General features: G+C 42.9%; 1 protein-coding gene across 1 annotated transcript; it reads right to left on the bottom strand.

The window, feature by feature from the left end:
* Positions 1–26,322: 26,322 nt before the first annotated feature.
* Positions 26,323–30,676, bottom strand: LOC109432259 (small ribosomal subunit protein uS9-like). The gene is given in 2 exon segments (XM_029858040.2): positions 26,323–30,613; positions 30,615–30,676. Coding segments are annotated over 2 exon segments (390 nt in total). The 3' UTR covers positions 26,323–30,285.
* Between the last annotated feature and the right edge of the window lie 37,672 nt (positions 30,677–68,348).

The raw sequence follows: 68,348 nt of genomic DNA, 5'->3' as shown, positions 1-68,348 counted from the left end.
AGAAAGGGAAATTGAGAATATGCATTGACCCATCGCAGGTTAACCAAAATCTGCTGAGAAGACACCATCCACTCACGACTGTCGAGGAAATAACCGTGCGCCTGAAAGATTCTAAGAGATTCACGATCTTGGATTGCAAAATGGGATTTTGGCAGATAAAGGTTTCTGACCGCACATCGAAATTCCTCACCTTCGGCACACCATGGGGGCGGTATTGCTGTAAACGTTTGCCATTCAGACTAGCGTCAGCTCCAGAAGTTTTTCAAAACGTTATGCAAGAGCTCGTGGGAAATATCGATGGTGTCGAATGCTCTATGGACGATGTGTTGATTCACGCTGGGAATTCCGCCGAACTCCAAGTAATCACCGATATTGTAATCAGCAAGAATAGTCAGGCCGGGTTGAAACTAAATCGGGACAAGTGTGTATTCGACCATTGGTGGATTGGTGGAGATATCATCATACTTTGAATTCGAACGAATTAAAAGTATGATGATATCTCCACCAATCCTAGCATTCTATGACGTCAATGCACCAGTGACGTTATCGGTTGATGCCAGCTCGAAAGCAATGGGAGCAGTATTGTTACAGCATGGAAAACCGGTGGCATACGCTTCTTAATCACTAAGTCTAGCGGAGCTCAACTATCCTCAAATAGAGAAGGAAGCTGCAGCGATTCGTTTTGCGTGCAACAAGTTCCATCAGTACTGCTATGGAAAGGATTTGACAATCGAGAGCGACCACAAACCACTGGAGTCAATATTCCGAAAGCCTTTGGACCGAGCACCAGCGAGACTGAAAAGAATTAGACTAGACGTGGAGCAGTACAACCCCAGAGTTGTCTACGTGCGAGGAAAGAATATACCGATTCCAGACATCCTAAGTAGGGACGTGAAGAACACACAAGGTGAAATGCCGGAAGAAGATTTGGAGGTGCACATCGTTCTGCAGATGTCGAAAAGAGCAGCCAACGAGTTGAGGGACCATGTAACGAAGGATCACGAAGCGCAGGAACTAAAACGAGTGATAATGGAAGGCTGGCCTGATCACCGTGACGAGTTAGAACCCATTCTGCGAAAGTTCTGGTGCTTCCGAGACGAACTTGTTGTATATGAAGGAATCATTTTCAAGGCTCATCAAGTTTGGATCCCGAAGACATTGCGTAAGAAAATGCTTGCCGAAATCCACAGTGGTCATCCCGGTCTTCACAGTAGCGTTAAGAGAGCGAAGCAAACTCTGTTTTGGATTAACATGACTTCAGACATCCAGGAAATGGTCGACGGGTGCCTTAGCTGTCAGAAACATCAACGCGACAATATCAAGCAAACCATTATATCAAAGGAGATTCCAACTCTTCCATTCGAACGAGTCACAACGGATTTATTCCATTTCAAAGGAAGGGAATATATTCTGCTGGTGGACAGTTACTCTAGTTTCTTCGATTTCAAGCAACTCTTAAACACGTCATCTCGTAGCGTAATTATGGCATCGAAGGAATGGTTCGCGATTCATGGGGTATCAAGAGTGTTGGAATCTGATAATGGGCCGCAGTACTCTTCAGAAGAATTCAAGGCGTTTGCAGCAAAGTGGAGTTTCGATCACGAAACATCTAGCCCACATTTCCCTCGGGCTAACGGATTAGCGGAGAGATACGTTCAAACAACTAAATTGATTCTCAAAAAATGTGCAGAGGACGAATCCGATATACAACTGGCATTGTTGCACGCTCGAAACACTCCTAGATCAACAGGATTGCCAGCTCCAAGCGAAAGATTGATGGGACGGCTGATACGTTCAAATTTGTCCGATGCAAAGCTGCAACCGAGACTCGTAACAGGGGTTACGCAAATGCTTACAGAAGAACGAAGCCAGCAGAAACGCTATGCCGACCGAGGAGCTGTGGAAGGCACGGTGTTCAACCCAGGGGATGCTGTACTGCTACAGAGTTCTACTTCGAAAACATGGAAACCGGCAACAGTGCTGAATAGTGTCGACGGGAGAAGATCGTATACCGTGACAGACGGCGAAAGTGTGCTGCGTAGAAACTCATTTCATTTGCGACCAACGAAAGTGGGCAACGAAACCAACCTTCGCGGAGACCAACAAGTGCTAAAGGAGCCTCATGGACCATTATCGGAAGAACATCCAAGGAGTGACTCTTATGTAGAAGAACACACTGACGAGGGTGGGCGCACAGTTCTACCTTCGGAGGAGCCAGGAGCATTAATCAGTAATCGGCAGCAGACAACTCGTAGCGGTCGTCTTGTGAAACAGTTTAAACTTAATGATTTTGAATACTATTAACATTCTTAAAACGGGAGATGTAATGTAACAAGAAATGTCTAGTATTGTTTTAACGTATACGCTTTGCAATACCTTTGTAACATATCCTTGAATAAAGTCAACTGATCAGTCTCAACACACACTTACACTTGTGACCGCGAATCGAGAGCCGTAACAAGGCCATCGAAAGAGGGTGGAAGACTCCTTAACAACAAACCCCAAGTAACACAACTTGTTATATAAGAGTTTAAAATACAAGTTTCGAACTTATTCTATTGTTTAAAGGGCGAACACGATGAAATTGCCACACAGAAAATATTGTATAACTTTTGATTGCGTCCGCCAAAATAGCTATTTCTTACCATGAATAGTATATTATGTGTAGCAAATACCATAAAATTTGCATTAAAATCGGTTGAGTATTGGCGGAGATATCGTTGAAACAAGGAAATTGCCACTTGAGAATTTTGTACAAACAAACATTTTGGAAAATATCACTTTTTTGCCGTTTCAACGCTGGCGCCAAAAATGCTGAACCGATTTCAATGAAAATTTTTATGTACGAAAAGTATGTATGTAGAAGTAGTTTGTCAAAATTTCATTTAATTTGATCATACCGTTAAAAAGTTATAGCCATATATGTCGCACTATGTCACAATAAGCAGATGTGATTTTTAGTATAGTGAAATTCAAACTGCTCTTACTTTGAAAGTACTCAACAAAAATGGCTGAAATTTTCACTGTAAACAGTTTAACACAACAATTTTGCACTGTCAAAGTTCTATAAAAATCGGGACAGTGTTACCAGTTCTACAGTCAAAATAGTGCACGCGGAACTAAAAATGGTCAAAAAGTATCTAAAATTTACCTTGAAGCGATTTGAGCATTGGATATTTACTAGAAAAAGTACTGAGCCGATTTCGATCAAATTTTTACCACCTAATTGATACTATGTTAAAAATATCGAGGGAAATTTTCAAACGTTTTGATGAGGTAACAAAAAAGTTATAACCTCAGTAATTTTTTGAAATGGGTGCACAAATTTTCTAAAATCTCATTTTATGATATCGACAATATATGCGCCAACACTCAATCGATTTTAATGAAAATTTTATGGTATTAGCTACACATAATATACTATTCATGGTCAAAAAATTAGCTATTTTGACGAACGCAATCAAAAGATATACAATATTTTCTGTGTGGCAATTTCATTGTGTCCGCCCTTTAATTCTTGCATTATTTACGTCGTATGGGATACTTATATATTCAAAACAGCGCAAAAAATGGCGGCTTATAGAACATCTTGTCATATAAGATGTATAGGAATACTCTAATAGTACTAATAATTGATTTCCATTGTCCGTGTAGCTGCCGGCTTAGAATAGCACTACGGACCACCTGTTCCGGGGGTAAAAGTCCACCAAACAGGTAACCCCAATCCAAGGTGTCAGGCGACCCGTGCTGAGGGATGAATGGTTGAGGGGGTTTAAAACATGCTCGATCTTTAACGGAGCCCGTAGCGTGGGTAGATCGCCTTTTTGGGTTGCGTTGCGGTGTTAGATCTACCAAACCGAAATCTAGTGTCGTCCTATTTTTCAATTTTGGAATATGTGTTCTGATAATTATAGGCATTATAGTATTTAGTCCTTGCTACTGGTGTTGTGATGACTTCCAGTCTTTGAATAAAACTAAGTTTACCAACTTTACTTTGCATATAGTTAAACACCTCACCATCTGAGGCTAAACTCAATGCAAAGGAAATCAAATTGGGTTAGGGATCCATGTATGTACTAACTCTTTGAAGACTGGAAAGTGCTAGTACGCAAGGAACATACTAGAATCCTTATTACTGAACACATGTCCCTTTATTGGAATGATATTGCTGCTAATGTTAAAACCCGGGTCCTAAACCTGGGGAGAATTTAGCAGTAAAACTAGGGTGATGCTAGGTTTCCGATGCATGGCCAATATCAGTACTCAAAATCGATACTTTATTGCCCCTCAATGGCAATTGAGTAATGCGACATGCACTACACTAAGGATACGGGTAATGTCACAATAGATCTAAAAACTGGTCGCAGTGACAAACCCGAACAGGAATAAAAAAAAATTGATTTCCATTGATGAAGTTATTTGTAAGCAAAAAATACTTGAAAAACACCTAAATAATACAACTATGATCATTGGTTGAAACTTAGCTGCATCTAAGTAATATGACTTGTAAAATCAGTGCCGGATTTAGACTTCGGGGGGCCCGGGCAAACCCTATCAAATGGGCCCCCCAAAACCAAATTTTCCTATTTTTGAAATTTTTACTGTTTTTTTTTTCTTTTTTGCGGATTCGAAAAACCTCATATCATACAACTGTTTGTTCATTTAAAAAAATAGTTCTTATTCTTTTGTTATTATTTTTTATACAGTACATTTGTTTTTTTGAAATATTCAGGCCGAACATGTCTTCTGAATATGGCTTCTGTTCACTTGCGTGCACAGCCTTTTCTTTTTTCTCGCTCGTTCATTTTGTTGAACGTAAGAAAGAGCAAGATAAAAGAGGGGGCAAAATGCCCCCTCTATTATCTGTTTCTTTCGCGTGTTTGTTTACGAGAGTGAGTGAGAAAAAAGAAAAAGCTGCGCACGCTAGAGCTTCTGATGTCTATAAAAAGTGTACGTTTTGCAGTGCCATCCAAAAATTTCCGACAGATGGCAAACGATTCGAACATTCGAGGCCAAGGGCTGAAAGTCTCTTAAATAAAGACAAATCAATCAAATCGAACATTCATTTTGATTTATGGCTCAACTACAAAGATGTTGCTGGAACCTTCAGTTTTATTGCGTAAATGGCATTTTGTTCAGTTAGTACATGTATTATGAAATTTCATCGAAATTCATAACATTTATGCAAGTTTTAAATCTTTGCTTTCAATTCTAAATCTGAAATAATGGAACATGGAATAACTTCACTTGGGTTTCTATAATTCTATGATTATTTCAATATTTAAATTGAACAAAGATAGGACTCTTGAAGGCAACGATAACAATATATCCCAAAAATGTTGATAAAACTCAAAATATAGATATGTTAAACCGCTGTTTCGAGATGTTTTTGGAGGCTAGGTTTTTGTTTCTGATTTCCAAATATCTCCAAAAGTCTTAATCATCTCTTTCCCATGATTACAGTCAACTGAATGAAGATGGGGTTTGAGCAGTTGTTTTCAGAATTTAAATTTCACGCACTCTGTTTAGAAACACTTTTGTCCAGGCTTCAAATTGCCACGAAGCGCTGTTTCTATTCGATAAGAACTTTCAAAATCTTTTTAAAGAAAATCGAGTACACCAAAGTTAAGAGACAACATCGTGTTATGTAAACATTGAATACTGTACACAAAAGTTATCTTTTTTTATTTGGATTTATTATCAAGTGCAAAGATATATAAATGACTAGAAATATGGAGTCTAGAAATCCTTAAGGAATCCAATTATGACTGATATAGGACATGTATAACATATAAACGCCTACTTTAATGCATTTATATGGTTCCGTTGAAAAATATTATAATGCTTCGGGATTCCTGGGGGCCCCCACTAATCGGTAGGCCCGGGGCACTTGCCCCCTTTGCCCCCCCCCTTAAATCCGGGCCTGTGTAAAATACTATTATATAACATAAAACATGCATAGATTCAAATCAGGAAATTAGATTGTGATACAACATGTGAGAGCCTTGTTTACAACAAGTTTACTATATATGTAATCTTATAATGACGATATATGCTACGCAGCGACTGACAAAAAAAAAATAAAAGTAACTCCAACAAGTTAGAAAACTTTTCTCAGGTGTTAGGCAAAGACCATAAATGATATTTTCTAAAACAAATTATTGAAAATTTATGAATTGATTTATTTTCAGGAAGGGTAGTGTTATTTTGATTGCGATTCCGGATTTATGGTATAATATTTGATTCTACTCATTCAAATTCATGCACCACTAAATTGTATTGAATATGCAGAATGAATCAATCATATGATGTCGTATTTATTTTTCTAAATGTTCATTTTTTTCCAAATTGCAGTGAGAACAATATGGCAGCTTCTCCATTTGGCTTACAGTGCCGTTCAAAAATGTTGCAATCTATATTTACTTTTTTAAATAACTGATTCGAGTGTTTTTAAACTTGAAAAGCTGATTCCTTAATAATTTCGAACGACTGAGATAAGCGTGAATTTTGTACCATTTTTTTTAAATTTGTGTATTAACATATTTGTTCGGCAGTGTAATCGTCATGACGTCTCTTGAATAAGAACAGCTAAGCTCTACAAGTCAAGTGCTTCGGTTTGAAACAGAAACAGAAAAAAGCATTTATAATACGTCAAAATAACATCGTTTCAACATACTCTCACTCTAGCTCTAATATTGTTCCCTAAACATTATAACTACTCCAAAATACCTTACTTATTACTACACTTTTAGTATAGTCAAAATGGCAAAATAATTTCAAATAGTAAACAATTGCGCTGCTGATCGTGCGTCGGAGGTGTGTGTTTTCCGTGGAATTATTTATAAATATATGGCCGATGATTTATCCGACCATTCAGTGTTCCGAATAATCCGCGATAGCAGGGAGATTGATGACGTAGTGCATTTGGTGGTTTCGGTGAAATTCATGCCTGCTAGATGTCGAGTTTAAGTGCCGGAATTTATGTTGGACTAGCACCGACTGCTGGATTCTGATTCTTTTACATAGGCCGGAATACAAGTAGCGTGATCCTAATGGTATTCGACAAACCGGGTTTTAAATCAGTAGCCTGGACCTTCGGCCCTTTCGGATGTTGACCAGATTACTGTACGCTGTCCCTATTTGGCACCACAAATAGGGAATTTGTATCCGGCAAACAATATGTGGGACTGGAAAATCGATGGCAGCCCAACCGCCCGAGCAGTGCGGATTGTTTTTTTTTTATTTTCGTAAATTCTACAAATATATCAGATCAATTCCCTTGAACCACTAACTGTCCCCATCAACCAGAGCATCTTGTTTAATTTTTAATCTTTAGTTGCCTTCTGTTGTTATGACGCGTTTGCTTTCATCACTGTTTGGCTAACTGATGTTTCTGTTCTATAACAGTTCTATAATAAATATGTCATGCGTAATCCAAGCAATCACACTTTTTGTTGTTGTTGTTTGTTTTATGTGAGCATAATTACAGCTAGATATTAACACAAGATGTTCTCTGAATCGCTTATAATGCACTTAAAATACATCGTTGGAAATATTGATCTCCAAAGATGTTTTCTGTGTTGCTTGGGACAAATCTTCGTGTCGGCGTCGAGCGTCGTGCATCCGGCGTCGAGATGATCAAATAAATCGTCTACTTCGAACAGATGTTGTTCCAATGGACTACCCGCTTTGCGCGCAGCCACAGTTGATCAGCAGGAGTAAATCAATTTAATCTTGTATGGCGAAATGCATCTAAACTTGAATTACTTGAAATAGAAAGCTTTTACTGAAAAAATATTTGGTAGGCTTAATAGTGGTCACCATTGTGCACAACCACTACCAAATATTTTTTTGAATAATGTGCTCCACTTTGAAGAATTTGCCTTTAGATGGTATTCGCCATACAATATTTTTGCGATTTACTTTTAGCGATTTTTCGCGCATAGAAGCTAGCGCCACATTGGTCGATGCGGAGAGTAGGAAAACAGCCGATGTAGTTAATTCATTCGCCACGCTCCGAAAGATCAATCGTACATAACTTTTTGAGTAACGACACACGAACCGAATGGGTACTCTTCTCATGGTATGCCTTCAACGCGTCGAATACATCATGAGCGAACGCACACTTTTCACTATGGCGAGCTGGCTGTCTTCTAACAGCAACACCAGCGTCGCCTTCGCCTTGCGATTCGCGATTTCCCAGTCATCGTCACGATCAAACTCGTCGGGAACGTCTTCGACCACAACATTCCACAAATCGTCCCGGGCTAATAAATTTTTCACCCGGAGCTTCCAGGTCGCCCAATGGACTACCTGCTTGACACACACCCACAGTTGATCAGCAGGAGTAAATCCATTTTATTTTGTTTGGTGAAAAGCATCTTAACTTGAATTACTTGAAATAGAAAGCTTTTACTGAAAAAATATTTGGTAGGCTTGATAGTAGTCACCATTGTGCACAACCACTACCAAATATTTTTTCGAATAATGTATTCCACTTCGATAAATTTGCCTTTAGATGCTATTCGCCATACAATATTTTTGCGATTTACTTTTAGCGATTTTTCGCGCATAGAAGCTAGCGCCACATTGGTCGATACGGAGAGTAGGAAAACAGCCGATGTAGTTAATTCATTCGTCCCGTTTAGTTTCGGGATCGAGAATTTCGAATGGGCTATCTTTTCACCCGCGCATTTTTTCACTCGGCCGGGCCGACTCACTAACACACCCAAACGATGGGGCCTACGCGGTGTTTCTTTTCCACTTCTCGCTTTCAATGCGGAACACTAGCAATGGCGGCTCTGCTCGGCCGGCCAAAACTTTCACTTTCTCCGATCCCGCGGGGCCTCTGCGCTGGGCCCATAACCTGTTGGCAGAAACAGGAACACAGCGGACGGGGTATGCACCGGGGATTCGGGAGAAGCCAGTGGAATAATCAGAAAAACACGTGCAATAACTTCAACGATAGGTTTATTGAATGGCAAATTACAAAGTTTGTATGTACGCGACGAGCGATAGAATGGACTACCCGCTTGACGCGCAGCCACAGTTGATCAGCAGGAGTAAATCCATTTAATTTTGTATGGCGAAAAGCATCTTAACTTGAATTATTTGAAATAGAATGCTCTTCCTACAAAAATATTTGGTAGGCATAATAGTGGTTGCCATTGTGCACAACCACTACCAAATATTTTTTCGATTAATGTATTCCCCTTCGAGAAATGTGCCTTTAGATGCTATTCGCCATACAATATTTTTGCGATTTACTTTTAGCGGTTTTTCGCGCATAGAAGCTAGCGCCACATTGGTCGATGCGGAGAGTAGGAAACAGCCGATGCAGATAATTAATTGAACTGATATAACGGGTTTCTCTCCTCTAAGCACGAAAGGGTGCAAGGTTGCCAGAATAGCGGGAACAAATTGGCACCAACATTTCAAAAGGGCGTTACTGCTTTTGCCACCAATGCCTTCTCACAGAGCTGTGGGTCGTATTTCATTCATCTCACGCAATTCACATCCATCAATCGAAAGAGGAGGATTTTATCTTTCTATTTGTGCTAGTGGATTGCTCGAGAGGGATGGGATACGCTCCACAGCTTTGTGAGAAGGCATTGGTTGTATATGCAGTTACGCCCTTTTGAAATGTTGGTGCCGAAATATTCGTGCACTTGTGAAGGGGTACGCCGATGCACTCTCCACAATTTCTTCGAAAAACTTCTCCTCTTAGAAGAAAAAGTGACAGACTGAACTGGACGGGAACTTGAAAATTTGTGACAGCCATCTCGGTCTGTCCCAGGCTTGGTATTATTCATGAAGTTCACAAGCATGCTACGGTTTTGCCCATGTTATACGTCGCCAATGAAAGCGATGGTAGCAACCATGCATCACCTACCTAAAGCACATCGACATGACCCAGATACCACGACCCAGATACACGAAATCTGATGATTGCTGCTGTTGATGATGATTGTCGCGTCATGACGATGATGCTGTAGAGCAATGCTTTTAAAGCGCGTTTGACAGGTCTCCTGCTCGATTGGAATGTCATTGACAGCGAATTTGGAATTGGAACATTTCGTGTCTTTGCATATAGTGTCTTTACTCGTACGCTCACATTTTGCAAAATATCAATATTTTTCGGTATTTGAAGGTGGTTTATAAACCCAGTGAGATTGCCATATCGAAATTATTGCAAATTACATGCTCATGTGAGAGTACGAGCAATTTTAAAAAGTGTGTGTTTCCATCACAGTCCTTGTGCGGCATGGATGTTTACTAAAAATGTGTAGGCCGAAAACATTTTTGAGCGTAGCCGTTCTTGCGTGTAGCTCTGTTTTCTTGCGTGTAGCTGCGGTGCTGTTCAGATGGGGGGGACTGCGTGCGGCAATTTCGAGCATGCTCTTAAATATTTAATGCATTTTCAAATACACTACATGTATGACGGGCAGCGTTATGATTCTTCTTATTACCGGTATAACATCCCCACTGGGACAGAGCCTGTTTCTGAGCTCAGCTGTTAAACATAGTGCAAAAATTTCCCAGTTTATGGATCCAATCATTCGGGTTTTCAAGGTTAATAATGCTCTTTAGACATCTTGGTAATAATTTAGGCATTTTAGAAGAATTTTGGGATTTTTAGGAGATATTGAGGATGTAAAAGGAAAGATAGGAATCATGGGGGTCTTCATGGAAAATAATGCCTTTGGGAAATCTAAGCAACAAGTTGGACATTTTAGGAGAAGTTGGGGATTAATAGGGAACCTTAGGGTATTGTAGGGAACACAAGATTTTTAGGGATCGCTGGGGATTTCAAGGAGATATTGAGGATGTTAAGAAAGTTAGGAATCATGGGGGTCTTCATGGGAAATTATTCTCAATTTAGTTGAAAATCGGAGTTTTCGACTAGCGAAGTTGGATTTTTCTCCAAATCCATGCGTCGAACCAAACTTCGGAAGTGGTGCGCTGTATAGTAAACCTAGTCCGCTATACAGGGCATAACTTCCGAAGCTAGGTCCGACGAATGGATTTGGAGAAAAGTCCAACTTCGCTAGTCGAAAATTCCGGGTTTCAACTGCACGGAGAATATGGCTTTAAGAAATCGAAGCAACAAATTGGACATTTTAGGAGAAGTTGGAGATTTATAAGAGAACGTTGGGGATTTCGAGGAGATATTGAGGATATTTTTTTTTTTACTTGTTCATTTATTTTAAAGGCTCGAGGCGCAATTAAGCATAACAGAGCCAAAATCATTGAATTATATATAATTACAGAACTATTTGTTGCTCTTCCGAGCGGATTTCTTCGGACGAAGCTCCGTCGAGCCTGACGCTGCAAATTGTGCTCGCCGTTCACTCGCTCGATCCTTTCCATTGCTGTTGGGTAGTGCTTCAATCATGCTCGACAGTTTCGCAATATTTTCCGTGAAATTCGGCAGACCTAGCTGCTCTGCTGCACGGTCGATTTCTTCCACGCGTTCCTTATCGAATTGGTCAATGTAACTCGTTGTTCTCGGTGGTGATTCGACTCTCTCCTCTTCTTCCGTATGGTCCTGGGGTTCTATTTCTTCTTCCACTATTTCAATAATGTCTCCATCGTCGATAGAGTCCATTCTGGTCGATACCGCTGTCGCTCCTGCTTCAACCACTCCAGCATAGGTCGATTTTAGATTTTTCGATTGTTCCCGCTTTTTCGTTGCTTTTCCCAACGGACAAGAATTCTTCTGATGCCCCTCCAACTGACACGAGAAGCACTTTCCTTTGAGCCCGTCGTAAAAAATGTTCGCCTTCCATTCGGCGACATATACAGCTGGAGGTATGTCGCTACTGATCTCCATGTATACCCCTCGCACGCCACTATACAGGTGATCCAGGCCAAGTCCGGTTGGAAACTTCTCCCGCAACATCCGATGAATTTTACCGTAATTTTCCAGAGCCGCAATCAGTTCCTTATCTTCTACCTCCGGAGGGACATCAAATACTCGCACATATTGCAAATGAATTCCTGCCATGAACATTCGGACTTCCACCGATTTACCACTGGAGTAAACGAAATTGATGCCATCTCTATGCTTTTGCAATACTGCCTGCATTGCATCCTCCGACTTGTACTTGATGCACAAGCTCCTTTTTTTTTTCCTTCTAAACCATAAATCTGCTCATCAGACACCCTAACAGGAAGGTTAGGGTAGTGTGGGGATGAGGCCGTCTTCTACAATGCCGGTAGAAGCCAGGACTACTCTCTCCTCGACCCACTAAAACACATTCCTATGGTCGCCAAACCCTACGTTTCTCCGGAACCACCAAGAAGGTATTGCTTCAGAGAGGGGCTAGTGCATATCGCACCCTCAAGGTTAGCTGCCGTAGCCTAGCAGCAACGAACATCGATGACTCGCACTGGAGAGTCCATCACGATAGCATGCTGACGCTTAGCCAGTTTCCCGAGTGGTCCTCGCCACTCCCTTTGTCCTCGGAAGGCGGGCAGGGTCAACCCCGCCCGCGCCCTACTGCTGAGCGGACATCAAGAACTGATGCCCACGTGCAACCCGATCTGACCTGCCCGCAAAGGAAGGGTATCACTACCCTTCAGGCCCTATCAGATGCACCCGTAGGTTGCAGACAGCAGGGTCTCACCTACCCCGACCCTTGCCGGGGACCCCTTTCCAACCGCGGGCTCAGATCCAACCCAGTAGACCGACGCCACGACAGCACCGCTACCGGGACTTCCTCTCCGCGGCCACTTAATCGCTGTAAGGGTCGATCTCGACCGCAGGGCACCGGTATGACCTACGAAGCCGACTTCGAACCCCTGGACCACCTCTTGTACTGCATCTGGACTAGCCATTCTCCGAGTCCACGCGCCACCTCCTCTGTAGCTCCCAGACGATATGGGTGATTGCCGTTGAAACGGCATTCCAGCTAATCTCATCCCTACACATTCTCTGGACCAAGTTGTCCGGAGTTGTGTCCTCCCCGCATGTGGCAAGCATGCGGTCACGCATTGTGCGAAAACGCGGGCACACGAACAACACGTGTTCCGCCGTTTCCTCTAAACCATTGCACACTGGGCATTCGGGAGAATCCGCATGCCCGAAACGGTGTAGATACTGTCGGAAGCAACCATGCCCTGTAAGGACCTGTGTCAGGTGGAATGAAACTTCCCCATGGCGCCTATTAATCCAACTATCTACCCTCGGTATCAACCTATGGGTCCACCTTCCTTTGGTGGAACTGTCCCACGCGCGCTGCCATTTGACCATAGAGGCCATCCTGACAGTTTTGCGTATGCCTCTTGTGCCGCGCATTTCGAAGCACTCCATGTCCTCACTGATAAGAATGCTGATAGGCACCATACCAGTAATGACACAGAGAGCGTCGTGTGACACGGTACGGTACGCGCTTGCAACCCTCAGACACATAAGCCTGTAAGTACTTTCCAGCTTCCGTCGGTAGCATTCAGTACTTAGCGCGGTACCCCACGCCGGGCCGCCATACCTAAGTATGGACGTAGCAACACTAGCCAGAAGCTTGCGCTTACTGGCGTACACCGCTGAGCTATTGGACATCATCCGGGACAGTGCCGCAATAGCTGTGGAGGCTCTTTTACAGGCATAATCGACGTGGCTACCGAAGGTAAGCTTATCGTCGATCATCACGCCCAAGTGCTTGACAGAGCGCTTCGACAGGATAGTGCATTCTCCTACACTGATCTCCGTCTGCTGCGCCGACTGCATGTTGTTAACAACCGTCACCTCTGTCTTGTGGTGAGCCAGCTCCAGTTTTCTGGACCGCATCCACGCCTCCACAACCTTGATCGAGTGGTCGGTAGTCAACTTCACCTCCTCGATCGTTTCACCGTAGACTTCGAGCGTAATATCGTCGGCAAATCCGACAATCACCACTCCCACTGGGTACTCTAACCTCAACACCTCGTCGTACATGACATTCCATAACACCGGACCCAGGATGGAACCTTGCGGGACTCCTGAGGTTATGTGAAAGCACTTCCGACCCACCTCCGTGTCGTATACTAGTACGCGATTCTGGAAGTAGCTTCCGAGAATCTTGTACAAGTACTCCGGTATCCCCAGACGCAAGAGCGCATCGGCAATAGCAGCCCAACTGGCGCTATTAAATGCATTCCTTACATCCAGAGTCACTACCCCGCAGAAGCGAATTCCCCTCCTCTTAGGCTCGAGTGCTTTCTCGGCGGTTTTTGTAACCGACAAGATAGCGTCTACGGTGGACCTCCCCTTCCGGAAGCCATACTGGTTGCTCGAGAGACCATTTACGCCCTCAGTGAACTTCAACATTCTATTGAGGATGATCTTTTCGAGCACCTTCCCCGCCGTGTCAATCAAGCATATTGGTCTATATGCCGACGGGTCTCCGGGTGGTTTCCCCGCCTTTGGCAATAGTACCAGGCTCTGCCTCTTCCAAGCTTCTGGGAAAACTCCCTCGTCCAGGCATTTCTGCATAGCAGACCTGAACATCTCGGGAGCTTCTGCAATAGCTACTTTTAAGGCCAGGTTCGGAACTCCGTCCGGACCTGGGGCCTTACCTACGCTAAGGGACTTAGCTATCCCCGCAAGTTCCACATCGGTGACCCTTTCCTCATCGCCAGCCCCAGTCCCCGGCTGTCCTACGAAAGGAGGCCAAGGACTAGGATCATGACGCGGAAAAAGTCCTCCAATGATCCCCTCCAACATCTCTGGAGATTGCTCTGTAGGAGCCATCACACCCACGGGGTCGTATTGGCACTCTGACAGAGACCCTCAAAGCAGGCCTTCTTGCTTGCCCTTATCTCGGTCTTGAGCGCGGCTTTTGCAGCGGCGAACACCACCCGCCGTTCGTTTCGCTCTTCCTCTGATCGTGCTCGCTGCATCCGCCGCCTAGCCCGTAGGCAGGCGCGGCGCAGGTCCGCAATCGCGTCGGTCCACCAGTAAGCCGGTGGCCTCCCATTTCTAGGGTGGACTCTCCTAGGCATGGTCGCATCACACGCACGTGAGAGCACCGCTACCAGCTCGTCGCCGTCTAAACCGAGTAAGTTTCGCTCACGGCGGAGCGCTTCCCTAAATACCTCTTCGTCGAAGTATGATGTCTTCCACCTACGAGGGCTTGGCCTTGGCCTAGCCGCCTCTTCTTCTATCCGCTGTCTGCTGTTGTTGTAGTCGATACTGTAGCGAACCGCCAGGTGGTCGCTGTGAGTGTAGCCATCATCTACTCTCCAGTTCGAACTACTTGTTAGGCCAGGACTACAAAAGGTCACGTCAATAATTGACTCCGCTCCATTTCGACTATAGGTACTCTTGGTACCGACGTTAGCCAAGTCGACATCTAAGATGGCCAGTGTTTCTAGCAGGATCTGACCCCGCTGGTTCGTGAAACGGCTTCCCCATTCCACAGCCCAGGCATTAAAGTCACCCGCTATTACCACCGGCCTTCGCCCTGTTAGCACGGTCGTTAAGCGGTCCAGCATTTGCGTGAACCGCTCGATCGGCCACCGCGGAGGCGCATAACAGCTACAGAAGAAGACCCCGTTTACTTTGGCGACCACGAAGCCCTCATAGGTAGTAGACACCAACTCCTGCACGGGGTATTTACCCGTCGTCCATATCGCCGCCATTTTCCTGGTCCCATCCGAGGCCCAGTTGCCGTTGCCGGCGGGTACTCGGTATGGGTCCGAAATGATGGCGATATCCGTCTCCCACTCAGAAACCGCCTGACAAAGCAGTTGCTGAGCCGCATCACAGTGGTTCAGGTTCAGCTGCGTTACCTGCACTGTGATTTGTTGCTCACTGCGGCTTTCTAAAAGGCCGGGCACCCTGGACCACCCATCGCATGTCTGTTTTTCGAGGTTTTCCCGGTACAGATCATGCAGATGGGCGGACTCGTGCAGCTTTGGGCCTTATGACCTTCAGCGCCGCATCGCGTACACAGTTTGCGCCTGTCGGGGCCTTTGCAGTCCCACGACTTGTGTCCTGGTTCCAGACACCTGAAGCAAACCTCAGGTGGCTCGTGGAATGTCAGGTGACAAACACACCAGCCCACCTTAATACTCCCTACTTTAACGGACTTTTTAACATCCGCCACAGGTAGCTGAACCAGAGCTATCTGTGTCCCTGCTGGCCCCTTCCGCAGCCTGACGGCTGTGGCGGCCACCTGAACATCGCACTGTTGCCGCAGTGCCGTGACGAGCTCTTCCGCTTCGGTAATCTCGTCTAGGTCTTTGACCTTCAGAGTCGCCTCATGCGTAAGAGCCCTCACCTCCACTCCATCTCCAAGGACCTCTTCCGCCAGCCTCTTGTAGGCGGCGCCCTTGTGATCCTTCTGGCGCTTAAGCTCCAGGATCATTTCGCCCGTACGAGTACGTCTGATACTGCGTACGTCGGCTCCAAGACCCTCGAGCTTGGCGTCGCACCTCATCGCCTTCAAGACGTCCGAGTATTTCGACTGTTCGGTCTTGATGACGATTGCGTCACCTTTTTCGCGCCTGGCACCTGCCTTCCTACGCCTTGGCTTGGCGACCTGCGCTTCTACCTGCGGATTCCCCTTCTTCTTCCTCTTCCGCTCCACCTTTGTCCAAGGAGGGTCTTCTCCTTGGACCGCCCTGCTCTGTGGCTGCTGAGGGCCCACCATTGGTCGCAACCCCTTGTTCCCATCAATCCGAGACGGGCCGGCCTTTTCAGGCCCACCCTTCCCAGCTTTCCGGGAACCCTGGCTGGGGTCCGACTTTCCGGCATAACCACCGGCTTTCGGGGTTATTATGCGCCTGGCCTTGCGGGCACCGCCAGACAGCTCCTCACCTGACGGCTGCCTCGCCCGCTTCTGCGAATGCTTGTCACGTTTGTCACGAGCATTCGCTTCCACACTCTTCGGACTACCCGCGAAGGAGAAGGCCTCCGTTTGCGTAAGCTTAGAGGCTTTCTCCTTTGCGGGTTCCGCCGCTGCCGCAGCCAGCAACGCGACCGCGTGCTCCTGCTTGGCCTCATCGACTGACGCTCTAAGCCGAAGCAAGGCCGTTTTCAGGTCCTTGCTTATATTCGACTTAGTTGTCGCGAAGTCGATTATTTTGCCAAGCTGCTGCTCAGCTACCTCCAATGCGGGCCGTCCTTTTCCTGCTACTTGGCTGATGGCCCTCAGCAACCATGCTCCGTCCATAACCTCCGCCGGCTGGCTTGCCGTGGAGTGGACAGGAGCTCCCACGCTTGAGCTGCGTAAGCAGCTTCCAGCACCTGACTCCTCGCTTCTCCTTGTTGGAGACCGCATCAACCCGCTTCTTGCGAAGGGGTTGATCGCACCACTACTACCTGTTGCACTTGTTTTTGAAGATTGTTTATTACTCATATTTTATTCCCACGAGTCGCACGAGAAAGAATGTCCACCACGCCAGAGCTCTGCATTAACGCGGTAAGGGACAGCTTACTGTGGGGGGTGCCCAGGTGCCCCACAGGCTCCGTTAAAGATCGAGCATCTTTTTCACCCCCTCGATCACTCATTCCTCGGCACGGGTCGCTTGACACCTTGAATTGGGGTTAGTAGTCCTATTCTTAGCCGGCAACTACGCGGCTGACTCGCAAGCGGGGGGGTGCGTCAGGCCCCAGGACATCCGTCCCTGCTGCCCCAAGGACATCCGTCCCTGCTGCCCCATGCACAAGCTCCTGTCGGATTCCATCTTATAAACTGTATCCATGCTCTTTGGATCAGAATCCAATGTTGTCACGAAACCAGCGATTTCGATCCATGACGGCCGTGGCGCACCGAGCGGGAACGCAAACTTCACCGTGTTGGAAATGATTTGTTTGCTCATTTCGCTGTAGGTTGTACGATGTACCGAAAACCGAACAAAGCACACAGCAGAAAAAAACTACCTGCTGTGGTGCTTTAAATTTCTTTCAGAGTTTACTCGATAGCAAACGCGTCCGACGTTGGCGAGTGCACAACAATAACTGATATTGAGGATATTAAAGAAAAGCTAGGAATCATGGGGGTCTTCATGGGAAATGATTTCTTTGGGAAATCTGAGCAATAAGTTGGACAATTTAGGAGAAGTTGCTGATTTTTAGGGAATGTTGGGGAATTATGGAGATATTGGTAGTTTAAAGGAAACTTAGGAATCATGCGGGTCTTAATGGGAAATTATGGCTTTGTGAAATCTAAGCAACAAGTTGGACATTTTAGGAGAAGTTGGGGATTTTTAGGGAACTATGAGTTGTTTTAGGAAACGTTGGGGATTTTTAGAAGAAGTTAGGGATTTTTAGGGAACGTTGGGGATTTCAAGGAGATATTGAGGCTGTTAAAGGAAAGTTAGGAATCATGGGGGTCTTCATGGGAAATGATGCCTTAGGAAAATCTAAGCAACAAGTTCGACATTTTAGGTGAAGTTGAGGATTGTTAGGGAACGTTGGGGAATTAAGGAGATATTGGTAGTTTGAAGGAAACTTAGGAATCATGAAGGTCTTAATGGGAAATGAAGTCTTTGGGAAATCTTAGCAACAATTTGGACATTTTAGGAGAAGTGGATTTTTAGGGAATGGTGGGGAATTATGGAGATATTGGTAGATTAAAGGAAACTTATTAATCATGAGGGTCTTAATGGGCAATGATGCCTTTGGGAAATCTAAGCAACAAGTTGGACATTTTAGGAGAAGTTGGGGATTTTTAGGGAAAGTTGGGTATTTTAAGAAAACGTTGGGATTTTAAGGAGATATTCAGGAAGTTAACCCTTATGTGGCCAGCAGGGTACCCGGGTACCTTTTTCGATTTCAATTCCCGATATTTTTATGATTATTGAGAATAGGAAGTTGAAACTCTGGCAGATCTGAGAACTCGTGGATATATCTCTATTAACGGGGTTGACCGAATTTCCAAGTGAGGAAGGTCGGGGGGAGGGTCCGCTGATATTTTTTATTACGTGGAATGCCGGCAGGGTACCCGATTGTATCGAGTCGTATTTTCTCCTATGTCATTCGCAATGGGGATTTTTACGAGTGGCTTATTGGGCCTACGCCAACACTCCTGTCTCGCCGAAGGGCCATCGTACCAGTTCTGTTTAACGTCCCAACCAACACTGGGACGACCACGCTGATGGGGCTACCACCTTGGATTTAGCTGGGCGTGGTGCAGCGTTTCTTACTCAGCCACTGGATGCCAGTACAGACGCTGTTTGAGCCGCACCTCCTTGGTGAACAGACACTCGGATCGTACCTCCTCATTCTAGCTGAAGTCAGAAGGACAACAGTGCCCAGGCTGCACTACCAGCTAAGCACACAACTCTTAGCTGGCGGTCTTTGTCATCGCTTGACCCGTGGAAGCAAGAGGTAGGAACTTGTGAGGACCAGAGCTATATTGGACGCTCTCCTTATCGACTCACCGTTTTGCAGCCTCTTGCAGAGGCCCTACCAACGGAAGAGCAGCTTGGCGCAGCTACACTTGAAGATGGCTGGAGGGACATCCGATCAGCCATAGGTAGTACCTCGGCTACAGCACTAGGCTTCGCGACTCAGAATCACAGAAACGACTGGTACGACGGCGAATGTGAACAGTTGAAAAATGAGAAGAATGCAGCATGGGCGAGAATGCTGCAACACCGTACGAGAGCGAATGAGGCACGTTACAAACAGGCGCGGAACAGGCAGAACTCAGTCTTCCGGATGAAGAAGCACCAGCAGGAAGAACGAGATCGCGAAGCGATGGAAGAGCTGTACCGCGCTAAGGACACACGAAAGTTCTACGAGAAGCTGAACCGCTCGCGCAGAGGCTTTGTGCCACAAGCCGACATGTGCCGAGATAATCACGGGAATATTCTCACGAGCGAGCGTGAGGTGGTCGAGAGGTGGCGGCAGCATTACGATGAGCACCTCAATGGCGACGTTGCAAGTACCGAAGGTGGCGTGGTAACAGATCTAGGAGTATGTGCACAGGACGAAAGACTTCCGGCCCCTGACCTTGAAGAGATTGAGGAGGAGGTTGGCCGGTTGAAAAACAACAAGGCCGCTGGAGCAGATCAACTACCAAGCGAGCTTCTAAAATACGGTGGAGAAGCACTGGTGAGAGCACTACACTGAGTCATTACCAAGATTTGGGAGGAGGAAGTATTACCGGAGGAATGGATGGAGGGTATCGTGTGTCCCATCTACAAAAAGGGCGACAAGTTGGATTGCGGGAACTACCGCGCGATCACACTACTGAGCGCTGCCTACAAGATACTCTCTCAAATTTTATGCCGCCGTCTATCACCGATTGCAAGAGAGTTCGTGGGGCAATATCAGGCCGGATTTATGGGTGAACGCGCTACAACGGGCCAGATGTTCGCCATCCGCCAGGTGTTGCAGAAATGCCGCGAATACAACGTGCCCACACATCACTTGTTCATCGATTTCAAATCGGCGTATGATACAATCGATCGAGAACAGCTATGGCAGATTATGCACGAATACGGATTCCCGGATAAACTGATACGGTTGATCAAGGCGACGATGGATCGAGTGATGTGCGTAGTTCGAGTATCAGGGACACTCTCGAGTCCCTTCGAATCTCGCAGAGGGTTACGGCAAGGTGATGGTCTTTCGTGCTTGCTGTTCAACATTGCTTTGGAGGGTGTAATAAGAAGAGCGGGGATAAACACGAGTGGAACGATTTTCACGAAGTCCGTTCAGCTGCTGGGTTTCGCCGATGATATTGATATTATTGCTCGTAAATTTGAGACGATGGCGGAAACGTATCCGACTAAAGAGTGAAGCCAGGCGAATCAGATTAGTCATTAATGTGTCGAAGACAAAGTACATGATGGCAAAGGGCTCCAGGGAGGAATCACCGCGCCCGCCATCCCGAATTCATATCGACGGTGATGAAATCAAGGCGGTTGAAAAATTCGTGTACTTGGGCTCACTGGTGACCGCCGACAACAACACCAGCAGAGAAATTCAGAGGCGCATTGTGGCAGGAAATCGTGCTTACTTTGGACTCCGCAGAACTCTACAATCGAATAAAGTTCGCCGTAACACGAAGTCTATGGGCACGAAACATGGACCCTACGTGCAGAGGACCAACGCGCCCTTGGAGTTTTCGAACGGAAGGTGTTGCGTACCATCTACAACGGAGTGCAGATGGAAGACGGGACTTGGAGAAGGCGAATGAACCACGAGCTGCATCAGCTGCTAAGAGAACCAACCATCGTCCATACCGCGAAAATCGGGAGGCTACGGTGGGCGGGTCACGTCATCAGGATGTCGGATAGCAACCCAACTAAAATGGTTCTCGAGAGTCATCCGACCGGTACAAGAAGACGTGGAGCGCAGCGAGCTAGGTGGGTCGACCAAGTGGAGGACGATCTGCGGACCCTACGCAGAGTGCGGAACTGGAGGAAGTTAGAAATCATGGGGGAAAGTTAGGAATCATGGGGGTCTTCATGGGAAATTATTCTCAATTTAGTTGAAAATCGGAGTTTTCGACTAGCGAAGTTGGATTTTTCTCCAAATCCATGCGTCGAACCAAACTTCGGAAGTGGTGCGCTGTATAGTAAACCTAGACCGCTATACAGGGCATAACTTCCGAAGCTAGGTCCGACGAATGGATTTGGAGAAAAGTCCAACTTCGCTAGTCGAAAATTCCGGGTTTCAACTGCACGGAGAATATGGCTTTAAGAAATCGAAGCAACAAATTGGACATTTTAGGAGAAATTGGAGATTTATAAGAGAACGTTGGGGATTTCGAGGAGATATTGAGGATATTTTTTTTTACTTGTTCATTTATTTTAAAGGCTCGAGGCGCAATTAAGCATAACAGAGCCAAAATCATTGAATTATATATAATTACAGAACTATTTGTTGCTCTTCCGAGCGGATTTCTTCGGACGAAGCTCCGTCGAGCCTGACGCTGCAAATTGTGCTCGCCGTTCACTCGCTCGATCCTTTCCATTGCTGTTGGGTAGTGCTTCAATCATGCTCGACAGTTTCGCAATATTTTCCGTGAAATTCGGCAGACCTAGCTGCTCTGCTGCACGGTCGATTTCTTCCACGCGTTCCTTATCGAATTGGTCAATGTAACTCGTTGTTCTCGGTGGTGATTCGACTCTCTCCTCTTCTTCCGTATGGTCCTGGGGTTCTATTTCTTCTTCCACTATTTCAATAATGTCTCCATCGTCGATAGAGTCCATTCTGGTCGATACCGCTGTCGCTCCTGCTTCAACCACTCCAGCATAGGTCGATTTTAGATTTTTCGATTGTTCCCGCTTTTTCGTTGCTTTTCCCAACGGACAAGAATTCTTCTGATGCCCCTCCAACTGACACGAGAAGCACTTTCCTTTGAGCCCGTCGTAAAAAATGTTCGCCTTCCATTCGGCGACATATACAGCTGGAGGTATGTCGCTACTGATCTCCATGTATACCCCTCGCACGCCACTATACAGGTGATCCAGGCCAAGTCCGGTTGGAAACTTCTCCCGCAACATCCGATGAATTTTACCGTAATTTTCCAGAGCCGCAATCAGTTCCTTATCTTCTACCTCCGGAGGGACATCAAATACTCGCACATATTGCAAATGAATTCCTGCCATGAACATTCGGACTTCCACCGATTTACCACTGGAGTAAACGAAATTGATGCCATCTCTATGCTTTTGCAATACTGCCTGCATTGCATCCTCCGACTTGTACTTGATGCACAAGCTCCTGTCGGATTCCATCTTATAAACTGTATCCATGCTCTTTGGATCAGAATCCAATGTTGTCACGAAACCAGCGATTTCGATCCATGACGGCCGTGGCGCACCGAGCGGGAACGCAAACTTCACCGTGTTGGAAATGATTTGTTTGCTCATTTCGCTGTAGGTTGTACGATGTACCGAAAACCGAACAAAGCACACAGCAGAAAAAAACTACCTGCTGTGGTGCTTTAAATTTCTTTCAGAGTTTACTCGATAGCAAACGCGTCCGACGTTGGCGAGTGCACAACAATAACTGATATTGAGGATATTAAAGAAAAGCTAGGAATCATGGGGGTCTTCATGGGAAATGATTTCTTTGGGAAATCTGAGCAATAAGTTGGACAATTTAGGAGAAGTTGCTGATTTTTAGGGAATGTTGGGGAATTATGGAGATATTGGTAGTTTAAAGGAAACTTAGGAATCATGCGGGTCTTAATGGGAAATTATGGCTTTGTGAAATCTAAGCAACAAGTTGGACATTTTAGGAGAAGTTGGGGATTTTTAGGGAACTATGAGTTGTTTTAGGAAACGTTGGGGATTTTTAGAAGAAGTTAGGGATTTTTAGGGAACGTTGGGGATTTCAAGGAGATATTGAGGCTGTTAAAGGAAAGTTAGGAATCATGGGGGTCTTCATGGGAAATGATGCCTTAGGAAAATCTAAGCAACAAGTTCGACATTTTAGGTGAAGTTGAGGATTGTTAGGGAACGTTGGGGAATTAAGGAGATATTGGTAGTTTGAAGGAAACTTAGGAATCATGAAGGTCTTAATGGGAAATGAAGTCTTTGGGAAATCTTAGCAACAATTTGGACATTTTAGGAGAAGTGGATTTTTAGGGAATGGTGGGGAATTATGGAGATATTGGTAGATTAAAGGAAACTTATTAATCATGAGGGTCTTAATGGGCAATGATGCCTTTGGGAAATCTAAGCAACAAGTTGGACATTTTAGGAGAAGTTGGGGATTTTTAGGGAAAGTTGGGTATTTTAAGAAAACGTTGGGATTTTAAGGAGATATTCAGGAAGTTAACCCTTATGTGGCCAGCAGGGTACCCGGGTACCTTTTTCGATTTCAATTCCCGATATTTTTATGATTATTGAGAATAGGAACTTGAAACTCTGGCAGATCTGAGAACTCGTGGATATATCTCTATTAACGGGGTTGACCGAATTTCCAAGTGAGGAAGGTCGGGGGGAGGGTCCGCTGATATTTTTTATTACGTGGAATGCCGGCAGGGTACCCGATTGTATCGAGTCGTATTTTCTCCTATGTCATTCGCAATGGGGATTTTTACGAGTGGCTTATTGGGCCTACGCCAACACTCCTGTCTCGCCGAAGGGCCATCGTACCAGTTCTGTTTAACGTCCCAACCAACACTGGGACGACCACGCTGATGGGGCTACCACCTTGGATTTAGCTGGGCGTGGTGCAGCGTTTCTTACTCAGCCACTGGATGCCAGTACAGACGCTGTTTGAGCCGCACCTCCTTGGTGAACAGACACTCGGATCGTACCTCCTCATTCTAGCTGAAGTCAGAAGGACAACAGTGCCCAGGCTGCACTACCAGCTAAGCACACAACTCTTAGCTGGCGGTCTTTGTCATCGCTTGACCCGTGGAAGCAAGAGGTAGGAACTTGTGAGGACCAGAGCTATATTGGACGCTCTCCTTATCGACTCACCGTTTTGCAGCCTCTTGCAGAGGCCCTACCAACGGAAGAGCAGCTTGGCGCAGCTACACTTGAAGATGGCTGGAGGGACATCCGATCAGCCATAGGTAGTACCTCGGCTACAGCACTAGGCTTCGCGACTCAGAATCACAGAAACGACTGGTACGACGGCGAATGTGAACAGTTGAAAAATGAGAAGAATGCAGCATGGGCGAGAATGCTGCAACACCGTACGAGAGCGAATGAGGCACGTTACAAACAGGCGCGGAACAGGCAGAACTCAGTCTTCCGGATGAAGAAGCACCAGCAGGAAGAACGAGATCGCGAAGCGATGGAAGAGCTGTACCGCGCTAAGGACACACGAAAGTTCTACGAGAAGCTGAACCGCTCGCGCAGAGGCTTTGTGCCACAAGCCGACATGCGCCGAGATAATCACGGGAATATTCTCACGAGCGAGCGTGAGGTGGTCGAGAGGTGGCGGCAGCATTACGATGAGCACCTCAATGGCGACGTTGCAAGTACCGAAGGTGGCGTGGTAACAGATCTAGGAGTATGTGCACAGGACGAAAGACTTCCGGCCCCTGACCTTGAAGAGATTGAGGAGGAGGTTGGCCGGTTGAAAAACAACAAGGCCGCTGGAGCAGATCAACTACCAAGCGAGCTTCTAAAATACGGTGGAGAAGCACTGGTGAGAGCACTACACTGAGTCATTACCAAGATTTGGGAGGAGGAAGTATTACCGGAGGAATGGATGGAGGGTATCGTGTGTCCCATCTACAAAAAGGGCGACAAGTTGGATTGCGGGAACTACCGCGCGATCACACTACTGAGCGCTGCCTACAAGATACTCTCTCAAATTTTATGCCGCCGTCTATCACCGATTGCAAGAGAGTTCGTGGGGCAATATCAGGCCGGATTTATGGGTGAACGCGCTACAACGGGCCAGATGTTCGCCATCCGCCAGGTGTTGCAGAAATGCCGCGAATACAACGTGCCCACACATCACTTGTTCATCGATTTCAAATCGGCGTATGATACAATCGATCGAGAACAGCTATGGCAGATTATGCACGAATACGGATTCCCGGATAAACTGATACGGTTGATCAAGGCGACGATGGATCGAGTGATGTGCGTAGTTCGAGTATCAGGGACACTCTCGAGTCCCTTCGAATCTCGCAGAGGGTTACGGCAAGGTGATGGTCTTTCGTGCTTGCTGTTCAACATTGCTTTGGAGGGTGTAATAAGAAGAGCGGGGATAAACACGAGTGGAACGATTTTCACGAAGTCCGTTCAGCTGCTGGGTTTCGCCGATGATATTGATATTATTGCTCGTAAATTTGAGACGATGGCGGAAACGTATCCGACTAAAGAGTGAAGCCAGGCGAATCGGATTAGTCATTAATGTGTCGAAGACAAAGTACATGATGGCAAAGGGCTCCAGGGAGGAATCACCGCGCCCGCCATCCCGAATTCATATCGACGGTGATGAAATCGAGGCGGTTGAAAAATTCGTGTACTTGGGCTCACTGGTGACCGCCGACAACAACACCAGCAGAGAAATTCAGAGGCGCATTGTGGCAGGAAATCGTGCTTACTTTGGACTCCGCAGAACTCTACGATCGAATAAAGTTCGCCGTAACACGAAGTCTATGGGCACGAAACATGGACCCTACGTGCAGAGGACCAACGCGCCCTTGGAGTTTTCGAACGGAAGGTGTTGCGTACCATCTACAACGGAGTGCAGATGGAAGACGGGACTTGGAGAAGGCGAATGAACCACGAGCTGCATCAGCTGCTAAGAGAACCAACCATCGTCCATACCGCGAAAATCGGGAGGCTACGGTGGGCGGGTCACGTCATCAGGATGTCGGATAGCAACCCAACTAAAATGGTTCTCGAGAGTCATCCGACCGGTACAAGAAGACGTGGAGCGCAGCGAGCTAGCTGGGTCGACCAAGTGGAGGACGATCTGCGGACCCTACGCAGAGTGCGGAACTGGAGACAAACAGCCATGGACCGAGTTGAATGGAGGCGGCTACTATGTACAGCAGAGGCCACCCCGGCCTTAGCCTGACCGGTAAGGTAAGTAAGCCGGCAGGGTACACGAGTATCCACGTGGCTACCCGGTGGTGGCTGCTTGGTGTGCTTCAAACGGAATGGAACTCAACGCGATCAAGTGTAAGCTAATTAGTTTCAGCAAGTCGCAAACGCTGTTGACTTTTGATTACAGAGAAAATGGGATAGCGCTGGAACGAGTGAACTCCATCAAGGATCTTGGAGTAATTATGGACAGCAAGTTAAGCTTTAACAACCACGTGACCTCGACAACCGCTAAGGCTTTTGCTGTGCTTGGGTTCATCCGACGGAATGCGTCTGAGTTCCGTGATGCGTACGCCTTAAAAAGTGTTTACTGTTCACTCGTCCGAAGTATTCTCGAGTATGCGGTTCAAATCTGGGCTCCGTATAGGGAAACTCAAATCGGACGTATTTTTTTTCCTTCTAAACCGTAGGGGGATAATCTGCTCAACAGACACCCTAACAGAAGGTTAGGGTAGTGTAGGTCTGACAGGCCGTCTTCTACAACAAAAGTAAAATCCAGGACTACTCTCTCCTCGTACCCACTAAACCATTCCTATGGTCGCCAAACCCTACGCCTCTCCGGATCCACCAAAAAGGTATTGCTTCAGAGAGGGGCTAGTGCACATCGCACCCACAAGGTTAGCTGCGTAGCCTGCAGCAACGAACATCGATTACTCGCTTTGGAGAGTCCATCACGTCCAATCGGACGTATAGAAAGGGTCCAACGCTGCTTCGTTCGCTATGCTCTACGGAGGCTGCCGTGGTCTGACCCACTGGAGCTGCCACCGTACAACGACCGATGTCAACTTATAAGACTGGAGCCATTGCGCAAGCGCCGCTTGTATCTATACAAAGAATGTTTGCGTACGATGTGCTTAGCAACAGGATTGACTGCCCAGAGCTTCTTCAGCAAGCGCGTTTCTTTGTACCTGCACGCCGAACACGCCAGCGAACTTCATTCATGATTGCTCGGCATCATACAGTTTACGGCCAAAACAATCCGTTAGAGCGATGTTTCAATGCACTTAATGATGTTGATTGTTATATAGTAGAACTCGTTTTAAGTACATTACTAGGAATAGTATATAATTAAGCATTAAATCAGTCTGTACTGCCCAGCTGAAGATGGTGAAATAAATAAAAAAAATAAAAAAGAAACTGAAATGATCATATTTCCGTCAATTTTTCACCGATTTCAATTTTTTTGACTCATTTAACTCAGAAACTCCTTATATGTCTAGAAAATATGTGGTTGCGCCGATCTGATGACTGTAGTTTTCGGAAAATCCAGATTTTCGGGACCATGTCTGTTGCGGTAATGAAAACCCTCGCACTCAGATTTGACAGCTGTGTTTATTCCGCTTCAAAGAATTTAGTGCTTCTTGGTTTACGAATAGGGTTAGCTTATTACAACAATTCGGTGCATATAGTGCGTTGCAACGGCAGATTAATTTTTAGACAACGTTGGGGATTTTAAGGAGATATTGAGGATGTTAAAGGAAAGCTAGGAATCATGACGGTCTTCATGGGAAATGATACTTCTGGTAAATCTAAGCATAAAGTTGGACATTTTAGGAGAAGTTGGGGATTTTTAGGGAACGTTGGGGGTTTTTAGAGATCGTTGGGGATGTTTTGGAAAAGTTTAGGATTTTTAGGGAACGATGGGTATTTTAGGAAATATTTGGAGGTCAAAGGCAAGCTAGAAGTTGGGGCTTTTTGGGGAACGTTGAGGATTTTTAGGAGATATTGAGGATGTTAAAGGAAACTTACACACCAGCACAAAAAAAACAGCAAATTAAATTGCTGAATTTCAGCTTAACGTTGCTGATCAACTGTCAAAATTGCTGAATGGTTCAGCAAGTTGAAAATTAATTGCTGATACAGTAAGGTCCCGATTTTGTCAGCATCATTTTGCGACAAACTTTTTGCTCTCGTTATCTTGCGGTCAAACTTTTATCAATTAATTCATGTTTATCGTCAAACTACAGCTTACATGCAGAACATATAGGGGTAAAAAGTTTGAAAAACTGTTCAGGTTGTTAAGAAGAGCAAAGAGTGTGTTAAGGTGCCATTAGACTGTTTGCTATGATGCCAAATATTTGCTTCGTTCAATTTTGCCAAATATTTGATCAAATCGAATCAAATATTTTTGACACAGAAACCAGTGATCAAATATTTGAAACAAACATATTTGATCAAAAACTTTGACAAGTGCTGTGTTGGGTGAAAGTGAGCTTAAACATGCCCTCCAACATAAATGTAAAACTTCATTCATTTGCAAAATACAGTTATTGAAGCATTTTTGGTCTAATTGGTGATATTAAATACCGTCGTGCGGGGCTACTTTTGAAACACGGGGCTACTTTGGACACTTTTGAATATGGATTTTTTGAATTTGAAATATGGTTCAAATCTGTTTGATGTCTTTGGGACTATTATGACGCAATATTTTCCCCTTCATTTGGTTGAAATTGTTATTCAAACAAACCCTTTATTGCTTGTCAGGAGGCGAAAAAACATCGAATGAATCATAAAAATATACATAACGTATCAGAACATTTGCTCTGTAAGCATTGTTTCTACAGTTCATAAATTTCAGAGGGTTGCTCAATCAGTGTCGCGAAGCATCAGCGTACAAGTCACAAAAAAGCTGATAAGCACCAAGCTTGTGTCACCCTGTCTCTGCGGTTTCTGATTCGCTCTCTCTACAGTCGATAACACCAGAAAAGACAGAATCCCATTATAGTCACCCGGTCACCCTTGTTTTGCTACAATCATCCTGACTTGGATACGGCTCATGTGAGTGTCATGACTCTCTCCGTGGCCTCAAGCAGATGCACGCGCAACAGCATGTAAAACTATGCATGTGTATTATCACAAGCACGGTACTACGTCATAAATCCTATTCGTTTTGCATAGCTCAATATAAACGCACACATTGAGCGCACCACGCAGTTCGCCCTGGCTACGGCAAACGCTCTCACTTCGCCCGTTATTCATCGTTGCTCAGAGAGATTGATTTTCTCGCAACCCGCCTGAAGCATACTCAGCAACTGCTATCGCTGCAAAGCTGCGAAGGGTGGAACCCACAACATGTTTGTCATTCCAGGCGTGACACGCTAGCTGGTTCGTATCACCTTGGGAACGGTGACTCCAGAAAGCGGTTCAAGTGATTGTCTCGTGATGGTCGCGATTATTCGCAAGACTGTGCTCAATTCGTGCAAAAAGTATCGACGTAGCATATACAATCGAATATTTGTATCGATACACATTATAAATGACCGTTTAACCTAAATAAAGGATTGATGGCCCCCAGACAGCCTTTAATTCTATATTAAAATATCGCGCTGCTCATAATACCAAAGGTAGCACAGAACCACCTAAAAACGCATATATTTATTGAAATTGTGTATGATATAGTAAACAACAGTACTGGTACAAAGTAGTATTTTCAATAAACCCGGAATTTTAACTGCAGCTTTGTTTTAATTATAAATGTCCAAAGTAGCCCCCCTTTGGTTCTATATGAGATGTCTCCGATTGGTGTATGGGCAACTTTTTTGTTTATTGATGGATTTAGTTCAAATTTTGCATGCATCCTACATACATACTCACAATTATTATGTGTAAAAATTGTGGAAATACATTCACTGCTCTGGGAGTTATAATGTCATAAAGTTGAAAACCCTATAAAAAGTGTATAAAGAAGCCCCGCACGACGGTACTACATCTTTCTTTAATTTCAAATTGCGTCAGACAATGGAACTATTGAACTGAGAAATACAAAATAACTACGACCAGCAGAGCAAAACAAAATCCGTAACCAAATGCAAGAATTTAACTAAATGATTCCTCGTAACGAGTGTGGGCACCTGGACTTCCAAACTTCTTCGGATTGCAAAGGCGGGGATCGGCAACTAGCAGGGTACGGCCGAACTGAATCAGGATATCCTTCAGTTCCTTGCAAGAGGCTTCATCCACATACTTCTGGTAGAAAGAAAACAGCTCCTTGGGAATGAATTGGCGGATGGCGTAGACTTGGGTGACATGACCACCACCGTAAACGCGGATCAGGATGTCGACACCGACTAACTTTTCCTTGCCAAGCAACAGCAGGAGCGAGCAGCCGTTCACCCGCAGCAAACCTTTGCAACGCTTGGGGTGGTGGTTTTTTTTTGCGTTCGAAAACCTAAACTGCGTAAACATGTTCCTTGCGTGCCTCTACCATGTCCGTTTATGTACACACAATCTTCTTTTGTTGACAGTTTTTGATCAGTTTTCGAACGTGGCTTACGACTCATTAAACTTGATGAATTTACGAAACAAACTCATAGAATGATGTTTGGAACAGTTTAGATTACATTTGCCATTGTTTGGTGCCTGATACCCTCGAAATTTGACTAAGTTTTGATCAGTGTTGGAACCTGATGTGCGACATTTTAAATATAGTAGTTATTTTCTTGAACAGCCGTGTGCAGCATAGTTGTCCCATGTTAATAGGGATTCCCATATAACATGGGACAACTATGTTATGAATTTCCTTCTGGATTTTTTTTTGATTTCCTGCTGAGAATACTCCAGTTATTTTTTTCTGGGATACCTCCTGGAGATCCATCTGAATGTCTCCAAAGAATACTTTCGAGAATTTCTCTTGAATTTGTTTTTTTGTTTTGTTTTTTTTATTGGAATTCAGTCTTAAATTCATTCAAATGTTTTTTTCAGGGATTTCAGAAATTTCTTCTGATTTTCGTTAGAATGTTCCTGCAGAAATTTCTCCTCGAGACCCTTTTAAAATTTATCCAGTAGTTTTTTTCTGAGTTTTTGTAAATTCCTTTTGGGATGATACCGAATATTTCTACTGGGATTCCTTCAAAAGGTCTTTCTGACGTTCCTCCAAAAATGTTAGATTTCGCCTAGACTTTCTCTTGGTATTCCTTCTGAAGTTTTATACTGGACAAGGGGTTGGTCATTCAGCACACTTCGTATGTGCCATTATTTTTGAGCGTGTGCCAAAACTGTGCCGGATGATTTTCAATGTGTGCCAAAGTGTGCCGGACGTGCCGAAGGTGTGCCGCACGTGCCCAGTGGGGTTTTTTCTTTGAATGTTTTTGCGCTAATGAAGAACGCTGCCAATTTTATCTGATTAATGTTTACAAACAAAATCCCACCCAGCACACTTGATCAAAATTGAAACAAGCGGATTTGTTCAATTGTGAGTATTTTGACAGGTTGATTCTATAGAGCAATGTACACGGCAACGCAATATACATCGCCCTTCGCATGCTTCATCAGTGTTCAGCAACATTGTTTCCCATGACGAGGTTCCTAAGTTTCCTTAGACATCCTCAATATCTACTAAAAATCCCCAACGTTCCCTAAAAATCCCCAACTTCTCCTAAAATGTCCAGCCTAATGCTTAGATTTCAAAAAGGCATCATTTCCCATGAAGACCCTCATGATTGCTAGCATGCCTTTGACCTCCCAATATCTCCTAAAATCCACAACGTTCCCTAGAAATCCCAAATCTTTCCAAAAAAGCCTCAACGTTCTCTAAAAATCCCCAACGTTCTTTAAAAATCCCCAACTTCTCCTAAAATGTGGGAAATCTAAGCATTAAGTTGCTTAGATTTCCCAGAAGCATCATATCCCATGAAACCCCTATGATTCCTAAGTTCCCTTAAGGCGAAACTGGAAGCATTTCCTCACTTTTTGGATTTTGATTTTTTTTTATTAAAAAACGAAGCAATATTTTCAAAATCGGTTTTCGTGCACATGTAGAGTATGGATCAAGGTATCTTCTGAATTTTTTTTGTAGTGAAAATATTTTTCGTTTTTGCTGAAACCATATTTGAACAAATTTTCACAAAAAAATGGTTTCTGCAAAAATGGAAAACATTTTCCACCTCAAAAAAATCAGAAGATACCTTGATCCATACTCAGCATAGCATAGCATAGCATGAATACTTGCACAAATCTGGGATGGAGTTGCAAAGTTGAATATTTCCATTGACATTGCTGATGTCGCTACTATCTACAATGTCATAGATTCACTCAGCTCCACACACCTGCCCAAGTCCTTGCAAGCATTTATAAATCCCTTCATCAACTTAGAAAGAGCCCAGAACTGAAGCATTTTCCAATAGATGAAAGGATGTTGAAAATAGCGAATTTTCAATTTATATGCAGTTATAAAGTAAATATACTGAAATAGAAATATTTATAAATAAATAATATTGGAAAGATCTCACCAATGAATTAACTACATCGGCTGTTTTCCTACTCTCCGCATCGACCAATGTGGCGCTAGCTTCTATGCGCGAAAAATCGCTAAAAGTAAATCGCAAAAATATTGTATGGCGAATACCATCTAAAGGCAAATTCTTCAAAGTGGAATATATTATTCGAAAAAATATGAAAAATGGTAGTCCATTCGGCACACATGGGCACAACAATAAAATCCAACTTTACTCTATAGAATCAAGTGAGTGACTGGTAGAATGAAGTGGGAATAATTTTTCGTGATACGCCACAGCTAGTAAAAGTCACTAATTTTCTGCTTGAAAAATAACTATTAACATACCAGTTGTCGGAATCAGCATTTGGTACCATCAGGAGAGTGAAGTTTACCAGGAATCACCTCAGGTTGTCGAGTTTTTGTCCAGTTTTTGATAGTCTTCAAGAGGTTGAGATGGCTGACAAAGACCAAGCTACGAAGATGCTTCGTAGTAACTCCAAACCGAATTCGTCGATCAAAGAGATGAGTGTAGCCGAGTTGGCTGATGTCATGAAGTCGCAAATTCAAAGACTAGGTGATACACTCTCCCAGCGAATGGATAGTATGAAAGCTGATCTAGCAGCAGACATCGAGAGTCTGAGAGACGAAAACAAAAAAGCTTTGAAGGAGTTCGCATCGACCATAGACGAAATCAAGTCCGACACCACTCAAGCACTCGATACTGGAAAAAGACAAAACGATCTGATCGTGAGTGGAGTTCCTTTCGTTCGCGGAGAGAATCTGACTGCCTACTTCCACGAATGGTGTCGCTCTCTAGGTTACTCGGAGAATAGTTATCCTCTTGTTGATATTCGTCGTTTGGCCAATAACATCAGCAACGGATCCGCACCGATAATACTAATCCAATTCGCCATCACCGTGCATCGAAACGATTTTTTCTCTGCGTATTTGCGAAACCGGACTCTCTCTACTCAGCAAATTGGCTTTAACGTTAACAAGCGCATCTACGTTAATGAGAACTTGGGTGCAACGGCCAGAGCTATCCGAGCAAAAGCATTGAAACTAAAGAAAGAGGGGAAGCTACGAGGAGTGTACACCAGGAACGGAGCTGTTTACATCAAGCGGTTGGACGATGAACGTGATATGGCTGTCGGATCTGCTTCTGAACTGGATAATTACTGAACGTAAACCAACCTTTCCTTTTTAGTTACTCTATTTCTCCTTGTTGTATCCCCATCCCAAGATTTTTCCATGTATCCGTCCTAAAAGTCAATGGATTGTTATAAAATTCGATAACCCTTTCCTCAATATGCTCTACCGTTTCCTTCCAAACCCATCCCATAGTATCCCATGTTGCCTCTCCTAAAAGTCATGCTTCTAACGTCGATCGATGTATGCTGGGGTTCACGGTTGCTGGTGCTGTGCTGCTGTTTGCTGAATGCTGTTGTTTGCTGTATGCTGCTGAATTGGTGATATTTGCGATCGCTTTTTGGTGATATTTTGGTTTAATGATTGCTACTGTTTTTTGTTTATATTGAAATTCTTAAAAAAACCCGATTTAATCCACCTATGGTGCACAGAACCCTTCTTACACTTATTAAAATTATTGTTGTATTATTTGTATTTAACATATTTGTTTTGTGGAATTGATCAAAAGTTCTAGAAAATATTGTGGATTTGGCATCTAGTGGATTGGTTTCCAAAATAGCATCATGGACCATGGACTAAACTACCAGAAATGCCAGACACTTCCTAGAGTCTCGTATGGAATGTTTAAAAAATAGCTTACATATTCTGGAATTTTGTATCTTTTATTAACTGCTAAAAGATCTTGAATCGAATAACAAATGGGTAAGAAAATCAGCGAGATACACTTTGTCTAAATCAGTCAATTAAATTAGCTTCGAAGTACTTGGTATTCATGGTTATGGTGTAAAAACGACAAAAATGATATATCTACTAAGTTAATCAGTTTTGGCATTAGCTAGTTATTTTGGCTGTCTGGTTCTTCAAAGCTTTCATTTAACATATTGTTAGTTTTCATAAAATTCCTGTGTATTTGTAATTTGTTATTTATAATTTTGTTGAAAACAATAACCTGCTAGTATACACTTTGTATGAGGTCAGCATCATTTATTGAAAAATAATTTCCCATAGACTGGTCAAAAACAAATGCACGATAACAAGTGAATATAATAAAAAAAAGAAATTATTGAAAAACTCTTCGTAAGATATCTCAGTAATCAAATGTCGAATCGAAATAAAATGTCAGGGCCTTATACAAGCATATTGTAGCTTTCATTTGGTGCTTAGAGAACCCAAATCGGTTGACAGGCGGCTGAGATATTTATTATGGTACCCTTACCCTTGGTCAAACATCTCTCAAAAAGTTAACCTGTATTACTCCCAAGTACTCTTTGAAAGATATCTCGGTAACCAAATGTCCAATCCTAATGAAATTGTATAGGGTTCTACTAGAATGTTGTAGCTTTTATTTAGTGCCAGGATAACCGAAATCGGTTGACAGACGGCTAAGATATTCATTATGATACTTTTGGTCAAAAATCTCAAAAGGTTTAGTTGTATAAATCTGAAGTACTCTTCGAAAGATATCTCTGTAATCAAATGTCCAATCGAAATAAAATTTCTGGGCGATCTACTAGGATGCTGTAGCTTTCATTTGGTGCCAAGAGAACTCAAATCGATTGACAAACGGTCGAAATATTTATTATGATACACTTGGTAAAAAATCTTAAAAAGTTTAGAAGTATGACTCATAAGTACTCTTCGAGAGATATCTCGATAACCAAACGTCCAATCGAAAAAAAAATCAATAGCGTTCTACTAGGATGTAGTAGCTTTCATTTGCTTCCAAGAGAACTCAAATCGGTTGACAGACGGCTGAGAAACGTGCGTGACTTTCTTTTGTAACGCACATACACACACACACATACACCCATACACACATACACACACACACACACACATACACCCATACACACATACACACACACACACACACACACACATACAGACATTTGCTCAGTTCGTCGAGCTGAGTTCATTGGTATATGAGACTCGGCCCTCCGGGCCTCGGATCGAAAGTCGGTTTTTCGAGCGATATTTATACCCTTCTTATGGGTGTAAGAAGGGTAAAAAGGCTTTTCCTACATACATTCCGTGATATTTTTGCTACTGTTTATTAAGCTCAAATATTACAAAGAGATAGTAGCTTTTATGTATTTGATGCAATTGCATTTTCATGTATAACTAACTTGTGTAACCAAATATGATCATAAAAAATCTGTTGACAAACGACTGAGAAATGTATTATGATACATTTTATCAAAAATCTCTCAAAAGCGTAAATTTCATTACTCCTTAGTACTCGTGGAAAGATATCTCAGAAACAAAATGTCCAAACGGCATGAAATTTAATAGCATACTACTTGGATGCTGTAGCTTTCATTTGATGCTGAGAGAACTCAAATCGATTGACACACGGCTGATTCATTTATTATGAAGCATTTTGTCAAAGACCTCTTAAAAAGTTAAGTTGTATTACTCCAAAGTACTCCCCGAAAGATATCTCGGTTACAAAATGTCCAATCGGAATGAAATTCAAAAGTGTTCTTCTAGGGTGCAGTAGCTTTCGTTTCGAGCCTTAAGAACCCGATTCGGTTGATAGACGGCTGAGAAATTTATGGTGATAGACTTTGTCAAAAATATCTAAAATAATTAAGTTGTACTACTCCCTAGCACTCTTTGAAAGATATCGCGGTAAACGAACGTCCAATCAAAAAAAAAATTCAATAGCGTTCTACTAGGATGTAGTAGCTTTCGTTTGGGGCCTTAAGAACCCAAATCGGTTGATAGACGGCTGAGAAATTTATGGTGATACACTTTGTCAAAAATATCTAAAATAATTAAGTTGTACTACTCCCTAGCACTCTTTGAAAGATATCTCGGTAACCGAACGTCCAATCAAAATAAAATTCAATAGCGTTCTACTAGGATGTAGTAGCTTTCATTTGCTTCCAAGAGAACTCAAATCGGTCAACAGACGGCTGAGAACCGTGAGTGACATTTTTTTGTAACATACATACACACACACACACACACACATACACACACACGCACATACAGACATTTGCTCAATTCGTCGAGCTGAGTTGATTGGTATATGTGACTCGGCCCTGCGGGCCTCGGATCGAAAGTCGGTTTTCCAAGCGGTATTTATACCCTTCTTATGGGTGTAAGAAGGGTAAAAAGCTTCGAACTTACTTTCGACATACAAGAATATATGTATTTTGAAAAATCTGATAGTTGACTGTTGCCAATCGCCTCAATTATTTGAAACGTGTGAAGCTTTGTAGTAGACTTTTACTTTTTGTGGCCGTTATGTTTTATTTTAGTTTGTCACTTTTAGCATAACACTTTATTTTTAGATTTAGGTAGTGTTCGTTTGTTTTTCTCTTTTAGAATCTTTGCTGTTGCTTTCTTTTATGGCTCATACATCAAATAGTAACACCACCGCAAATTGCTGTGTACCCGGAATTGTAATGAAAGCTGCATTATGCCCTGAGAAGCTTTCGATATGCTCTATGAATAGCCAGAGCATCTGTGCACGTAAGCTTAGCAAAATGGATGAACTTCGTAGAATATTTTCAATTTCAAACGTCGATGTTGCCTGCATATGTGAAACCTGGTTGCGAGAAAGTATCAATGACGCAGTTTTGAGAGTGGCTGGATATAATCTGGTACGAAATGATAGAACGGGTAGATTGGGCGGAGGAGTGGCCGTCTTTTTAAAAAAAGACATCCCTTTTCATGTTATCACCAAATCTGAGAGTGATGTCAATGGTTCTCAAACTGAATATCTTTTCATAGAGATAAAAGTAGATAATACAAAAATCTTGATTGCTGCTTTTTACAATCCACCTGGAGTTGACTGTTCTGACATCTTAGATAATTTACTATCACAGTTTGGCACTCACTATACTCAATGAGTATTACTCATATATGCATTGCTGGTGATTTCAATACGAATCTGTTAGATAATGAATCGACAAGGACAAAAAGGTTCATTGATTCTATTGCATGCCATAATATGGTAAGCCATGGGAATGAGCCAACCTTTTTTCATCAGAATGGTGCGTCTCAGCTAGACTTGATAATTACAAACAAGGAATTGGAGGTGCTTAGATTTAACCAAGTTGAAATTTCAACCCTCTCTAATCATGACGTAGTATTTGCTTCTCTAAATATCTCGGTACTTTATGAAAAGGGCTGACAAAATCGGGTCACTAATGTATTCAGTAAATTCGTTCTGCTGGATGCAATCAGCAAAGTTTGCTGAATACCACCAAACAAAATCTGCAGTGTAGGAATCATGATGGTCTTCATGGGAAATGATGCTCTTGAGAAGTTTAAGCAAGAAAATGGAAATTTTAGAAGTTGGGGATTTTTAGAGAACGTTGGAGATTTTTAGGAAATATTGAGGATGTTTAAGGCGAAACTGGAAGCATTTTCTCATTTTTTTGGTTTTTGAGTTTTTATTAAATAACCAAGCAATATTTTCAAAATCGGTTTTCGTGCACATGTAGAGTATGGATCAAGGTATGAGTATCGTGTTGTTCTTTGCTGAGTATTGTGTTGTTCTTTACAGAGAAGAACATTAATCAAGACAATTAGATGATCGGCATTGAACCACAGAAACCCCACAACAATGGACTACCCGCTTTGCGCGCAGCCACAGTTGATCAGCAGGAGTAAATCAATTTAATTTTGTATGGCGAAATGCATCTAAACTTGAATTACTTGAAATACAAAGCTTTTACCGAAAAAATATTTGGTAGGCTTAATAGTGGTCACCATTGTGTACAACCACTACCAAATATTTTTTCGAATAATATATTCCACTTTGAAGAATTTGCCTTTAGATGGTATTCGCCATACAATATTTTTGCGATTTACTTTTAGCGATTTTTCGCGCATAGAAGCTAGCGCCACATTGGTCGATGCGGAGAGTAGGAAAACAGCCGATGTAGTTAATTCATTGGTGAGATCTTTCCAATATTATTTATTTATAAATATTTCTATTTCAGTATATTTACTTTATAACTGCATATAAATTGAAAATTCGCTATTTTCAACATCCTTTCATCTATTGGAAAATGCTTCAGTTCTAGGCTCTTTCTAAGTTGATGAAGGGATTTATAAATGCTTGCAAGGACTTGGCCAGGTGTGTGGAGCTGAGTGAATCTATGACATTGTAGATAGTAGCGACATCAGCAATGTCAATGGAAATATTCAACTTTGCAACTCCATCCCAGATTTGTGCAAGTATTCATGCTATGCTATGCTATGCTGAGTATGGATCAAGGTATCTTCTGATTTTTTTGAGGTGGAAAATGTTTTCCATTTTTGCAGAAACCATTTTTTTGTGAAAATTTGTTCAAATATGGTTTCAGCAAAAACGAAAAATATTTTCACTACAAAAAAAATTCAGAAGATACCTTGATCCATACTCTACATGTGCACGAAAACCGATTTTGAAAATATTGCTTCGTTTTTTAATAAAAAAAAAATCAAAATCCAAAAAGTGAGGAAATGCTTCCAGTTTCGCCTTAAGGGAACTTAGGAATCATAGGGGTTTCATGGGATATGATGCTTCTGGGAAATCTAAGCAACTTAATGCTTAGATGTCCCACATTTTAGGAGAAGTTGGGGATTTTTAAAGAACGTTGGCGATTTTTAGAGAACGTTGAGGCTTTTTTGGAAAGATTTGGGATTTCTAGGGAACGTTGTGGATTTTAGGAGATATTGGGAGGTCAAAGGCATGCTAGCAATCATGAGGGTCTTCATGGGAAATGATGCCTTTTTGAAATCTAAGCATTAGGCTGGACATTTTAGGAGAAGTTGGGGATTTTTAGGGAACGTTGGGGATTTTTAGTAGATATTGAGGATGTCTAAGGAAACTTAGGAACCTCGTCATGGGAAACAATGGTGCTGAACACTGATGAAGCATGCGAAGGGCGATGTATATTGCGTTGCCGTGTACATTGCTCTATAGAATCAACCTGTCAAAATACTCACAACCAAGTTGAAATTTCAACCCTCTCTAATCATGACGTAGTATTTGTTTCTCTAAATATCTCGAAAAGTAAATCCCCCACTCGTATTAGCTATCGTGATTACAACAGCATTGACATTCCTGGTTTAACTGAAGCCGCCAATGCAATTGACTGGAATTCATTTTATAGGATTGATAGTTCAGATTATCTAATCAACTTTTTCAATGCTAAAATTAAAAGTCTTCATGACCAATTTGTTCCAATGAAGTTTTTTAGACCAAAAAGCAAGTACAGTCCGTGGTTCAACGATGAAATTGGAAGGGCAATGGTTGATAGAGACTTAGCTTACAAGCAATGGAAGCGAACAAGAAATCCTGACGTACAACTTCAATATAAACGTTTACGAAATAGGGTAACAAACTTAATTCAAAAAGCAAAACAAGACTTTTACAGATCGCGCGTCATTACTGATTTACCTCCAAAAGCTCTATGGAACGAACTCAAGAATATTGGAGTTGGGAAAACAGCTGATAAAAATCCAATAACTTTCAGCTCGGAGGAAATCAATTCTGCATTCATGAAAAACTATGTTGAAACTGATAGCAATGAGTCATCTAATTTAAGACAATTTGAGTGGGGCGCTTTTCGGTTCTATGAAGTAAATGAACTTGTTGTATTTAATGCCATTCATGAGGTAAAGTCGAATGCAATAGGCTTGGATGAAATTCCACTTCGCTTCATAAAAATAATTCTTCCATTGATTATTACTCCGATCACTTTTCTTTTCAACAAAATAATAGCAACAGGTTGTTATCCGTCTGCATGGAAATATTCAAAGGTGGTGCCTATTCATAAAAATGCTGCTAGTAATAACTTGGAAAATCTACGCCCGATAAGTATTTTATGTGCAATTTCTAAAGCTTTCGAAAGGGTCCTTAAGAACCAGATTTCGGAATATATCAACAATAACGATTTTCTTACACCTTTCCAGTCTGGTTACCGACCAAAACACAGTACGAAAACAGCTATGTTAAAAGTACTAGACGATATTGGAATATTAATTGATTCTGGAAAGCCCGTTGCTCTTATTTTGCTTGATTTTTCCAAAGCGTTCGACTCCGTTTCCCATAGAATGCTATGTAGAAAACTAGTTCGAAATTTTGGATTTTCTTGTGATGCAGCAAATTTAATCAAGTCCTATCTCAGTGATCGATATCAGTCAGTTTGCAGTAATAATAGTCTATCAAGCTTTCTTCCAGTACCGTCTGGTGTACCTCAGGGATCCATCCTTGGGCCTATACTATTCACATTGTATATCAATGATCTGCCGAACGTACTAAAACATTGCAAAGTTCATATCTACGCTGATGATGTACAATTGATTTTTGACTGCTCAAATTTTCCAACTGAAACCATTGCTGCTTTAGTCAATGAAGACTTAGATAGAATATCGTCATGGGCAAGAAGTAACGGTTTATCACTGAATGTTAGAAAAACTTTTGCTATAATGATAAATGAGAATCGGCAATTAAGCAAACCACAACTGAAGTTAAACGATACTGATATAACGTTTGTAGAAGGTGCAAAAAATTTAGGCTTCAAGATTACTTCAAATTTTGAATGGGATGATTTTTTTGCCGCACAATGTGGAAAAATCTACGCTAAACTGCGGAATCTTCAGCTTGGGGCTCATTTTCTTAGCACTGATATTAAATTGAAACTATTTAAAAGTCTAGTATTACCTCATTTTATTGAATGCGATTTTCTGATCCTCCAAGCATCTGCTCGTTCTCTAAATAAAATGCGAGTCGCTCTCAACGCCTGCGTAAGATTTGTTTTCCATTTAAGTCGTTTTTCGCCAGTCTCACATTTGCAGGCACGTCTGATCGGATGTCGATTTGAAAATTTTGCTAAATTGAGATGCTGTTTATCTATTTTCAAGCTACTTGAATGCCAAAAGCCGTTATACTTACATAGAAAACTAATTCCACTTAGAAGTTCACGGTCAAGAAAGTTTCTTCTTCCCAGGCATCGCACAGTTAAATATGGAAATTCGTTTTTCATGAAAGGTGTTGCTATTTGGAACTCTCTACCAAACTTTATAACTGTAGAAAGATCTGCAGCAGTTTTTAAAAGGATATGCATTGAACACTTCAACACAGTTTAAAAACATAAGTAAGTGTAGTAGAGTTGTATTAAATGTCATCTTCAATTTCTGGCCACTTGTTCTACTATTTAATATATGTTTTGTAACATTAAAAAAGACATTGTCTTAAGTTACTTGTTAATAAATGTAATAATAATAATAATAATAACCTGTCAAAATACTCACAATTGAACAAATCCGTTTGTTTAAATTTTAATCTGGGTGGGAATTTGTTTGTAAACATCAATCAGATAAACAACATTCGCCAAAAATGAATTAACTACATCGGCTGTTTTCCTACTCTCCGCATCGACCAATGTGGCGCTAGCTTCTATGCGCGAAAAATCGCTAAAAGTAAATCGCAAAAATATTGTATGGCGAATAGCATCTAAACGTAAATTTATCGAAGTGGAATACATTATTCGAAGTGGAATACATATTTCACTACCAAATGGTAGCGGTTGTGACTACTATAATGCCTACCAAATATTTTTTCAGTAAAAGCTTTCTATTTCAAGTTATTCAAGTTTAGATGCTTTTCACCATACAAAATAAAATGGATTTACTCCTGCTGATCAACTGTGGGTGTGCGCCAAGCGGGTAGTCCATTGGCAGGGTTCTTCATTAGCGCAAAAACATTCAAAGAAAAAACCCCACTGGGCACGTGCGGCACACCTTCGGCACGTCCGGCACACTTCGGCACACACTGAAAATCATCCGGCACAGTTTTGGCACACGCTCAAAAATAATGGCACAAACGAAGTGTGCTGAATGACCAACCCCTGGAGAAGCAAACACAAGCGAATTTGTACTCTTCTGGTGGACCGATACAATTACGGAGGTGATATTTAATTATTGACTATAGACTTGCTTGGTTCGAAGACCAAAAATGAACTGGTGTATTCAATGACTTTGGGTTCCTTAAATATGCCTAAAAGTGTTGCACCGGTATGCGCTACATTAATGGTTTTGCCTAGAAGTAATGGGTTAAGAGTTCTGGAGCACATATGCTGAGGTCAGCGTGACAAAATAATTGTGGTCCGATCGTTGCCTATCGCGATCGATCGAACTGTTATCGAGCTCCCCGCAAATGCGTGGAACCTCGATGTTGGTTCATCGTTCGCGTCAGCATATATTTTTATAACCACCGAATTAACTTAACTGAAGATGGGCACGTCTTTGACTGTGCACCACACCTCCCCCCTTTTAGGAGAATGGTGTTAAACATTCTGACTCTCAGACCGTTGCCCTAAAACCCTTTTACAATTTAATCAATCTGTTTTTGTGTATAATTTGAGGTGTTCCTTGAGAATTTGTTATTTTAACATTAGGATTTGAAATTTCAACAACTGTATATGGACCATTGTATATTTGTTCTAACTTTTTCCTGTTTTCGTTAACTATTGCTATCTGATCTCCTATTTTTAGTTCGATGGGATTGAATTTGTTTTGATTATTGATGGTTTTTTGCTTGTTAATCTCTATATATTTTCTGGTTCTTTTATGTGCTGTGTGTAGTCTATGTTGTAGTTCTTTTACAAAATCGTCGTAGTTATATATTGGTTGTACTTCTTCTGTAAGGAAATGGTTTTGTATTTTTTCTGTTCTGCCAAAGACAAGCTCAAAAGGAGTATATCCATGATCTAAATTTGGTGTGGTATTATATGCAAATGTGTAATAGTTAACCCATTCATCCCAGTCATTTATATGCTCATTGGTGAAAATCCGCAAGTACTCATTGAGACACTTGTGATTTCTCTCCAATGCACCGATTGTCTGTGGATGATAAGGTGTGGAAAATTTATGATCAAATTTCAATAACTGTGCTATGTTTTTGAGTAATTCATTCTTGTATTCCGTTCCCATATCTGTTCTAACTGCTGAAATATTTGTTCCGTATGTTAGCATGAATTCTTCTACAATAGCTCTGGCAACGGTTGATGCTTCTTTGTTTATAATCGGAATAACTGAAACGTATTTTGAAAAATCACATTGAATGGTAACTGCGTATCTATTGTTATGATTGGTTTTTTGAAATGGTCCAACTGTATCAATTGAAATAATTTCAAACGGTTTGCAAGGGGTTGTTGTTTTTATAAGTTTCTCTTGGGTTTGTTTTTGATGTTTATTAAGTTTACAATGTATGCAATTGTTTACAAAGTTTTTGATTGATTCTTTAAAAAATTTTCCAATAAAACCTTCTTCGTAATTTGGTATACATTTTTGTTTGACCAATATGACCTCCGGTTGGGCTGTTGTGGGTTTTCTCGAGAATCTCAGAGGCCATTCTTGGATCTTTTATAATTTTTGGTTTCTCATATAACAATATTTCAATGTATTTCATTGATTTATTTGCTACTCTTTTTAATTCTTCCGTGGTAATAAAATCAAAAATTTCATCGTCAATAGGTAGTGCTAGCTGGTCTAAGTTTAATTTCGTTGCGCATTTTTCTATATTTTGGAACAAGTGCACAAATGCATCTTCATCCTTTGTATTCAAATGTATTCCACTTACTAATAAGAGGTCATTTTTTCTTGTTTTGTTTTTGATTCTTGGTGTACATAGTACCTTATTAAATTTGTTAGATATTTGAAATTCTAATTTCGGAAGTTGTAAAACTTCTTCAAATGAAAGAGCGTTAAATATCCTGAGTTGATCAGGCTGCCGGATGCTTACCTCGTCATCATCAGATACTTTGTTTTTAGTCATACTTCGTGTAACAACATTGATTGATTTTAGTTCTTCTGAAGTAATGTTGATGCGTGAGAGAGCATCAGCGATTACATTCTGTTTTCCTTTAACATACTCTATTACGAAGTCATATTCCTCTAAATCAAGACGAATCCTTTGTAGCTTAGGGGAAGGTTTCTTCATTCCAAATAAATATACTAAGGGTCTATGATCTGTTTTAACTCGGAATTTTCGTCCTAATAAGTATGGTTTAAAATATTCGATAGCCCAATGGATTGCAGCTATTTTTTTTTTCAATAATAGCCTTGTTCAGTTCGCCCTTTGTGAAGGTTCTACTGGCAAATGCTATTGGAAGGTCTATTTCATTATAACATTTTGAGAGAACGGCTCCACAAGCTGTAGAAGATGCATCCGTTGTTAATATGAATTCTTTTTGAAAATCTGGATATTGGAGAATTTGAGGGTGTAGAAGTCTTGCTTTTAAAATTTCGAAAGATTTGTTGCATTCTTCAGACCACTTAAATGGCGTGTTTTTTCTCAATAATTTATTTAATGGTTGAGCAATCTCTGAAAAATTTTCAATAAATTTTCTATAGTAGTTACAGAAGGTTGTATTGGCGTAATTTTTCAAAAACTAATCTAAGATTTCTCAAATGATGATTTTCAGAGCATCCTATCACCACAATGTCGTCTACATAAACAAACGCACATTCTGGTGTGAGGCCTGCTAAAGCAATTGTCATCATCCTTTGGAAACTGTTTGGTGATATGTTTAGACCGAAAGGTAATCTTTTGAAATGATAATGACCGCTTGAAGTCGAAAACGCGGTATATTTTTTGGACTGTTCTTCTAATGGGATCTGATGGAATCCTGACATTAGATCTAAAGTAGTAAAGTATTTCGCCCTGCCAAGTTGATCCAAGATGGTATCTATTCTTGGCAATGGAAATTTATCGGGAAGTAACTTTTTATTTAACTGGCGAAAGTCAACGACTAGTCGCCATTTTTGTTCATTATGAGATTTTTTCGGCACTAACAATATCGGAGAATTGTAGTGCGATACAGAGGGTTCTATTATTTCATTTTCTAGCAAATTCTGTACCTGTCTGTTAGTTTCAGGTGCATGTGCGTGAATTTGCTTATAATTCGGTATGTACACAGGTTGCTTATCACTTAGATCACTTAGTGCCTAATTTATCCCCAGGTAAATGAAATATATCATTGTATTCATTAAGCAACTTCTGCAACTTATATTTTAGTTTTGGGTTGTCGTTATCTATTTTTATTTTATCAGCTAATGTTTTAGCTCTCGCTTGACTAATAGCATCGCGGGCTGCTATATTTGTATGTATATAAAAATGTTTTAAAGGTTGAATTGTAAGGCTAATATTTTCTATAAGTACTGGTTCCTCTAAAGTATTTACAAGCTTTACATATGGATTTTCTCTATTTACAATTGTATTACCCACAAAAATTCCTGGTTGAATTTGTTGTGAGCATACTACTGAATCTTCTTGACATTGTTTCAAGGAAGGAATTCGTCTAACTATTTCACATCGCTGAGGCATGAAAATAGCTCCGTTTAAGTTATCTTGAATTGGAATTGATAGCTCTTCGTTTTTGTTGGAAATAAAAAGCATCCACAATTCGTAGTCAATTTTACACTTGTTTTGAATCATGAAATCTCTCCCTAGGATACCATCAGTGGGTATCGGAAAATCTTTCGTCACTATTTGGAATGACTGGTCAATTATTGTACCCTCTACATAAATGCATGTGTTGGTGTTACCAAGTGAAGTAATTGTTCCTTCACCGACACCTCTTATATTGCACTTTTCTGTAGGATAAAAAATTTGGTCGCAATGAACTTTGTTAGCTTTAATAATTGAAATATCTGAACCAGAATCTAACAAAAGCGTACATTCTGCTTCTGATAGTACAAGTTTTAAATGTACAAAGTTGGAGACAGATACATTTATGGTGTATGCTGCCCGAACCGAACGCCTAAAGGGTGGTTCTGATTAGAATATTGTTGTTGTTGTTGTTGTTGTTGTTGATGTTGTTGTTGATGTTGTTGTTGATGTTCAGCATTTCCAATGTTCCCCTGTTGTACGTACATAGAATGCTGTGGAGGCCTATGTCCTCCTCGACCACCAGAAGAGTTAAAATTTCCTCTGGATGACCAATTTCTGTACCTATTCGTGTTGCCTCTATAATGGCCCTGCTGGTAGGTATTTCGCGAATAGCCATCATTATGGCGGGAATGATTGTCGTTCGAAAAATGTCTCGCTCCTCTTCCTCGACCTCTTGTGTTGTTGAATCTTTTCCGCATGGCAAAAACATTTGCATTGTCATCATTACGTCTGTCTTGATGGGTGTCATTTTCGGCGGCTTTACTTATCGCTGCATTCAGTGTCTCAAAATTGCCTGCCTTTAATATAAGCTGGGTTTGAGTGTTTTTTTATTCCACTTTGTAACGCCTTTACTCCTGCTTTCACGGCCATCTTATTTGCTGTATCAGCAGGAATTTTTTCGTTTATATATTGTTCGTGCAGTTGAAAATCGGAATTTTTGACACGCGAAAATCGATGTTTCTCCTAAACCGAGTGTCGGACGTACGTCGGGCACAGTGCGCTAGATAGAGAGCCAGGTCCGCTGTCCAGCGCACTACGTCCGACGTTAGGTTTTACGTATGGATTTTAAGGAAATTCGATTGTCGGGTGTGAGGAAACTTCGGGTTTCAACCGCGACGACAATAAATATTTTCTAATTGGGTCGTCAATTTTTCGACCTCATCTGTAAAATTAGATAGTGTCCCATTTTGTCTTGTTGTGTATAATTTTGTCAATATCAAATCGGACGTTTGGGTGTTTTTACATTTATCTCTCAAATTTAGCACAATTTCGTGCAGCGTTCGTGGTGCAGTTCCAGCGGCTGAACGTGCCTTTCCCTCTAATTTCGATAGTACTACGTTTATTGCTGCTGGCCTGGTTGCATCAGTGACGATGGTATCTAGAGCGTTCAGAGCGGATATCACTGATTCCAATTTATCAGGATTTCCGTGGTAAATTGGGGCAAGCGTGGAAGCTGTTTTAATAACATCTAGTATAGTAGCCATTTTGGTGGCTGTAAAAATGTTCTTGATTTTTATTGCACCTAAGATTGTTTGTGCTACTGTTTTAAATCTAAAAAGATGAGAGTTTAGCTCTAACCTACTATCGATGAAAATTTTAATTTCACTATAGGTGTTACGTACACCTGCTAAAATAAATTTACCGTTAGAATGAAATTCTAATTGTTCTAGCAGTTCTAAGTATAAATCACGACTTTCCTCTGCTTTGTTTATTAAAGTCTGCTTAGTATATTTTCTGTTAGGAGACTTTTTGGAAGTATTTAAAATATTTATCAATTTGCGTATGGACTCGTCTACGTCGTCCATACCGTTATGAAGCGAAAACAAAAACAGTCACTTACAGCATAATCGTTCGGCTCTTGTTGCAGTCAGCTGACGGCTCCTAATGCGATTGGCTGGCTCCGGTTGATTGCGCTCCGTCTCGTCTTTTAATTTTGCGGCCAACGCCTGGATTTGTGCTACGTCAACCTTAGCGCGCACGCCCCACTGTCGTACATTTTCCGCTGCTCTTTCCTCCAGCCATTGTAGTTTATTTATATTATTTCGCTGGACTGGCTGGGGTTCAGGAACCTTTATGCACTGTATGTTTTCTGCTACACTGTTCTTTAGCCATTTGTGTTTATTATTATCTATGTTTTTAGGAACTGTCTGGGGTTCGGAAACCTTTAAGCACTCTTTCTTCTTAATGTTCTTTGTTGGCTTACTTGCGAACTTGTGTGCCAATATTGTTTTTCGATTTTTCAGTTCTTCTAACACTTGTTGATGTTCATGAGTCACTTTTGATTTTCTGTTCTTCATTTTTAATGTACTACCACTTTTTCAGACATTCGTGATCACATTGTTTGTGCGGCGCGGGCGACTTTCAATTTCGCGCATCAGGGTTTGCCAAATTACACGTAGGAGTATGGCAACAATAAAAATCACCATGCATGTGGCAATCACATGTACTGGGCCAATTCCTGTTGATGCCACTGGTAGTACCTGCTGCTGTTGGTGCTGCTGCTGCTGCTGCACTATGATTTCTTCTCTTTTAGACTCCGTGGTCCCCATGTTTTATCACTATTGGATGGCGATTTTGGCCAATTTCATAATTTCCTTTTGTTCTACTATGAAATCTGCTGCTATTTTTAGTAAGGCTAATAAAAGTACTACCGCGATTATCCCGGCAGTTACCGCGCACTGCATTTTCGATTTTCACTTCGAATCACTAATCCAGGGTTTCACTTAGCGTTCACTTTGATTATCACTTGGAGAAGGCTCTTACGTTCCTACCTGTCGTTAGGTAGCCATCTGGTAGACCGATACAATTACGGAGGTGATATCGAAGTGGAATACATTATTCGAAGTGGAATACATATTTCGCTACCAAATGGTAGCGGTTGTGACTACTATAATGCCTACCAAATATTTTTTCAGTAAAAGCTTTCTATTTCAAGTTATTCAAGTTTAGATGCTTTTCACCATACAAAATAAAATGGATTTACTCCTGCTGATCAACTGTAGGTGTGCGCCAAGCGGGTAGTCCATTGGCAGGGTTCTTCATTAGCGCAAAAACATTCAAAGAAAAAACCCCACTGGGCACGTGCGGCACACCTTCGGCACGTCCGGCACACTTCGGCACACACTGAAAATCATCCGGCACAGTTTGGCACACGCTCAAAAATAATGGCACAAACGAAGTGTGCTGAATGACCAACCCCTGGAGAAGCAAACACAAGCGAATTTGTACTCTTCTGGTAGACCGATACAATTACGGAGGTGATATTTAATTATTGACTATAGACTTGCTTGGTTCGAAGACCAAAAATGAACTGGTGTATTCAATGACTTTGGGTTCCTTAAATATGCCTAAAAGTGTTGCACCGGTATGTGCTACATTAATGGTTTTGCCTAGAAGTAATGGGTTAAGAGTTCTGGAGCACATATGCTGAGGTCAGCGTGACAAAATAATTGTGGTCCGATCGTTGCCTATCGCGATCGATCGAACTGTTATCGAGCTCCCCGCAAATGCGTGGAACCTCGATGTTGGTTCATCGTTCGCGTCAGCATATATTTTTATAACCACCGAATTAACTTAACTGAAGATGGGCACGTCTTTGACTGTGCACCACACTCTTATACCTTATACCAGCGGAGAAATTCATAAATGGATTGCATATAGGGGAGATCGCGGGTTCCCAACACGTCCCTTACTGGGACGAAGGGTTGTCTACCTCGGGCCCTGCACGCTAAGATCAGTTTACCTTTTTTTCCAAAAAGTGCACAACCGCAAATATGCGTAAATGATACTCAAATATAGGTAAACAAAACTCAAATATGGGTAATGTGGACACAAATATGAGTAATTGTAACCCAAATATGGGTTAATATTACCTATAAATGCGGTTGTGCACTTTTCCAAAATATGAGTTTTATTTACCCATATTTGCGTAAAGTTTACGCAAATTTGAATAAAATTTACCCATATTTTAGAAAAATAGGTAAACTGATCTAAGCGTGTGGGACGGGACGTGACAGCTCATTGGTACAAGCCCTCTTATTTTTTTGTTCATACCTGTTCATACGGGGGTTGCTCTAGTGTTGCCAACTCTTTTCATATGCAAATCAATCAAAACTTGTTGACTAGTTTTATTTAGCATTCTTCTTCAAAGAATGAGTTTGAAAACAATCTGATCTTTCTCGTTTGGATCTCACACACAGACTTCCATCCCTTGCCGGCAAACCTTCGGATTCTTCGAAAATAAATAAAAATGATGCCCAGAATGATACACATCACTGCACCCATAATGTATCGTTTTGCACTTCATTTCACCATGTCAAGTTCCGGATAAAAACAGCACAGAAAGTGAGGAAAGCGATTAATGCTGTTAGTTATTGCTTATCAATCATACGAGGTTTAAAAAACCCGTGACTACTAGCAACACGGCTAACTCAACAACAGAGTGCCCTCTTGTAAACGAACGTAACGCGGCGCAACGCTGCTTTTGTCAAATCGACCAATCAGAAGTGGTATTTTTTGACAGGCAAATGGTTTCGTATTTGCACTAGCACCTGACGGGTCCCGTCCCAGCTCGGGCCTAAAGGGTATCCAATAGTAGTGCTCTGGAGGCGTGATTATCCGGGCATTGCCAAACTACGTGGTCGATGTCATCATAACCAGAACCGCACTTAGTGCAAACATTGTTGAGCGCGAGGTTTATTCTATGCAAATGTGCGCCTAGCGAGTAGTGGTTTGACATAAGTCTTGACATTACGCGAATAAAGTCTCGACCTACGTTCAAACCGTAATGCCACGCTCGCAAAGAAACTTTAGGAAAAAATGAATGTAACCACCGTCCCAGTTGGTCATCTCGCCAATCATGTTGCCAACTTTGAAGAGAAATCTGGCGAGCTAAATAGAAAAATTCATCATGTAAAATTCTTTTATCATAGATCTCGCCTTCCTGTGCGCCCACCTTTGCGAGAGAATCCGCCTTCTCATTGCCATAAATTGAGCAATGCAAGGGGACCCATACAAAGGTAATCTTGTATGATCTTCCGACCAGTGCGCCCATCTGCTCCCTTATTTTTGTAAAAAAGTAAGATGGATGTTTTACAGGTTTCATCGACCGGAGTGCCTCAATCGATCTAAGGCTATCCGAGAAGATGAAGAAATGGTCTACGGGCATGTTGGAAATCATCCCCAAAGCGAAGTTGATTGCTGCCAGCTCAGCAACATAAACTGAACAAGGGTCCTGAAGTTTTCGGAAGGCGGTGGAATTTTCATTGAAAACACCGAAGCCAGTAGACCCATTGATGCGGGACCCATCAGTGAAGAATCCCTTACAGGAATTGACGTTTTGGTACTTTACGTTAAAAATGCGAGGAATAGATATACACCGAAGTTGATCTGGTATTCCCTGAACAGCTTGTTTCATGGACAGAGCGTATTTAACAGAGGAACTGCCATTGGTGAAGCGTACACGAGGATTATAACCTGGGAGGCTTATATCAGATGACATGTAGAAAAGATATATTCTCATGAATTTTGACTGAGTGTTCAGACTGAGCATTTCTTCGAAGTTTTCAATAACAAGTGTGTTGCTCACTCCACAATTGATAAGTAACCTTAGCGAGAGCTCCCAGAAGCGGTTCTGGAGAGGTTTCACCCTTGCCAGCTTACTAAACTTAAACTGCCATAAACTCCGCAATAGTCTAGCTTGTTAATAAAATTAGGGGTTTTCTGCTTAATTCCATCTTTCAATAATGTTCAACATAGCACTAATCAGGTGCGGGGACTGCGACAAGGTAACGGACTCTCATGTCTACTCTTCAACATCGCTCTGGAAGGTGTGATGCGACGAGCCGGGCTCAGCAGCCGAGGAACGATTTTCACAAAATCCGGTCAATTTGTGTGCTTTGCGGACGACATGGACATTATCGCTAGAACATTTGGAACGGTGGCAGAACTGTTCATCCGCCTGAAACGCGAAGCAGCAAAGGTCGGACTGGTGGTGAATGCCTCAAAAACAAAGTACATGCTGGTAGGCGGAACCGAACACGACCGGATCCGTCTGGATAGTAATGTTACGATAGACGGGGATACTAACGAGGTGGTGGAGGAATTAGTCTACCTTGGATCCTTACTGACGGCTGACAACAACGTGAGACGTGAAATTCGGAGGCGCATCATCAGCGGAAGTCGGGCCTACTATGGGCTCCAGAAGAAACTGCGGTCGAAAAAGATTCACCCACGCACCAAATGCACCATGAACAAAACGCTAATAAGACCGGTAATCCTCTACGGGCACGAGACATGGACCATGCTCGAGGAGGACCTGCAAGCACTTGGAGTTTTCGAGCGACGCGTGCGGTGGTGTGCAGGAGAACGGTGTGTGGCGAAGAAGAATGAACCACGAGCTCGCTGCCCTTTACGGCGAACCCAGCATCCAGAAGGTGGCCAAAGCCGGAAGGATACGGTGTGCAGGGCATGTTGCAAGAATGCCGGACAACAACCCTGCAAAGTTGGTGTTTGCAACTGACCCGGTTGGCACAAGAAGGCGTAGAGCGCAGAGAGCACGATGGGCGGACCAGGTGGAGCGTGACTTGGCGAGCATCGGGCGCGACCGAGGATGGAGAGCGGCAGCCACGAACCGTGTATTATGGAGAAATATTGTTGGTTCAGTTTTATCTTGAATTTGATGTAATACTAAATAAATGAATGAATGAAATGAGCACTAGTCAGGTGACCGTTCTCTGCACATCTTGTTCGCGGAGCCCCTCAGCTTACCCTGCAGCAAGCCGACCCTGAGATTCAGTTCGAGGGGTCTCCTGTTACTGTGAAATTGTCCGGTTCAATAAATAACCCCTGTGGCAGCATCATCGCCATGATGCGGGAATCATCATCACCAGCACCAATCACCAGATTTCGTGTCTTTAGTGCCCATCACTGGAACAATAACGATTAGTAGTAAAGTTACAGGGAACAGACATCTATCTTCTCTTTCTGAGAATTCAGAGTATGTTGTTATGCCCCTGTTGCGTGGCGTTATCACTTACGTTGTCGTGTTGTCATTTTTGTTTTCAATGTTCCGTTTTTTTTTTTGCATTTCAGCGCTCGTGTCGCTTTATGGGCTAGTGTGTTTTACTGATGAACACTGCCATCGTGTGGTCAAATCGAGTTTATATGTCGAGCAGTCTCCGTTAATAGAGTTGGGGTTCGATATGGACCAGTAGGTCTGTGCCAAAAAGGGAGATAAAGAAAATAGTTGGGGTACACTTAAATCCTTTACACACGATTTCGACGTATTTTTTTTCGAGCTTAAGGTGATACGGGACACCGAGTTAATTTTGCTATCTTCCGTATCTTTTATTATCATTACCCTCGAAACTTTGACGATGCATTCCAGTGGAAACTTAGACGATTGTTCATCACATATAAGTGTACAAACGATCATATTTTCAGCCCCTTTCATACAGCAGGACTCGAGATTTGCATCTTCAAAGTTTGAGATCAATGAGTGATGATTCTGATTAACCTTAGTAAGGTCTTGGGGTCTTTTTTGACCTTTTCCGAATTTCAATTCGCTATAGCTTTTGTTTCGAAAGGCCTAGAAATGTGAAATTTTCAGACAATTATTTTTTTGTGGAAAACTAGCATTTCCATTCATCCAAAACATTGGACGACCCCTAGGGGAGCTCCCATAAAAAAAGTTACAAATAAGACCCTGGGGTCATTTTTGACCCCAAAATTTGAACGGCTCTCAAAAATCAGTGGCAGGGCCGATTTTGATTTTCTTTGGCCCAAATGAAAGCCACACATGTCTAGTTTTCAAAACCCCCGGAGAGTTCCGGATTTGGTCACTGTGGCCACCGGGAACCTGCTTCAACTGAAAAATACCGCTTTAGAGACCCTAACTTTGGCTAGTTATAACTTTGCAACCAAACAAGAAATCAGGACCGTTCAAGAATCGTTGGAAAGGTATTCACGTGGACTTTGATTAAAGACATTAATATTGACTAATTCTTAAGAACCGGTTCCGGAAATCCGGAACATCCGGAAAGTAATGTTTTTCACGATAATGTGCTAGAAAGCACATTCATATTATTTACAGGATAGAAGTTTTTGCATCAAACTTCTTTAGGCCATAATACAATCTGTCGAGAACTATTTCTGTATGTTTCTGGTTATGTCCCGTCCTTCTGGAACCGGTTCCAGGGATCCCACAAGATGGCCAACGAGTTGACTGTAACGAAATTGAACGGTTTTCCGCGCTAAACACATCTGCGTTGGTTAACTCATGATGAAATCTCAATAATTTTACATGCTCCATATTGTTGTGATATGTAAAAATATTGTTGGACATTGTGGTCTTATGTGGCCACCGGAGTGACCACCGGAGAAACCCGTATTGAGGGACTTCCATGTTTTTGCAACAAAGATAGGCATTCGACGGCTCTAACTTCATGATTTTTCATGGCCATGTGGCTTCTGGCATTAAATAGAAGAATTGACCATTCCGGTCTGTTTTGGCCACCGGAGAAATCCGTATTGACCACCGGAGTGACCACCGGAGAAATCCGTATTGAAGGAGTTTCATGTTTTTGCAACAAAGATAGGCATTCGACGGTTCTAACTTCATGTTTTTTCATGGCCATGTGGGTCCTGGCATTGAAAAGAAGAATTAACCATTCTGGTCTGTTTTGGCCACCGGAGTGACCACCAGAGAAACCCGTATTGAGGGACTTCCATGATTTTGCAACAAAGATAGGCATTCGACGGCTCTAACTTCATGATTTTTCATGGCCATGTAGCTTCTGCCATTAAATAGAAGAATTGACCATTCTGGTCTGTTTTGGCTACCGGAGTGACCACCGGAGAAATCCGTATTGAGGGAGTTTCATGTTTTTGCAACAAAGATAGGTATTCGACGGCTCTAACTTCATGATTTTTCATGGCCATGTGGCTTCTGGCATTGAAAAGAAGAATTGACCACAATGGTCTGTTTTGGCCACCGGAGTGACCACCGGAGAAACTCGTATTGAGGGAGTTTCATGTTTTTGCAACAAAGATAGGCATTCGAAGGCTCTAACTTCATGATTTTTCATGGACATGTTGCTTCTGGTATTAAAAAGAACAATTGAATATTCTGGTTCGCTTTGGCCACCGGAGTGACCACTGGTGAAATCCGTATTGAAGGAGTTTCATGTTTTTGCAACAAATATAGGCATTCGACGGCTCTAACTTCATGATTTTTCATGGCCATGTGGCTTCTGGCATTAAAAAGAAGAATTGACCATTCTGGTCCGTTTTGGCCAGCGGAGTGACCACCGGAAAAAATCGCATTGAGGGACTTCCATGTTTTTGCAACAAAGATGGGCATTCGACGGCTATAACTTCATGATTGTGTACTATTTTGACTATTCTGGTCTGCTTTGACTCCGATGGCCACCTGGAGAAACATACTAGGGAACTCCTATGTTTATTTTTAAACGCTCATATTATCTAGATTTATCACCAGAAGCAGTCTTTTGATGGCTCAATTTTCATGCTTCGACACGCGACATATTATCTTTATGCTCAGTCGTTATTCTTATTGTTCAACAAGGTTATTCTGTAGTAGTGGCCATTCATGTTAAAATATACTGCGATTCTTGTAGTCTGATACTGCACTGTCAATGGTAATATGGTTAGTTCGAGAATTGAGGATAGTTTTACTTCGGTTCACAAACAAACCTTTCATCGTATATTTTGGTTAACACCACTTAACGTTTTGGTCGTCTATGTTCACTGTTCTTGAAAATCACATCGTTTCTTTTCATTATGTTTTTAGATATGTTCACATTATTTGTTAGTACTTGATATGCTTTCTCCTTTCTTGCTGGCTCTATTTTCTTATACTTACGTGAAGTCAGCTTTTTCAGAATGAAAAGTTGTCTTAGTTGGTAGGAGAAGGGCTTTCTTGAGGAAGACAAACAATGTTTCACTTGAATGAGGGAATTATCAAGTTCTGCAATCGAGGAATTCAGTCACAAATATTATGCATTTAGTGAGTTTTATGAACACTTCGCAATTCTTTAATTTTTTAAATAAAATTAATTCGTCTAGTAGTTTCAACTGGCATACTCTTAAAGTTCTACGGAGGATTCCTTTCGAGTCCGACTGACATCAAGGTATACAATTAATAAAATGTGCATGCTTCTCAGGGGCAGAATTTCAAACCAAGTATCTCATCAATGAAGAATACAGTCTCTCCAAGTTTGCAGAATTCTGAGCTATGAGATTTTTAAAATTTGCGTGTTTACTGGTGCCACTTAGAGACAGAATTCTGTCACAAGTGTCCCATTTTGTGCAAGTCTAAGTCATACTGATCAACTTTGCCGAAGACACCATCTTCCTAAGTTATTAGGATTCTGAGCTATACAATTTCGAAAATTTGCAAGTTCACTAGCGCCACCTAATGGCAGAATTGCGAAACAAGGTTTCCGTTTTATGTAAGTCTATGTCATACTGGTCAATTTTGCTGAAGACACCAACTTTCTTAGTTATCGGGGGGGAGCGACACTAGTTTTGCTGAGCCGAAAAACTTCAAAAAAAGTCGAAAAAAACGGTAAACGCCGCCAAGTGGCAGAATTTTGAAACAAGTGTTTATTTTTGTATGTAAGTTTATGTCATACTGATCAACTTTGCCGAAGACACCATCTTTCTAAGTTATCAGGATTCTGAGCTATGAGTTTTCTAAAATTTGCATGTTCACTAGCGCCGCCTAGTGGCAGAATTGCGAAACAAGTGTTTATTTTTATGTAAGTTTATGTCATACTGATCAACTTTGCCGAAGACACCAACTTTCTAAGTTATCAGGATTCTGAGCTATGAGATTTCTAAAATTTGCATGGTCACTAGCTCCGCCTAGTGGCAGAATTGCGAAACAAGTGTTTATTGTTATGAAAGTTTATGTCATTCTGATTAACTTTTCCAAAGACACCAACTTAATAAGTTATCGGGGGGAGCTACACTAGTTTTGCCAAGCCGAAAAATTACAAAAAAAAGTAGGAAAAAGACGAAAAAACGGTAAACACCACCTAGTGGCAGAATTTTGAAACATGTGTTTTTTTATGTAAGTTTATGTCATATTGCTCAACTTTGCCGAAGACATCAACTTTCTAAGTTATTAGGATTCTGAGCTATAAGTTTTCTAAAGTTTGCATGTTTACTAGTGCCACCTAGTGGCAGAATTGCGAAACAAGTGTTAATTTTTATGTAAGTTTATGTCATACTGAACAACTTTGCCGAAGACACCAACTTCGTAAGTTATCAGGATTCTGAGCTATGAAATTTCTAAAACTTGCATATTTACTAGCGCCGCCCAGTGGAGGAATTTTGAACTTCGCAACTCATCGTCAGTAAGTTATTGGCGTACCCAACAACTTTTCCGAAGACACTATCCTTTCAAATTATCAGGGTCTTGAGCTGTCGCATATCGTAACGTTTGCTTGACAACCTGATATGGTTTCTGTAGTGCAATTTAGCATCAAACTGTTGATGGTCCCTCTAGCGGCCAAGTTGCCAACTAATCCTATGAACCGAAGTTCTAAATGGCAGATCTTATCAAGCCCTAAAACTTTGCCGAAGAACTCTTAACACACCCGAGATAATATTCCATACCCCCAAAAGGCCGAAAATCTATAAGCTCTTAGTCTCCTATTAAGCGGATTCCTATTGCGCCCCCCGACCAGTGATCTTATAAGAGTCTCGACTGTATATACAAAGTTATAAAATAGGTTGAAAGAGACTGGCCAGGGCCAGGGATAAAACCCAGTGCCCAGGAGTAATCAAGAACATTAAACATCAAACCACAAAGTCCGTCAAATGAATCAGAGCCTTATTTCAATAAAGCTTTCAACCACAGTATAGTAAAATTTCCACAACTGTCGTATACACAATATTTGCGACGATAAATAAATAACGTATGATGAACATCTAGCTACGCCTCTGACAACATCACGATTGGTAACCCATAAAAAAATCTTGCGCCTCGTTGTTGATCATCATCATCATATGCTCGATCATTATCCTCGTTTCGTTCCAACTACTGTGCGTGGTCTCCCAAAAACCAAACTGTCGTTAATTTATTCTTCATCATCACTTCGTCGTCGTCGTCGTCGCCGTCGCCGTGGACCGAGCCAGTGCCAAAACGGACCAGAATGGTCAATTCTTCTTTTTAATGCCAGAAGCCACATGGCCATGAAAAATCATTAAGTTAGAGCCGTCGAATGCCTATATTTGTTGCAAAAACATGAAACTCCCTCAATACGGATTTCACCGGTGGTCACTCCGGTGGCCAAAGCGAACCAGAATATTCAATTGTTCTTTTTAATACCAGAAGCAACATGTCCATGAAAAATCATGAAGTAAGAGCCTTCGAATGCCTATCTTTGTTGCAAAAACATGATACTCCCTCAATACGAGTTTCTCCGGTGGTCACTCCGGTGGCCAAAACAGACCATTGTGGTCAATTCTTCTTTTCAATGCCAGAAGCCACATGGCCATGAAAAATCATAAAGTTAGAGCCGTTGAATGCCTATCTTTATTGCAAAAACATGAAACTCCCTCAATACGGATATCTCCGGTGGTCATTCCGGTAGCTAAAACAGACCAGAATGGTCAATTCTTCTTTTCAATGCCAGGGCCCACATGGCCATGAAAAAACATGAAGTTAGAACCGTCGAATGCCTATCTTTGTTGCAAAAACATGAAACTCCCTCAATACGGATTTCTCCGGTGGTCACTCCGGTGGCCAAAACAGACCGGAATGGTCAATTCTTCTATTTAATGCCAGAAGCCACATGGCCATGAAAAATCATGAAGTTAGAGCCGTCGAATGCCTATCTTTGTTGCAAAAACATGGAAGTCCCTCAATACGGGTTTCTCCGGTGGTCACTCCGGTGGCCACATAAGACCACAATGTCCAACAATATTTTTACATATCACAACAATATGGAGCATGTAAAATTATTGAGATTTCATCATGAGTTAACCAACGCAGATGTGTTTAGCGCGGAAAACCGTTCAATTTCGTTACAGTCAACTCGTTGGCCATCTTTTGGGATCCCTGGAACCTGTTCCAGAAGGACGGGACATAACCAGAAACATACAGAAATAGTTCTCGACAGAATGTATTATGGCCTAAAGAAGTTTGATGCAAAAACTTCTATCCTGTAAATAATATGAATGTGCTTTCTAGCACATTATCGTGAAAAACATTACTTTCCGGATGTTCCGGAATTCCGGAACCGGTTCTTAAGAATTAGTCAATATTAATGTCTTTAATCAAAGTCCACGTGAACGGTCCTGATTACTTGTTTGGTTGCAAAGTTATAGCTTGCCAAAGTTAGGGTCTCTAAAGCGGCATTTTTCAGTTGAAGCAGGTTCCCGGTGGCCACAGTGACCAAATCCGGAACTCTCCGGGGGTTTTGAAAACTAGACATGTGTGGCTTTCATTTGGGCCAAAGAAAATCAAAATCGGCTCAGTCACTGATTTTTGAGAGCCGTTCAAAGTTTGGGGTCAAAAATGACACCAGGGTCTTATTTGTAACTTTTTTTAGGGACTAAGGAAGGTTAAAGACACTATATGCAAAGACACGAAATGTTTCAATTGGAATTCCAAATTTACTGTCAATGTCATTCCAATCGAGCAGGAGACCTGTCAAACTTAATTCAAAGGCATTGCTCGCTAGCATCATCGTCATGATGCGGGAATCATCATCACCAGCACCAATCATCAGATTTCGCGACTTAAATTGCAATGGAAAAGGTGATCGTACACGGAGCCGCCAAACTACCCAAATTTAAGTTCTTTTGACGCAACCGCATAGTTTGGCTCAATAACTTAAATTTTAGTAAATCGATTAAACTCACACTAGGTAGTTTGCCTTTAACTCCAGCAAAAAATATACTCAAAGTAGGTAAATCCAACTCAAACATGAGTTTTTTAACCGAATGTTGACAAAAACGGCATTTACCCAGAATTGGCTTATTGGGCCAAAGTACTCCCAGTGGGAGGAATGGATGGAAGGTATCGTGTGTCCCATCTACAAAAAGGGCGACAAGTTGGATTGCGGGAACTTCCGCGCGATCACACTACTGAGCGCTGCCTACAAGATACTCTCTCAAATTTTATGCCGCCGTCTATCACCGATTACAAGAGAGTTCGAGCGGCAATATCAGGCTGGATTAATGGGTGAATGGGCGGAGTGCAGATGGAAGACGGGACTTGGAGAAGGCGAATGAACCATGAGCTGCATCAGCTGCTGAGAGAATCAACCATCGTCCATACCGTGAAAATCGGAAGGCTACGGTGGGCGGGTCACGTCATCAGGATGTCGGATAGCAACCCGACTAAAATGGTTCTCGAGAGCCATCCAACCGGTACAAGAAGACGTGGAGCGCAGCGAGCTAGGTGGGTCGACCAAGTGGAGGACGATCTGCGGACCCTACGCAGAGTGCGGAACTGGAGACAAACAGCCATGGACCGAGTGGGATGGAGGCGGCTACTATGTACAGCAAAGGCCACCCCGGCCTTAGCCTGATCGGTAAGTAAGTACAGTCAGGTTTTTTTTACGCGGGGGATACGTACCGCGTAAAAAAACTCAGTTTAAAATTCAAAAAACCGCGTAAAAAAAGTCTCACCATTTCTCGAAGAATTATGCAAAAATAAGACGATGATTTTTTTTTGTATGGAGTTTTCATTTACGCGGCCGCGTAAATGAAAACCGCGTAAAAAAGACCTGACTGTACTCCTAGTGGGTCGATGCAGCTCGCTTTGTTTTCGACAACATCGGTGGGGGAGAAAGAGAAAACAACCTAATTTTGGGTACACAGAAAAATGAAAGTACCCAAAAGTGAGTTCATCTCACCCAACTTCGAGGTTGCGTGCGGGAAGCCAATTTTGAGTTGCTGGAGTCGATGTTTAGGTAGGTAGTTTGCATTTAGGGGTATACGGCCAAAGTACCTAAAGTCAAGGTTCTTTTTACTCAACCGTCAGTTAAAATTATTCAACTTTCGGTACTGTGCCACTTACTCAATGTTGGCTTCCCGCATCGAACTCTCAAAGTTGGGTTGTTTTGCTATTCACTCTCTGACAACAATAAAGAGAGCGAATGAAACAGGATGCAGTGAGTTTAAAAATACTCAAATTTGAGTTCTCTTGTTTTTCAGTGTATACTTACTTTGAGTAAACTTAACTTAAAAAAATAGTTTTATTTCTCCGTGTACACTCTTTGCCCAGACGCCAAATATTTGACCACTTTTGACAGAAAAAATTTGGCAAGTTGTTTGACTCTGTTTTTTTTTATTAACGACCTATTAACCCTAGGGTCATTCAGGTCGGCGAGATATATTCTGCAATTCAAAAGCAACAATTTTTTGTTCCAATCTTTTGTTTCTTCTATCGAATCGAGTTATCCATCCATCTATGTCTCCAGGGCCGGGTTCTGGTTCAGTGTCTGTATTCAATGGACTACCCGCTTGGCGCACACCCACAGTTGATCAGCAGGAGTAAATCAATTTTATTTTGTATGATGAAAAGCATCTAAACTTGAATTACTTGAAATGAACTACCCGCTTTGCGCGCAGCCACAGTTGATCAGCAGGAGTAAATCAATTTAATTTTGTATGGCGAATTGCATCTAAACTTGAATTACTTGAAATACAAAGCTTTTCCCGAAAAAATATTTGGTAGGCTTAATAGTGGTCACCATTGTGCACAACCACTACCAAATATTTTTTCGAAAAATGTGTTCCACTTTGAATAATTTGCCTTTAGATGGTATTCGCCATACAATATTTTTGCGATTTACTTTTAGCGATTTTTCGTGCATAGAAGCTAGCGCCACATTGGTCGATGCGGAGAGTAGGAAAACAGCCGATGCAGTTAATTCATTGAAAGCTTTTACTGAACAAATATTTGGTAGGCTTAATAGTAGTCACCATTGTGCACAACCACTACCAAATATTTTTTCGAATAATGTATTCCACTTCGATAAATTTGCCTTTAGATGCTATTCGCCATACAATATTTTTGCGATTTACTTTTAGCGATTTTTCGCGCATAGAAGCTAGCGCCACATTGGTCGATGCGGAGAGTAGGAAAACAGCCGATGTAGTTAATTCATTGAACGGTGCTTACGGTCTCCATATCACTATCCGTTTCTTCACTCACGCATTGTTCTTCAGGCTGCTTTGTTGGGATAATTTTATCTGTCTGCTTGCGATCGGGTTTTTTCCTTGGTGGTGATTTTGCTTTGTTTGTTTTCGAGAGACACATATTTTTGTTTGCCCAGTACAACTTATGCCGTTTTTCTTTTTTAACCTGGGTTGGAACTGGATTGGCGGAAAATGTGTAAACAAACAACGTCAAACAAACTTTAGTACAAGCGAAACCGAAGTCGGGTTGGGGTTGGAACTGGATAATAAAGAAAAACGGCATAGAGTCCCTACACGCTAAGGTCAGTTTACCTTTTTTCCAAAAAGTGCACAACCGCAAATATGCGTAAATGATACTCAAATATAGGTAAACAAAACTCAAATATGGGTAATGTGTACCAGAATATGAGTAATTGTAACCCAAATATGGGTAAATATTACCCATAAATGCGAATGTGCACTATTCCAAAATATGAGTTTTATTTACCCATATTTGCGTAAAGTTTACGCAAATTTGAGTAAAATTTACCCATATTTTAGAAAAATAGGTGAACTGCCCAAGTAACCACGGTGCTGAAGCCTTATTGCATGCAGATATACGGTGTATTTAGTGCAATCATTACTTTACATGCAAACTTAAGGTTGATTTAAAGTGGAAGTGGGCAATTATAGAATCAAATTAAGATTATACTGGTATAATCTTAGAGCAGTCGCATAATTGCCCATTTCCACTTTAAATCAACTTTAAGTTTGCATATAAAGTAATGATTGCTCTAAGTACACCGTATATCTGCATGCAATAAGGCTTCAGCATCGTGGTTACTTGGGTGACCTTAGCGTGTATAGTTAGAGTCTGGCGGACTGTCACTTTCGACCGGAGCCAATCGAGCATGACGTCATAGTGTCCTCACCGATAAATGCTACACCGTGACGTCATGCTCGATTGGCTCCTAGGGGCAAGACACTATGCAAACAAGAGTAACTCTGAGAAATTCTGAGTAACTCTATTCACCAATGATCGACGAAATTTGTTGAAAAACACCCCTAAAACTGCAAGAAAGGCGAGATATCGGGCAATATTGTTTTGATTTTGCGATGAATCAGGCAACACCCAAGCAAAAACGGGAGCAATCCGGAGGAATTCTGAGCAACTCTGTGAAGAAAAATGTACTCTCCAGCACAGTGTCTTGCCCCAAGATTGGCTCCGATCGAAAGTGACAGTCCGCCATGGCTGCAGTCTGCAGACTCTAACTAGACTGACTCTAGTACAGTGACGATTCGTTCGTTGAGAGCTCGTTAAATGGGCTGTCTCGATGGTTGAATGTTCACTGGTTGGAGCAAAACCCAACTAAAAAGCACTGTCAATGTCAAAATAGATGTCAAAATGAGTTTGAAGTCTGACCGCCGTCGCATCACAGCTCCTGTATACAGAACGTTTACGCAAGTATGTGAGTGTTCCGTGACGTATTTTTCGTCACTTGCGTGTGTCTAGAGCATTTTGATCAGCAGGGGCAGCAGGGACGGATGTCCTGGGGCCTGACGCACCCCCCCGCTTGCGAGTCAGCCGCGTAGTTGCCGGCTAAGAATAGGACTACTAACCCCAATTCAAGGTGTCAGGCGACCCGTGCCGAGGAATGAGTGATCGAGGGGGTGAAAAAGATGCTCGATCTTTAACGGAGCCTGTGGGGTACCTGGGCACCCCCCACAGTATGCTGTCCCTTACCGCGTTAATGCAGAGCTCTGGCGTGGTGGACATTATTTCTCGTGCAACTCGTGGGAACAATGAGCAAGAATCAAAAATCAAATATCTTAGGTGGAAGTAGTGGTGCGATCAACCCCTTCGCAAGAAGTGGGTTGATGAGGTCTCCGACAAGGAGAAGCGAGGAGTCAGGTGCTGGTAGCTTACGTAGCTCAAGCGTGGGAGCTCCTGTCCACTCCACGGCAAGCCAGCCGGTGGAGGTCATGGACGGAGCGTGGCTGCTGAGGGCCATAAGCCAAGAAGTTGGTAAAGGACGGCCCGCATTAGAGGTTGCTGAGCACCAGCTTGGCAAAATCATCGACTTTGCGACAACTAAGTCGAATATAAGCAAGGACCTGAAAACGGCCTTGCTTAGACTTAGAGTGTCTGTCGATGAGGCCAAGCAGGAGCACGCGGTGGCGTTGCTGGCTGCTACAGCTGCGGAACCAGCAAAGGAGAATGTGTCGAAGTTTACACAAACAGAGGCCTTCTCCTTCGCAGGTAGTCCGAGGAGTGTGGAAGCGAATGCTCGTGACAAACGTGACAAGCATTCGCAGAAGCGGGCGAGGCAGCCGTCAGGTGAGGAGCTGTCTGGCGGCGCCCGCAAGGCCAGGCGTATAATAACCCCGAAAGCCGGTTGTAACGCTGGAAAGTCGGACCCCAGCCAGGGTTCCCGGAAAGCTGGGAAGGGTGGGCCTGAAAAGGCTGGCCCGTCCCGGAATGAAGGGAATAAGGGGTTGCGACCAATGGTGGGCCCTCAGCAGCCACAGAGCAGGGCGGTCCAAGGAGAAGACCCTCCTTGGACAAAGGTAGAGCGGAAGAAGAAGAAGAAGGTGATTCCGCAGGTAGAAGCGCAGGTCGCCAAGCCAAGGCGTAGGAAGGCAGGTGCCAGGCGCGAAAAAGGTGACGCTATCGTCATCAAGACCGAACAGTCGAAATACTCGGACGTCTTGAAGGCGATGAGGTGCGACGCCAAGCTCGAGGGTCTTGGAGCCGATGTACGCAGTATCAGACGTACTCGTACGGGCGAAATGATCCTGGAGCTTAAGCGCCAGAAGGATCACAAGGGCGCCGCCTACAAGAGGCTGGCAGAAGAGGTCCTTGGTGATGGAGTGGAGGTGAGGGCTCTTACGCATGAGGCGACTCTGAAGGTCAAAGACCTAGACGAGATCACCGAAGCGGAAGAGCTCGTCACGGCACTGCGGCAACAGTGCGATGTTCAGGTGGCCGCCACAGCCGTCAGGCTGCGGAAGGGGCCAGCAGGGACACAGATAGCTCTGGTTCAGCTACCTGTGGCGGATGTTAAAAAATCCGTTAAAGTAGGGAGTATTAAGGTGGGCTGGTGTGTTTGTCACCTGACATTCCACGAGCCACCTGAGGTTTGCTTCAGGTGTCTGGAACCAGGACACAAGTCGTGGGACTGCAAAGGCCCCGACAGGCGCAAACTGTGTAGGCGATGCGGCGCTGAAGGTCATAAGGCCCAAAGCTGCACGAGTCCGCCCATCTGCATGATCTGTACCGGGAAAACCTCGAAAAACAGACATGCGATGGGTGGTCCAGGGTGCCCGGCCTTTAAGAAAGCCGCAGTGAGCAACAAATCACAGTGCAGGTAACGCAGCTGAACCTGAACCACTGTGATGCGGCTCAGCAACTGCTTTGTCAGGCGGTTTCTGAGTGGGAGACGGATATCGCCATCATTTCGGATCCATACCGAGTACCCGCCGGCAACGGCAACTGGGCCTCGGATGGGACCAAGAAAATGGCGGCGATATGGACGACGGGTAAATACCCCATGCAGGAGTTGGTGTCTACTACCTATGAGGGCTTCGTGGTCGCCAAAGTAAACGGGGTCTTCTTCTGTAGCTGTTATGCGCCTCCGCGGTGGCCGATCGAGCGGTTCACGCAAATGCTGGACCGCTTAACGACCGTGCTAACAGGGCGAAGGCCGGTGGTAATAGCGGGTGACTTTAATGCCTGGGCTGTGGAATGGGGAAGCCGTTTCATGAACCAGCGGGGTCAGATCCTGCTAGAAACACTGGCCATCTTAGATGTCGACTTGGCTAACGTCGGTACCAAGAGTACCTATAGTCGAAATGGAGCGGAGTCAATTATTGACGTGACCTTTTGTAGTCCTGGCCTAACAAGTAGTTCGAACTGGAGAGTAGATGATGGCTACACTCACAGCGACCACCTGGCGGTTCGCTACAGTATCGACTACAACAACAGCAGACAGCGGATAGAAGAAGAGGCGGCTAGGCCAAGGCCAAGCCCTCGTAGGTGGAAGACATCATACTTCGACGAAGAGGTATTTAGGGAAGCGCTCCGCCGTGAGCGAAACTTACTCGGTTTAGACGGCGACGAGCTGGTAGCGGTGCTCTCACGTGCGTGTGATGCGACCATGCCTAGGAGAGTCCACCCTAGAAATGGGAGGCCACCGGCTTACTGGTGGACCGACGCGATTGCGGACCTGCGCCGCGCCTGCCTACGGGCTAGGCGGCGGATGCAGCGAGCACGATCAGAGGAAGAGCGAAACGAACGGCGGGTGGTGTTCGCCGCTGCAAAAGCCGCGCTCAAGACCGAGATAAGAGCAAGCAAGAAGGCCTGCTTTGAGGGTCTCTGTCAGAGTGCCAATACGACCCCGTGGGGTGATGCCTACAGGATCGTTATGGCCAAGACGAGAGGTGTGATGGCTCCTACAGAGCAATCTCCAGAGATGTTGGAGGGGATCATTGGAGGACTTTTTCCGCGTCATGATCCTAGTCCTTGGCCTCCTTTCGTAGGACAGCCGGGGACTGGGGCTGGCGATGAGGAAAGGGTCACCGATGTGGAACTTGCGGGGATAGCTAAGTCCCTTAGCGTAGGTAAGGCCCCAGGTCCGGACGGAGTTCCGAACCTGGCCTTAAAAGTAGCTATTGCAGAAGCTCCCGAGATGTTCAGGTCTGCTATGCAGAAATGCCTGGACGAGGGAGTTTTCCCAGAAGCTTGGAAGAGGCAGAGCCTGGTACTATTGCCAAAGGCGGGGAAACCACCCGGAGACCCGTCGGCATATAGACCAATATGCTTGATTGACACGGCGGGGAAGGTGCTCGAAAAGATCATCCTCAATCGAATGTTGAAGTTCACTGAGGGCGTAAATGGTCTCTCGAGCAACCAGTATGGCTTCCGGAAGGGGAGGTCCACCGTAGACGCTATCTTGTCGGTTACAAAAACCGCCGAGAAAGCACTCGAGCCTAAGAGGAGGGGAATTCGCTTTTGCGGGGTAGTGACTCTGGATGTAAGGAATGCATTTAATAGCGCCAGTTGGGCTGCTATTGCTGATGCGCTCTTGCGTCTGGGGATACCGGAGTACTTGTACAAGATTCTCGGAAGTTACTTCCAGAATCGCGTACTAGTATACGACACGGAGGTGGGTCGGAAGTGCTTTCACATAACCTCAGGAGTCCCGCAAGGTTCCATCCTGGGTCCGGTGTTATGGAATGTCATGTACGACGAGGTGTTGAGGTTAGAGTACCCAGTGGGAGTGGTGATTGTCGGATTTGCTGACGATATTACGCTCGAAGTCTACGGTGAAACGATCGAGGAGGTGAAGTTGACTACCGACCACTCGATCAAGGTTGTGGAGGCGTGGATGCGGTCCAGAAAACTGGAGCTGGCTCACCACAAGACAGAGGTGACGGTTGTGAACAACATGCAGTCGGCGCAGCAGACGGAGATCAGTGTAGGAGAGTGCACTATCCTGTCGAAGCGCTCTGTCAAGCACTTGGGCGTGATGATCGACGACAAGCTTACCTTCGGTAGCCACGTCGATTATGCCTGTAAAAGAGCCTCCACAGCTATTGCGGCACTGTCCCGGATGATGTCCAATAGCTCAGCGGTGTACGCCAGTAAGCGCAAGCTTCTGGCTAGTGTTGCTACGTCCATACTTAGGTATGGCGGCCCGGCGTGGGGTACCGCGCTAAGTACTGAATGCTACCGACGGAAGCTGGAAAGTACTTACAGGCTTATGTGTCTGAGGGTTGCAAGCGCGTACCGTACCGTGTCACACGACGCTCTCTGTGTCATTACTGGTATGGTGCCCATCAGCATTCTTATCAGTGAGGATATGGAGTGCTTCGAAATGCGCGGCACAAGAGGCATACGCAAGACTGTCAGGATGGCCTCTATGGTCAAATGGCAGCGCGCGTGGGACAGTTCCA

The sequence above is a fragment of the Aedes albopictus genome, chromosome 1, assembly GCF_035046485.1.
Source record: "Aedes albopictus strain Foshan chromosome 1, AalbF5, whole genome shotgun sequence".
Taxonomy (NCBI): Eukaryota; Metazoa; Arthropoda; class Insecta; order Diptera; family Culicidae; genus Aedes; species Aedes albopictus.
The sequence above is the reverse complement of the archived record's forward strand: the minus strand, read 5'-3'. Positions and strand labels throughout refer to the sequence as shown.